At 34.2% G+C, this 72,089-nt stretch overlaps 2 protein-coding genes across 4 annotated transcripts; one reads left to right on the top strand and one right to left on the bottom strand.

Moving 5' to 3' along the window:
- Positions 1–36,549: 36,549 nt before the first annotated feature.
- On the top strand, positions 36,550–38,620 carry LOC136221663 (dof zinc finger protein DOF2.1-like). The gene is made up of 2 exons (XM_066009069.1): positions 36,550–36,720; positions 37,603–38,620. The coding sequence occupies exons 1-2, from the start codon at positions 36,694–36,696 to the stop codon at positions 38,440–38,442; spliced, it is 867 nt and encodes a 288-aa protein (XP_065865141.1). The 5' UTR covers positions 36,550–36,693; the 3' UTR covers positions 38,443–38,620.
- A 3,951-nt stretch (positions 38,621–42,571) lies between these two features.
- LOC136224413 (disease resistance protein RPS5-like) lies at positions 42,572–45,659 on the bottom strand. 3 transcript variants are annotated; one of them, XM_066012741.1, is made up of 3 exons: positions 45,383–45,659; positions 45,111–45,252; positions 42,572–44,959 (listed from the first exon to the last, which is right to left on the bottom strand). In XM_066012741.1, the coding sequence occupies exon 3, from the start codon at positions 44,925–44,927 to the stop codon at positions 42,684–42,686; it is 2,244 nt and encodes a 747-aa protein (XP_065868813.1). In that variant the 5' UTR covers positions 44,928–44,959; positions 45,111–45,252; positions 45,383–45,659; the 3' UTR covers positions 42,572–42,683. The 3 variants fall into 3 exon arrangements, with proteins under 3 accessions (XP_065868813.1, XP_065868814.1, XP_065868812.1); XM_066012742.1 differs by having other exon boundaries at positions 42,572–44,948; XM_066012740.1 differs by having other exon boundaries at positions 42,572–45,252.
- Between the last annotated feature and the right edge of the window lie 26,430 nt (positions 45,660–72,089).

Below are 72,089 nucleotides of genomic sequence, written 5' to 3'. Positions count from 1 at the left end.
GCACCAATTGCATATCAATTTGTTCTAAAAAAAAGGATATAATGTTTTTTGTAATTTAATAATAAAATTGGAGATTAATATTTATAAATTCGGTGAATTTTTTGAAATTTTTTTGTCTAATTCGTACAAAAGACAATATATTTTTAATATATTTTTTACATCCCAACATATGTTTGTGATTTGTTACTGATAAAATAAACGCATGTGTTATAGATGACAAGATTCATGACCGAGAAGACAGTTTGATGAATTATTTCTCAAATTGACCCAATTTATCAACGATAGGGGTAAAATTGCTCCTGACCCAAAACGTTAAGGGTATTTTTGCACATTAATCCTTCTTTTTGGACTACTTTTTTTTTTTAGGGGATGAAGGGGGGGGGGGGGGGGGGGGGGGGGGGAGGATGCCCCCTTTGACCCCTACATCCGCCCCTGTTGGTCGATTGGGGGACCGATTTTACATATGTGTATGTAAAAAAAAAAAAATTGCTAAATCGAACTTCTTCAAAAAAATTTCATACATACGTGTTATAATCGGAGTGGTCAATAACCAATTTTTAAGTGCGGATCTAAAACTTCTAAAAATTAAGCTACATTGTCTTTTAGATTCTTAACATATAAAAATATTGTGACTAATAAAAAAATCGGAAGTAGAAAGCGCCTAATAGGAAACAAAATTAGAATTTTAGTTTTTTAAAAAAAAAATAGAATTTTAGATTTAGAAATTGCATAACAGGCTAAACAATTTTTGAATTTTGGATTTATAAATAGCATAATAGGATCTGAGCCAATTTTAGTTAGCACTCAATTAAATTTTTTTAGAAATAGGGAATCGGAACCACCACAGCTTCAAATTTTGTGGAGATGGAAGGGGTCGAAACTACTTCTGATTATGGTGGTTTCGACGGCCGGAGGGGTCCGAGCCCCTCCATGTCTCCGCCCCAATCTAAAAGTATGTACAAATTGAGTAAAAAATTTATATTGTTTTTTAGGTGCCTTCTATACTTACTTTGTTTTTGACAAAGTAAGCTTTATTTTATTTTTTTTACCATTGGATGAGCTTACTTTGTCAAAGTTCATCATCATCTAATGGTGGAAAAAAACAAAATAACGTTTATTTTGTCAAAAATAAAGTAAGTATAGTCTTATATTATTATTTAAATTATGTAAAATTTTTATATTATTTTTTAATTGTTGGATTAATTCACGTAGAGGATTCTAACTACTAACATAACACAATAAAATTGGAAGAAATTTATTTGTTTATTTTGAGAAGAAGCATTCATCACGTTTGGAAATGGAATCTCACATAAGTTACGTAGTATAGATGATTGGTGATATCAATCTCGATAACGGTTCTTGTTTGACAACACAACTTGTCTTCTTCTCCAACTCTGTCTATTCTGTCCTTATCCTCGAACTGGACAGATCTAAATCCGTTACCAAAACCTCCATACCACCATGACGCAAATGTCATGTGCCTCGCGTGACCTCCATCATTTCTCTCACGTGCCAGATAACTAACCAACCCCCTTCCTCTCCATCTCCCTCTTATTCCAACAATTTCTACATAATTTGAAACCAAAAGCATTAATTAATTTTTTTTTTTTACATAAAAAGCATTATTTGATTTAAAGTACTATATATATGTTTGACGATCAATAATTTATTTGATCTTTCACTTATTGTAAAATACACTAGTTAATTTCTGTACTTGGAAACATGCATTATTGCATTTTCTAATTTCATTTTTAGCAACTATTAGGCATTTCTTTTTGAATTGTTTTAAAATTTCTATTATTAAAATATTAATTATTTTTCTATTAAAAAATATGAATTATTTTTAAATATTAATAAAATGAAAAAAGTTACAAAATTATCCTTTTATATACATATTTTAAAGTTCATATTATATTATTTTTTTATAAGAGGATAGAGTTCGAATCTACAACCTCCCACATCTAAAACTAATAATTTCGAGTATGACAAGGACAAGAAATAGTATACCAATGAACATTACCATGGATGTTTAAATAGTTAATAAATATTTGGTTTTTCATAATTGTTGTTTGCTCTATTACATCATTTAAATATTTGGTTCATATATATTGTTAATATTTTCTTAATGCATAGCATCTAACTCTAAAAGAGTGGAATTACACAGACAAAAGATGGACAATTTGGTAGATATGATTGTAAAACTTGACGTAAAATATAACAACATTCTCAGGTTTTTCTCCACAACGTTAATAAAAAAACCAAATTAGAAAAATGTTGATAAAAATAAACAAAGAAACAAATATATCAAAAAATATTTATAAGAGTATATTTGATAATCCTAAAACTGGTAAATATATATTAAGATAAATATGAATTTAATTATCTTAGGCTCCGTTTGTTTGGGGGAAAATATTGTGTTCTGGAAAATTTTATGTAGAGAAAATATTGTGGAAGAAAATAAAATATTTTTCTGTGTTTGACAATAACACTGGAAAATATTTTTCGGTGTTTGGCTACAACACTGGAAAATATTTTCCAACCACTAAAACTAAGTAAATATGTGATATGTACAAGTTCAATCCATGAGTGGCGGGCTAGTGGGATCACGAAAAGGTCTAATTTGTATTGGTGATCTTTTATGAAATAACGCTACAAATGAAACTTGACTTTATTAATATCATTTTAATAAATATGCAACAAACTTGATGAGGTAAGTGGTTTGCACGCTTCCAAAGTCCAACATGCCCACCTATGCAGGCTGAGCTTCTTTACAACCCTCTAAACCAATGTCTTTACACCCACAAGGCCTAAGTTTATACTCGTAATAAAGCCAAGCTGCTCAGCCTCTATAAAAGGGGAAGACTCGCGAATAAGGGGACATGAGATTCTCTCTCTATTTCTCTATCTCTCTCTATAGGATTTCCTATTTTATATTTGCTTTGTCACTTACCGAATCAGTAACTTGATCGTCGGAGTGTCCACATGGACCGATCTCAACATAGAAAATGAACCAACAAAGACAGTCATCCCAGAAATCCCACATCCTTATTACTTGGTGCGGTGAGAGTGGAGTAACAAATGAATCCCATCATTATTTATTAAAATCCTTTCCTCCCATAAAACCTCTCACTCTATGACAGATAAGTAGTCGGCTTCCACGTAGATCAAAGAAATGTTGAACACTTTGATCGCAGCATCAAGCTCACAGTCAGAAGAAGTCCAACTGAGCCCCATACAGCAACCTCAAAACATGAACCTTTGCTAATGGAGATTAACTCTGACAATGAGGCTGTCAGCCACTCCAAATAGCTCCTTAACATGATTAAGAGCTTCCAAACAACTCAAGCAATCCAAATGAAAATCATTGACCAGTAGCAAGTCCTTTAGGAGGAAAACTAGAAAATTTAGGAGTTCCTAAATGCCCAAACAAGCGCACAACAGCAGCCTTTCACGTTGACTTTTCAAACATCGACCATAGTTACCCTAACTTAACTCCCTGAAGCAACTCTTATCGCGACGCACGCCATCTAGTGCCCCCCGATAGTCCTGTAGCCTGCTATTTAGGCCCCCAGCTACGTAGACAACTATCATCCCAACACCAGCTATACTTGCCCCGCAGGATGTTGGGGAACTTCTAGAATCCTAATAGCCCTACTCTCATAACACTAGGCTCGCCGAACATTATCATCTAACCCAACTAGCTCCCACCGCCCGAAAGAAGACACATAACACACAGAAAACAACAAAAAAGAAATAATAAAAAAAGCACTAACCTCGTCACTTGAAGCGTGAACCAAACACAACACATACACATAGCAGAATTTTCAGTCGACCACTGTTACACCTACCATGCACACAGAAGACTCGAAGACTTGGTTACTTCTTTCCTTTTTTGGTTCTTTTCGCTCAAAGCAGATGAAAGCACCAATTAAAATTTGGTCCAGAGCCTAACTCTCCTCTTTTTATGCTCACTCAAAGAGGAGAAATAGAGTCAAGCTACCCAAAGGTCGCGATCAGGCATCAGTCACCATGTGGCTGCCTTAGTTTTTACAACACCATCATTTTAAGTCTTCTTTAATGACACATGGCTCATCAAAGCATGCTGCATTAACTCTCATGGATAGATGACGGCTTTGAAAAACGCCACGTGTTCCTTCCACATTTCTTTTTCTACTCAAACTTCGCAGCGAAAGTAGAACGTCCTCCATTTCCTGATATTTAATTGTTTGGTCACCTTTCGAAGTGGGAGGGGACTAAGTGATGAGGTAAGTGGTTCACATGATTCCAAAGCCCAGCAAACCCACCTATACATGGTGTTATTCTTTACAAACCCTTAGGCCATTATCTTTACACCCACAAGGCCCGGGGTCACGCTCGTAATAAAAGACAAGTTGTCCAGTCTCTATAAAAGGGAAAGACACATTTTATTGATAAGGGGACCTGAGATTCTCTCTATTTCTAATCTCTCTCTAAGATTTCTTACTTTATATTTGCTTTGTGCTTTATTGAATTACTAACTTGATCGACAAAGTGTCCACAAGACCAATCCCAGCGCAAGAGGTGAACCAACGAAGACAATCATCTCGAAAAATCCCACATCCTTATTAAAACTTATTTCATTCAATAAACAACCAACAAAATTTCTTTGAACATCAAACTTTGTTTGCTTCCTTTTTTCTTCTTCTTATCCATTGTCTTCATTCTTCTGTTTTTCTTCTCAAAAAAAAAAAAAAAAGTCATTCGTTATCTATTTAAAAAGTAACCCTACATATATATGTATACATTTGTAAATAATAAGAGACCCTTCATAGCTCCTTTCTTCCTTTCAATCTGTGAAACCTTGTAAATAAAAAGTGACTCTTCATCTTTTCCTTATTCCTTTGGATCGTGAATGGTTTTTCAATTCAAAAATTTGTTAATATGACAGAAATATAATGAGATAAGTGAAAGAAAGAATGAAATTCGAATTGAAAATTCTTATCGAATTTGAAAAATTCTGCAAGGGTATATGGCCGAACCACAAATGACAATACTATCTTTTTTTTAAGACTATTTTCCCATTGTGCCAAAATTTCTTGCACAATATTGCGCCAATTATCACTCTATTTAACTTTCATATAATTTTTTATATATATTTGTAGAAACAAATTATAATATTAAAATAGTCTATTAATTTGGTAGAGATTGAGTATTATGTGCCATTTGTTTGTCAAAAAAATTGGATACAAGAATTTTACTTTTTGAAAAATAAAAATAATTTTTAGTGTTTAATTATAATAATGAAAAATGAGAAAATATAATGAGTGACTACTATTTTTTAAAAAGTAAAAAAAAAAAATTAGAATTTTAAAATGGTTACTAATGTTATAAATAAATTAATGGATGTCCATAAGTATAACCATTGTAACTCCTCATTCTTTAATGTTGTAGCTTTTCATTCATTAAGGTTGTAACTCTGTATTCCTTAATGTTTGTAACTATATAATTTATGTTTTTATGTAACCTATATATTTATAAGCCTATAAATATAGGTTTTTTTTTATGTAATACAATACAAGTAAAAGGACAAGTGAAATACAAGCTTACACTCTCTCCATTGTTCTTATTCTATTGCATGTTATCTTCCTTGTTTCATAACACGTTATCAGCACGAAACCCTAGCCGCTTGAGCAAGCTTCTGCGATTCAGGTAGAAAAATTCTCAACGATATCTTTCATCACCGAGGTTAGTAAATAAAAAAACTATCTTGATTATCCTATGATATCTTAATTATGAAACTGCGAAATCGTTGAATAATTAGAGTTTATGAAAATTTTCAATCTTGATATATGGTTTTGATATATATTCTGTTAAACCTTTATCTCAATGTTTACAACATAATATTAAGTATCAATTTAGGCCTCACGTACAAAATAGCATCAATATAGGCTTAACGTTTACAAAATAATACGAATCTAAGCTTAACGTTTACAAAATATATCCAATTTAAGTTAAACATCACAATTAAATTAATCATATTATATTCTTTTCCCATTAACTTTATATGTTATCTTTTTATTTAGTTCTATTTTCTCATTTATTATAATACAATTAATTAGTATTCTTGCCCATTAAAGCCTTATGTTTGTTTTTCATCAACCATTCCATGACTCCTAAATTCCATGGCTCATGTAATATATGCAAACTAAAAGTAATTAAATATCCACAATATTTCGAACACTAACATGTATAGTGTTCGAAATATTGTGGATATTCAATTACTTTTAGTTTGCATATATTACATGAGCAATGAAATTTAGTAGTTATGGAATCATTGATGAAAAACAAATATAAGATTTTAATGGGCAAGAATACTAATTAATTATATTATAATAAATAAAAATATAGAACTAAATAAAAAAATAACATATAAAGTTAATGGGGAAAGAATATAATATGATTAATTTAATTATGACGTTTAGCTTAAATTGTATATATTTTGTAAACGTTAAGCTTAAATTCGTATTATTTTGTAAACGTTAAGCCTATATTTGTGCTATTTTGTATGTGGGGCCTAAATTGATGCTATATTGTAAACGTTAACCCTAAATTGATATTATGTTGTAAACGTTAAACCTATATTGGTGCTATTTTGAACGTTGAGCCTAAATTAGTACTTCTCCAAAAACCTTTGGCCTATTTTGGTACCTTATTATTATTATTTTTTTTTTATGAAAGAGTAAATCTATCGTTCTTGTTAAATAGAAAAAATAAAATGAAATATTATACGGTTAATACACATATTTGCCCATGTGTTTTCGTAGAAAAACAGATTTGCCCTTAAATCAAATAAACCCACAATACTATTCCTGAATTTTCCATAAACCTGTAATTATACCCTAATCTAATAGAGCTGCTAAATGACGATGACATCAAACCTTATTGTCTTCAAAAAAAAATTAGATGGCGACAATCAAAATTCATTTGGTTTCTTATTATTTTTTGTTTTTGAATTAATTAGGAGGTTTAGACGTCGTTTTATTAGGTTGATTGAGCTTTTATGAAAATGAATTTTGACCAATCTGTTCTTCTAACTTGCTTTTAATCGAAATTGAATGTGCATATTTTTTCTGTTTGTGATTCGTTGTTCTTTTCTGAAGTTTTTTTGGAGACAAACAGGTTTGATGTGAACGCCGTTTAACAGCTCTGTTAGATAAGGGTATAATTGTATGTTTGTGAAAAATTTAAAGATAGTTTTATGAGTTTATTTGATTTATGAATAAATCTCTTTTGGTAAATACGTGTATTAACCCAATATTATATTATAGGATCATACGTTACTTGATAGGGGAGAAGAAAGAGGGAGGTGGGTCCGAAGGAAATACACAAAACCCACTGAGATAGGACCTACCTTAAGCGCGGATACGGACAGCAAGCCGATAATTGTGATTGTATTTACATCGTAAAACGAAATATTCGTCACGTAGCCGCATTCTCTGATGCCACGTGTACGGTCAGACAATTTGGCATCCTCCATATGCGGGTCCCACTTCCCACCGACAATCCCCTCCTATATCATCATCATACCACTGTCGTCCTCCTGTCTCCTCCGTTACCTCTCCGCTCTCCTCGTCTTTTCCTCGCCCTGCCCTTTTTTTTTTTTTTCATTTTTGAATTTCTTTCTTTCCTTCGGAGAAAATTTATACAAAACCCTTATTTATTTATTTATAATTCAATTTAAATTTTTAAATTTTCGATTAATTTGAATCATGAACATTGAATAGTATCATACATATATGGACAACGGTCATTGTTTGCCAATTCTCAATCTGATAATTATAATTAATGGAGAATTCAATATGTTAAATTAAAAAATTAAAAATTTAATCAATAAAATAAAAAATATCATACACCACATAATATTTTTTTCCTCATTATTTTCATCATAAATCTCACTTCTATATCACTTCCAACTTATATGTCAATACTTTTATTATGTTAAATGACAACTTATTAAGTAGATCAGTTCAAAAAAAAAAAAAAGATCAGTTCATTGGCCGGATTGGCCAAGCTCGGAACGAGTTTATAGAGTTTCCTCTTTTTCAATCCTTAAATCTAGTCCGCTCTAAATTTAGACGGCTTGGAATTTAAAAATGAAATCGCAAACTCAATCTGAATTAATCCAACTAAAAAAAGAATATATATTTTTTAATAATAAAAATTAAAATTTATACTAAAAAATATTTAATTAATAATTACTATTAATGTGCTGGATGGATGCAATCTATTTTTATAATTTTAAACTTATCCTATAAATATGTGAGTTTTGTTTGATCTAGAACATATTAAAACTAATGTCAAATTTTATTGTCAAAATCTGACTTATTGGACATAGTTCCGGCGATCCGATGCATATCTAGGCCTATAAACACAGCTATTATTAATTGAATTAAAAATGACACTAGCACAGATAAATTTAACAAAAATAAATAAATTTAGGCTAATTTTATTAAGAGCATGGAAAAAGCTGATGACGAGAGGCATCCCAACTAGGTTGACATCCTGCCGTCTCGAACAAAAATAAGTCTCAAATATTATTAAGAAAGAAAAATGTATATAGAAAGGAGGAAAATTAAATAAAATACAATTGCTCGACAAATATCATCAAAAATAAAGAAACAACGGAATTGAGGAGCGGAGTTCCACCATATGATGTGGTCACTCGTAACCCCAAAATGTGCTAGTGTGTCTGCCGTCTAGTTGCCTTCACGGTAAATATGTGTAACAATTAGCTCCATAACTGAGCATTGAGCTAAACATGCTAAACCAATCCTGATGCGTTGACCAAGGAACCTCAATAGAGCGCTGCTTGAGCAAATCAACCACATACATTGACTCATATTCAATCCATAATTTTGTCCAATCCTTTTCCAGGCCAAGTCAACAATAAATATTACAACCTATAATCAGCAATATGAGCAAAAGTATGAAAGACCTAAAAATGCGAAAGCCCCCGAGACGTTATGGAAATACCGCCCACACCTGCCGCATCTGGAGTCCCAAGTGTCAAACCATCCATGTTTACCTTGAGCCAACCAGAGGGAGGAGGCGTCCAACGAACCATAACAATGTTTGGAGCTCTTGGAGGCTGAGGATTAATACAAAGTGGTCGCAAGGTACGAATCTCCGAGCTACTATTTCTAGAGCAACCTTGGAGGAACCATCAGTCTTGCGGATAAAAAAAGGAGCATATTAAGTGTTCGCTGAATAGACGATATTTCAACCTCAAAGATGGCGAGGTTACGGGTATGCAAGATAAGCCAAAGGGAGTTGGTGATGGCCACATTCCAAAGAACCTTAACTTGTAAGCCAAAATTCATTGAAATAAGCTTGTCAAGAAAATTAGAAAATGTACAATAAATATCAATGACGCGGTCGAATATAAAGACAATGGCATTCCACACTGTTCGGGAGCACGGATAGTCAGTTAACAAGTGGAGTAGTGACTCTGAGCTCGCCATGTAGAGCACGCAGCATGAAACCAAAGTAATTCCATATTTTTGTAGTTAATCGTGAGTCGCCATGTAACTGTGAATGATGTTCCAGTAGGAAGCCAATTAGGAAAGAGGAACACAAAGATTCTAAATGAAATATCACCATGATATAGAAGCTGCTGCAGGTATCAGGGTGTCGTAGTACTGTCTAATCGAGAAATGACCGTTGAGGGAATGCTGACAAACGTGCATATCAACATCTTCCAACCCCCATACAATAGCATATATATGGTTCTGGATAGCCATCAGAAGCCTCTGAATATTAACCCAAGAATCTCCATCAAGAAAATTATCAACACAACAAAAAGAGGAACGTTGAGTACTAGCAGGCAGGCCGAGTTGTTACGTGATATTGGGGCGTATCCAAATATCAGTCCAACAATTCAGATTTATCTCGTTAGTGTTCCACTAGAATATTTGTGAGTAAAGATGAAAGATGGCCCGAGAAGAAGACCACACTGATGAATTAAAAATACACAATTTTGGTAAACTTAACAAGGCAAGTAATCGACCCTTAAGAAGATTAATAACGAAGGACAAGCCTTGGATAAAACCCCAACACACCTTCCTGAGCATAACCTCGTTAAAATGGGCAAATTTTTTAACCCTCAAGCCCCCACTATCCAATCAATGACAACAAACTTTCTAAGGAACAGTGATGAGTTTCCTGGAGTCAATGCAACCCGTCCAAATAAAATTCCTAATGCAACACTTGAGGCGAAGAAGGAGGGAAGCATGCCATTTGTAATCATAAAAAAATGCATTAAGGATTTCGTTAAAGTTGACTTAATCAAATTTGATTGACTGGTAAAAGATAATTACGTGCCTTTCCATTTACTAAAACAAGCAAGGAAATGGTCTACAATAGGCCCAAATCGTAGAGCTGTAGGGGCATATTTGAAAAGAGGAACCCCAAGGTAAGTAAACGGAAGGGCATCGATCTGAATATCCACCAAACCTGCTAATTGTTGAGTATGGCGAGATGAAATATGAAAACCAAAGTATGCAGCTGACTTGCCCCAATTGGCATATTGCCCCGAGATCATTCCAAAAAACTAAAAAAGGTCCAAGACCATTTGCATGTCATAAATCATTGCCTTACCAAATAAAAGCATGTCATCAACGTAAAGTAAATGAGATAGGAAATCGAAGCCTCTGGTGTAACTCATAGCCTTATACAAATAATCATCTTTAAGCTTCGTATTCATCTGCTGAAGAAATCCTCCGTAGTACTAAAGAGAATTGGAAAAAGTGCATCACCCTAATAGACACCCGCAGAGCAACCAAAATAACATTTATTATCACCAGTAACCATAACCAAGATACGAGAAGAAGAGAGAATGTTTAAGATCCAATCTCAAAATTGAAGAGAGAATTCGAAAGATTCTATAACCGGTAGGAGAAAGTTCCAGTCTAAAGTATCAAAAGCTTTCCTAATGTCAATTTTCAAAGCCATATTCCCTCCAAAGCAACATTTTCCTAAAAGAGTTATCCCCCTCAGAGGCTGCAACAATATAATGATGAATATTACAATCCTTCACAAAACCAAACTGATTAATTAAAATAATTCTCGAATTATAACAAGTTTGTTAGAGATAATCTCAAAGCTGAAGTTCCTCATAATAATAAGCTTGAAGTTTTTGATCTGATTGGCACCTTTCGATTTAGGTATGAGAGCCATTAAATTAGAGTTAAGTCCTGGTAAAATGCTACCATCATAAAAAAAAACTGTGTACCATTCGACAAACATTTGTGTCAACCATGTCCCATAATCTCTGATAAAAAGCACTGCTAAAACCATCCAGACTCAGAGCACTATCTTGATCCATATTGAAAACTGATTTATGGATGTCCTTGTTGGAAGACCGGACAGTTAAGAAATCATTATCGTCAAGAGAGACAATCGATGGAATAACATTGGCTACAGGATCAAGACAAATAATTTCTGGATTACCTTTAAAGAGCTGAGAGTAGTAATCGACAACATGCTGGGAAATATGGTCAAAATCAAAAGTGATAGCACCATCAATAAGTAAAGCCTCATTACCTGCTTGGAGCTTTTTAACCTTAGCTGAATGGCGAAAAAATGAGGTTTTCCTATCCCTATCAGTAAGCCATTTAATATGGATTTTCTCGCGATAAAGAAACTCCTGACGATGTAACCAAAGGTCCAAATCCTTATGACAACCCACCTCATTTGAATGAGGATCGGTGGAGAATCGTGATTGTCAATTTCCAGTTGAATGGTAGAAAGATGAGCCAAGGCCAACCTGATATTTTCCTCCACCAACATAAAAATCGAGTGATTCCAATTCTATAAAACAGGTCAGAAAGTTCGTAATTTATGGCAAAGTAGTTGTGCAGGTGGTAAAGAAATATGTGAGGAAGACTAGTGTGAACTTACCACGTCTCGGAGTGAAGGTTAACCATATTAAGAGAAACCAGAATCGAGAGACTTTTGGAGATCTAATTGAGTAGGAGAAGCAATGAGTTGTGATCAGAAAGATGACAATGAAGCCCAATCAAGTCTGCATTCCACACGAGCATTGTCCTGATGCCCATTAATAGTGTATCGCGCACCCGCAGTTTTGACATCCAATAAACCACAACTGTCAATAAATCTTCTGAAATATGCACATGAACCCAATGTTGGTGAGGCACCTATCTTTTCATGAGAACTAGTAACAACATTGAAGTCTCCTATGATGAGCCATTTCCGAGACGAAGGCCCGACCATACAAATAAGATCATCCCAAAGTAAAAGCGGGTTACTAGCCGAATTACTGCCATATACAAAGGAAAGTCATTGGCTCATTCCTTAGGAACAATAATCAAATGTAACATGTTATTCATATAAAGCTACCAAAGTGACCAATGAACGCTGCTAGAGAGAATCCAAAGAGAGAGGAGCAAAGACGATCATTACAAGCAACCAAAGATAAACCAATAGAGTGTCAGCAAAAGTTAGGAATACCCCTGGAATCGACCATGGGTTCATTAATACAAATGAAATCTGGTCAATGTTGATGACAAATAAGTTTTAAATCTCTTTGTGTGCGAGGGTTATTGATGCCCCTACAATTCCAAAATAAAACTATCATTGATACCTCTTTGGGGGGGCGGCTCGTCAGTTTGGCCGAGATTCCAAGAGTTGCCCAAATGTCTTGGTGTTTTTCTTCTTCTCGACTTTTATCCAAGCTGCCTACGTTTTTTCATTTGCTGAAGATTTAATCTGCAATAAAGGTTTTATGTTAGGAGTAACATTTGAAATGTAGTTGCTACTCGAGGTTGCTGTGGACGACAAATGCACATTCTAATATAGTGAAGAAAGACATATAGGAGTCGATCTTCCCCATTTCGTAAAACTCGAAGAATCTCCCAACGGCATATTGGCAACAAGGGTAATGCCAGAGTATAATTCAATTGTGGTTTCATCACTAGAATGCCAATCTGCAACTTTTATTTTTGAACTTGTATTATCATGCTCTGAGTCACTACAGTCTGTCCAATGTTTCCTTTCAGGCGGAGAAGTTGAGAGTTCCTAATCGTCCTGGACAGTAGAAGCATGAAGGACCAATTGTAAATTGTCATTCTCCCTTCCCCCCCATAAATGGCCGACTAGGAAGTCTGATGTGTTCCTCTTCCACAATGTTCGAATAGATGATCGACCCCTAGCTTCCTGAGCAGAGTGTTCTTTGCCTTCATATTGAGCCGGGCTTTCTAAATATCTCATCTCCCTTCCAAGATTCCTCCTGCAATTAACAACGGAATGACTGATAGACTTGTAGATTGAACAAAGCTCTGGGAGCTTCTCATATTCCAGGTAAACCCATTGCATCAAGGAGTCCGTGTTAATTTGCAATTTATATTGCATCCCTTGAGAAAGTTCAACATCAATATAAGAACCCGAGCTTAATGCCCAAGTTCTCCTTCAACCGTATTCCTATCAAACCGTAATGGAATACCCACCCCTCTAGCAATGCTCGCAATAATTCGTTTACCCCAAAATTCCCAAGGTAAATTATAGAATTGGACCCAAACCTGAGTCATAGTTGATTTGTGTGTATTCAGATTAAACCTTGACGACCAAGCAGTAAATCTCATGATACCTGGTCTAAGAGGAATTGCTCCATGACCCCATACTAATTGAATTGTGTTGGCAGATGGCATAATAATATGATAGTACCCTCGTCTGGGAGAGAAAAGTTTCCAATCCATCGTACAATTCCAAATCCTATTAAGTTTGAGTTTCAAGTCTGGTTGTTTCCATGAGGATTCCCCTTTTGCAAGTGTAATTCTGCCTATGATCGAATGTTGGCACACTAATAAACGTCATTGTAAACGGATTGCTGAATTTTGATGACTGTAAAGCCCCCTTCTTATATGATGATCAGTTTCTCGGAGGCAAAAGTCGAATTAGGATTACCAACTAGGGCATTAGAGACACTATGATTACTTGAGGAGGAAGGTATAGATGTTTCGATAATGGGTTGCTTGTTGTGCTGTTGTGGAATTGTTTCTGATTGAGTTATAGACACATCAGGATGGCTAATTGTCGTGAGAAGAGATGAACAATAGAAAAGGAGTTGTCCTCTGTTGAAGCCACGGAAGCTGCCATGGAAATCGATGAGGGTTAGGTCAAGGAGCCACCGCAAACGGCATCCTTTTCATTGTAAAAAGGTCTCCATTTAGGCTAAACTAATTGCTTCTAAGTTCTAATAAGTAAGTTGAACAGTTAAATCAACTTGTATTGTATCCTTTAATATATTTTTTCCCTCCTAAAAAATGTTAGTCAATTAGTTGTCAATGGAACAGTGAACTAAACATGAGAATCACGATTGTTGCTGCATATTTCATTTGAGTTTTCTCATCTTTTTCGAGGTTACGTCAAACAAAAGAAAGTTGCAATGGCCAAGTTTATATATTTGATATTATAAGTCAACTTCAAATTCTCCGCACATTAATTAATATAGGAACGATAAATTGGTACTATTTTTTAAACTTTAAGTCTATATTTGTGTTATGTTATACATTGAGTTTAGATTGATACTTTCCTAAAAATCATAAACCTATTTTGGTACCTTATCCCATTAATGTATAAAAAGTTTCATTTTGCATTAAAAATTATAGGTTTGCCGTTGAATTTATCCAAAAAGTCTTGAACTTCTAAAGTATCCTAATAGTCCCTTTAACTTGTTTAAAAAATATCCTGATAGCTCCTTCAACTTACTTAAAATGCAGTCAATTAGCTGTCAGTTGTAGAAGAAAAAAGTAAGTTGCATGTGTACTGCATATGCTTTGAAATTGATGAAAATAATTTACAGAACAAATTAAAACGTATTAAAAAGGAAGTACTTACTTGTTCAACTATAAAATCTTTCCTCTCCGATATTAGAACATCATACCCCCGATCTTGATCGTTTTTATTTTTTCAGGGTGCGAGTAATACACTTTTTGGGTGCAACTTACTTCTTTGCCACCAAATGATTTATTGACTGCCGTTTAAGCAAGTTGATAGGGATATAGTAACATTTTAAGCAAGTTGATAGGGCTATCAGTACACTTTGAAAATTCAGGGAAATCAACCTTTTTGAACATGTTTAGAGGGCAAATGTAATAGCTAAAATATATGATTCTTCAAATTTAAAAGAATAAAGTACTAAAATAGTCTTAAAGTTTTAAAAGTTTTAGTCACACCATTTATAAAATAGTATCATACTCTATCATTGTTTGCTTGAGATGAAGGCACATTTATTCTCATATGACTCGTATGATGTTATTTAGTTAGGGGAGAATGAGAATATGAATGTTTAAAGAGAAAACTTCGAAATTACTGACTTAGAGAATCGGAAACATGATTGTATAATAAATATGGTTCCAAACGACTTTAATTTTTAGATGTTAAAATTTTAATATCATCAATTTTTAAAACATTAATTGAAGTTTGGTGATAATAATGTTACAAAAAGTGTAAAACTAAATGATTAAATGATTTTATGTCACTTGTTAAAGTTTAATGAACTTAATGATATCGTATGGAGATAAAATATAGTAGAATGAGAATAATTTATCCTGCAATAAACCATCAATCATAATTTAATAATAATAAAAACAAAATTCTAACTTTTGTAATTGAATTTCTTCCGAAATCATCTGGGAAAGCTCATGTAATTTGTTGGGTGTTGGCAATAAAATTTGAGTTCTGGAATCTTCTTTACTAAGTTTACTTTCAGAACAAGACAAAGTTTCTGATTCTTTGGAAGTCATCATTCATGTTTTGCTATTATTAATTTCATTTGAAATAAACAAAAAGTTATTATTCTCTGGAATTGAAGAATTTAAATTCCATAACAAACATAAAACTTGAGTTCTTGAGATGTGTGAGTTGAAGTTGAGAGGTTCTTGTAGTTAAGTTATGTGGAAAAAGTGTCCCAACACCAATCCAACAAAACCAGACACAATAATTTTTCAATTTCTCAATTTTAATTTTACATTTAATTAGTTCAATTTCTCCATTTCTACATTTAATTGTATGTAGACATTAGTTTCTTATATTTTTATAAAAATTCGTAAAAATTTCTAGTAACGCTCCCATTAAAAAAAAAAAAAGCAAAAAACGGATGGTGATACATATAGTTAAAACATAATTGATTAATGAATTAAGTTATGATGGGAGTAATATGATAAAGAAAAACAATAAAGATTTATTTGGTTTGATGTTAGATGCTACAATAAGTTGTTTGTGGTTAGTTGTTAGTTAGTATAAGTTTGATTATTTTATAAACGTTGAGAATAAAATAATACTAGTCGAAAACCCGTGCGATGCACGGGGTATGAAACTTTTATATAATTTAGATAAACAAATAAATTGACATATTTACTTTTAAATAATTTTATATCATGCTATGAAAAAAATTTATATTATGTATATTTGAAATTAATATATATTTTTTAATGATAATTCAAATTAAATTAATTTTAAAAATAATTGACTACTTTTTTATAGAATTTTAACTAAAGATGAATGATTTATTTATTTTTATAAAATTCAATGATTTGTACTTTTTATGAATTTTAATACATTTTCATATTCCAAATATTATGTGAAACAATAATAATAAAATAGCAGATTAATTAAGAAATATATTAGAATATAATAAAAAACCAAAAATTGAATTAAACTACAATTAAAATTAAATATTATATCTACGATACAAAAGAATTACAATCTATGTTAAAATGGAAGCAACATCAATATATTATACTATAAACTATTACAATTAATACTTTTCTAATGTTGCATATGAAGAAACTTTATCAATTCAATATGTTACATATAAAAAAAATAAAATTCGTAAGAATTAGTCACAAATTCATCTTGATGATAATTATTTTGGTTGATGGAATTTCATGATCACCAAGTATTCGAATTCAATTATTCATTCTGCTACAGTAACCCAATATACCTAATTGAATCAGTTTAAGATGATGATTTCTCCTATTTTCATCTCGTAATATCTCATCAAGACATTCGATCAATTTGTTATTCATTCTTTCACTATATAGAATATCAGACATACTCGCAGATATCACTTATTTGACTTCATTAATATTTTCTAATAATTATATATTCTTGAATTTTGTAAGTAAGAAAAACAAACAAAAGAATTGAAAAAAAAAATGAAGGGACGAAAAAGATAATTAGGAGAGAACCATCTTCCTCTCGCGTTTTTTTTTTTTAAAATAAAAGAGAATGTCGAGACATAAGCGTATAAAGAGGAGAGTGAAAATATTTTTTGTCCATTAATTAAACATTTTATTTTTTCTTAATGAAGTATTAAGTCCATAAATTAATTTTAGTTAAATAGAATTAAATTGCAATTGTAACCACTCAGTAAAAAAAAACGTTTTATAATTAATATGTAAAATTAATTATATTAATTAGAATCATTATGCTCAACATTTGAGAATTTGAAGAGATTCAAATAATAATATTTTCTTAATTAATATTTTTCAATAATTTGTCCTATGATCATATTTCATTTTCATTTGTTAAAAACTCTTGAAATACTAACAATTTTGTAGGAACCATAATATAATAGTTAAAAATTATATAAGCCAATGTTGCAAAAGCAATTATCTCAATATCCATAATTAATGTACATTTTTAGGATTTTGAGCATCAAAATTTATTTTTATTTACATTGATTTTGAATTCGTATCTAGCATAATCCACATTCTTCAAGAATAAACATCTTATCAAGCGTATTAGACGCTTACAATCTCCTTGTCTAGAAAATTGGGAAAAAATAACTTCTTGATAATAATAATAATAATATAACATAATTTATATTGAAATAAACTTCATTGTAAGTATAATATTCCAATATCTCTTTAATATTTTATTTAATATGTCTCAAACTTCAATGAACAACTATCGTGTGAAACTTTATATCTATTTGTACCAAAATGAATAAAAATAAAAAATACAATCCATATCAATTAGCTAAACTCAAACTAAAAAAATGAGTGGATTTCAACATCTTCCGAATTAGAAAAATTAATCTAACTTCAATTAAAACTAAAAATTGAGTTCATAAAAAGCCGAAAATCTAAAAAAATGAGTGGATTTCAACATCTTCCGAATTAGAAAAATTAATCTAACTTCAATTAAAACTAAAAATTGAGTTCATAAAAAGCCGAAAATCTAAATTTTAGTTAGAGTTAACAATCAAAACGATAACACCTAGGAACATATACTAAAAAAATGCAAATATACAAAATCTTTATTTTAGTCATTTTGAAAAATAAATAAATAAAAAAGAAAACATGGATAAGGTAGCGAGAGGTATGGAATCTGGATAACGACAGAAATGGAATTTCATCTCTGAAAGATGAAACTATAACAACAATTGTTTAATAAAAATAAAACAGCAGCACAATTGAGAAAGCCAAAAATTGAGTTCATATAAAGCCGAAAATCTAAATTTTAGTTAAGAGTTAGCAATCGAAATGATAACACCTAGCAACATATACTAAAAAAGAATACAAATTTATAAAATCTTTATTTTAGTCATTTTGAAAAAAAAAGACAAATAAAAAAGAAAACATGGATAAGGTAGCGAGAGGTATGGAACCTGGGTAACGACAGAAATGGAATTTCATCTCTAAAAAATGAAACTATAACAACTATTGTTTAATAAAAAGAAAACAACAACATAATTTAGAACAAAAATAACTACAACATATGAAAAAAATTGAATAATTACCTTGAGAAACATAAGAATTTCTTGTAATTTTTGACACTTTTATGTTTTCCGGTTTTAGTTGTTTATGCATCTTCTATTTCTGTCGGATTTCTTCAATTGAAGCTATCAGTTTGGAAAGAAAAAAAGACAAATAAAAAAGAAAACATGGATAAGATATCGAGAGGTATAGAACCTGGGTAACAACAGAAAGGAATCTGAAAGATGAAACTATAACAACTATTGTTTAATAAAAATAAAACAACAACATAATTGAGAACAAAATAACTACAACATATGAAAAAAATCGAATATTTACCTTCAGAAATATAATACTATCTATCGTGACCAATGAATATAATGGTGAAATACTATCTATCATGCTTTATATAAAAGTTTATTTGTGTGACTTTTGGATTTCCTTTGCTTTGTGTTTTTTCATCTTCCCGTAACTCCTGCTTTCTTTTATTATTTTAATTAATAGGCTAGTAATTATTTAATATATTATAAATATAAATTTTTTATTTTTAATTAATTAAATATTTATTTTTAATTAATTAAATATTTTTAATCTGATTTTTTACTACGTTGACAACTCATCAAAAAAACCTCTAAAACACTTCTTCTTATTTCTCTCTGCTTCCGTAATTATATATAGTATAGATTCCTCTATTCCACAATACATATCTTATAATGTTAATGTACACTAATTAAAAAATGTAATTAATTTTAAATAAAAGACTTTATTATTTTTGTATTAATAGCATTTACTTTTTTTTTTGGTAGAAACATGAAAGGAAAAAACAAACAAACAAATAACAACTAACCTGTGATCAGCCTAGGAAAGCTAACCCCAATTCTATCCTCTAAAAGAAGAGAAGAGAGAAAGGTAGGAGGATCAGAAAGGGTAGTAACGCCTAACATCCCCTCATGACCAGCCGCCGCCAAGCGATCCGCAACCCGGTTTTGCTCTCTGAAAATGTGTCTGACCTTTAAGAACTCAAAGGAAGAGCAAAGCCTTTTAATAGCTTTGATAAGGTTGCGGCTATTAAGACAAATAGCATGATTATCAGAAATCATTTTGATGGCCTCCATGTTATCAGACTCCACAGATAACCTCTTAACACCCAGACTCTTGGCAAGCTTGATACCAGAAAGAATACCCCAAAGCTCCACAGAAAAGGAAGAGCCCAACCCCAGATTCTGGGTGAACCCAGACAGCCAGGCGCCCCCCGCATCCCTAAGAACACCTCCAGCAGCAATCTTTCCATTGTTAAGGCAGGAGCCATCCGTATTCAACTTCACCACCCCATCTCTTGACCTGCTCCATCCAACGAGGTGGACATCTCTTTTCTGGGTAGACCTGACAAGGGAGTCCCATTTGAAACTCTCAGTAATAATAGAGAGTTTTTTCGAGAAGAACTCAGCTAAGTTAGGAATAAAAATAGTTTTATCACCAAAAATCTCCTCGTTCCTCCACTTCCAAATTTGGTGACAGATGATAGCAAAGAAAATATCACCATGCTCCATGTTAGCCAGTAATTTCCCATTAACACCATCAGAGAACCAGTCATACTCAGAGTGGGCAAGGAAGGAAGAGAGAATGTGGTGTGGGAGAATTTTCTTCCACACCTCTTTACTCTTAGAGCAGTGTCACGTCCGTGACTATATTTTGATATTAATATATATGATAATTATTGGGTATGTGAAATTAATTTCGTACTATAGGAAAAGTTGGGAGTTAATTTGATTGTTTTAGGTATAAATTAAAAGTTTAGGATAATTTTCAAAGATTATATAAAGATGGAGGATCAAATAGAATATTCGCCAAGTTTGACATATATATCTCAATCAAATACGAGGCGGTGATCATTATCAATTTTTTTTCTTTTCCCTTTTCCTTTTCCTTTTAATTTCTATTTATTATCCGTTTCTCTAAACCGTTTCTTCACCGTTTTTTTAATTTACGAAGATTCGACCGTCCGAATGACTCGAAATTAAAACCATAGTATTCTTATGCATAGATCTAAGTCCTAGCCGAAGAGTTTTTGAGTTTCGGCAGTCCCTAAGAGCATGGCACAAAGTTTCATCATGGCCTCTGCATCTACTGCAAGCTCCTGAGTCCACCAAATGCTGTCTGTGCCTATCCGAATTAGTAAGCAACTTGTCCTTAACTCCCAGCCACAGGAAACTCCTAATACGGTAAGGGACTCTAAGGGCCCAAATGGATTTCCAAGTATCAGAGAGAGGATCGGACCTGTTGAGGGTAAAAGCTTCAAAAGCCAATTTGCAAGAATAAGCTCCATTGTTAGTCAGGGCCCAGCAATGCCTATCCTTGTTTTCCTCTTGATTACTAATCTTCACTCCCCTAATTCTAAGGAGAGTATCCAGGCTGAAGAAGGTATCAAACTTTGACCAAATCTAGTCCCCCTCAGAGTCCACCACATCGGCAATCCTCCAGTTTCGGATATTACAAGGCGGGGGGGAGCTACACACTTCTAATAACGGTTTGTCTCCAATCCAGGTATCATTCCAGAAACTGATGGACTTGCCATTACCCACCTCTAGGCCAACCCCCGAGCAGAACTCTGCAAACACATTGCTAAGCCCTTTCCAGAGGAAAGAACAATTGACAACTCTCTCCTTAGGCCCCCCAAAGATTTTGTCTTTCCGATACTTACCACAGAGAAGACGAACCCAAAGAGACGAGGGGCATTGCCACATTCTCCAGAGAAGCTTCATTAATAAGACTTTGTTATTATCCTTAGTTTGTCTTATGCCAAGACCCCCTATACTTTTCGGCTGGCAGACCTCCTTCCAAGGGACAAGGTGAATCTTTTTTCCCTCTCCAGACTCTCCCCAAAGGAAACGCCGGTTAATTTTGTCAAGCTCATTGAGAACAGGCTCAGGCAGTCTGCAGGTTTGTATGATATGATTAGGAGCCGCGCAATTGACAGACTGAATTAAAGTTAGACGGCCTGCCAGGGAAAGAGAATTCGCTTTCCAACTAGCACACAACCCATTAGTTTTATCCAGAGTCTCTTTAAAAGAGGCTTTGGAAACTCTGTCGCTATGGAGGGGGACCCTAAGATACTTACCCAAAGAGTGAGTAAGAGGAATGCCAGATAAATCACTTAGCCTTTTACAAACGCCTTTATCCATGTTCTTAGAGCAGAGCATCTGAGATTTTTGGATATTGATCTTCTGGCCAGAAGCAGCGCAGAAACAATTAAGGATATCCATAACCACACCAACTTGCTCCTCATTCCCTTCCACAAAGATCATCACATCGTCAGCGAAGAACAAATGGGTAATAGGAGGGCAAAACTTGTTGATGGACACAGGATGGAAAATCCCCTTACTCACAGCCTCTTGGATCAGGTGAGACAACCTCTCCATAGCAATAACAAAAAGGAAGGGGCTCATAGGATCCCCTTGACGGATTCCCCTAGAGGGAGAGAACTCATCAGACATATCTCCATTGATCAAAACCTGAAAAACAGGAGAAGAAATGCAATCCTCAATCAATCTCCTCCAGCTATCCGGGATACCAGCTCTCTTTAAACTATCCAAAAGAAAATTCCAGTTTAAACGGTCATAAGCTTTCTCCAGATCCAGCTTGAGCGCCACAATCCCTTTCTTACCCTTCTTCATCTTCATGGAGTGAACCATCTCCTGGGCAATAACCACATTATCCATCATTTGCCTGCCAGGAACAAAACTGCCTTGATTCTGGCTTATAATCTCAGGAAGAATACGCCGGAGTCTATTAGCCACAATTTTAGTGATAGCTTTATATAACACATTGCACAGACTAATCGGCCTCATTTGTAAAAAGGAGGAAGGTTTTTCAACTTTTGGGATCAGAACCAGGAGGGTTTTATTCACCAGCCTAATATCGTTGGATCCGCCGAAAACACCTTTAACAAAACTGTAAATGCCTTCCTTCACAGTTTCCCAGTGTTTATGGTAAAAACTAGCAGGAATACCATCGATCCCCGGAGCCTTAGTAGCTCTAATACTAGAGAAAGCCAGGTCAATTTTTTTTGGTCAATAGGATGGAAAGCTTCCTTAATAGCATCCTCCTCCAACCTAGGAAAGGAAATCCTAGAGAGGGCTTTATCTAGATCCACCTCATCCTCTTTAAATAGGTCTTTATAGAAGTCAAGGGCCAGGCGACAAATATCTTCATCCTCATAGACCCAATCACCATTGGAGTCTTTAATAGCATCGATCCGATTCCTCTGCCTCCTAATAATAGTAGAAAGGTGGAAAAACCTGGTATTCCGGTCTCCGTCCTTAATCCAAGCCTTTCTAGATTTCTGGAACCAAAGAAGCTCTTCCTGTCTAAGCACAGCTTCCAACTCTTTCTGGAGAGATCTAAGATGACAATTCAGACTGTGATCGAAACGGATCTCCAAACAGCGTTGAATGCCTTCAATTCTTCTTAAAAGTTTATTTTTTTCTTCTGATAATGTGGCCAAAGATGTTTTTATTCCATCCCACCACATTCCTTCTAAACCCCTCAGCGGCAAGGAGAACATTAGAATGAGGTTGCCAATTGTCTTTAACAAATTTTTTAAACTCAGGATGGGATTCCCAGGCAACAAGGTACCTAAAAGGTCTATTCCCTTTAAGCCGATGACATTTAACCAGCTTAACGAGGATAGGACAATGGTCAGAATGACGGAAAGGGAGATTCAGCACGTTCACCTCGGGAAATCTATAAATCGCAGCAACATTCGCGTAAACTTTGTCCAACCGAAAAAACACGCTATTCCTTTTCCAAGTAAACTTGTGACCAGCGGCTCCCAGGTCAGACAGCCCGCATAAATCCGTATTCTGCTTGTGATTAAGGCACCGGTTCACATAATGATTACCCCCCCCTTTCTGATCACTCATAAGAGCAATATCATTAAAGTCCCCAGCCACCATCCAAGCATCCACCATGCTTGTACTTATAGAATACAGGATCTCCCACAGCCTTTTTCGGTTAGTCAAAACAGGATCGGCATAAACAAAGGTGACAAAAAAAGTTTATTACCAGGGTAACACACCTTACTATGAATGAATTGATTATCCATACTGATAATATCAATATTAACACGACCTGGCTTCCAAAAAAGCCAAATCCCCCCTGCCCGACCAGTAGCCTCCGATCTGACACAACTCCAATTCTTAAACTTTCTAACCACCTTATCTGCTTTGGAACCACTAACCTTGGTTTCCAGGAGAGCAAAAAAAAAGGATTAAATTGCTTAATTAGATCTTTAACATGGATGTAGGTAGCCTTGCTAGCCGCACCTCTAACATTCCAAACAAAAAAGTCCATCAGAAAGGAAGACTACTGACACAGGCCCACACCCTAGACCAGGTATTTATTCGGGGCTCCTGAGAGCCTTGAAGAGGTGCCAGCAGGCCCCCTTTTATCCCAAGAATCCAAAGAACTATGGTTCTTTTTAGGGTTAGCCTTAGGTTTCTTCATATTCAACTTATTGACTCCCATAGTTTTTCCAATTGGGACATCAACAAGAGTTTTCAAATTACTAACCTCATTAGTCATCACTTTTCCTGTTGAGCCAAAGATCTGGGAGCTCCCATTGGCAACAGCTTTAGAGTCGAAAAGAGGATTAATAGAGTCACCTAGGATGGTAGCTGGCTCGGCAGATTCAAGGCCTGGCATGCTTAACTCCATATGCTCATTAGAAGGATCCGAATCCTGTCCATCCTCAATAGACAGGACTCCGAACCTTGACCCTGAACCGGATGCTGAATCAACACCAGCACCAATCTTGATGTCAGGGGCCTGACCTTGATCTCAAGAGCAATTTGGAGAGAATTCATCTCCTTACTGATATCTGGAGATTGATTCCGAGCAGCATTTGCTCATGGCTTCCTTCTGACTGACCTTTTGGCCAGCATCCATGGGCCAAAATTCCTCCCTTCACCTTGACTCTCCTCAGCTCTACCTATGTTAGGCACCACCACCTCCTCAACCACCTTCCTTCTTTAGGACAGCCATCATAAGTATGGCCAAACATACCACACTCATAGCAGATATTGTGAATACCTTCGTATTCAATATGAAAGACCTTATTCTGAACATAGAATTTAGACAAAAGAGGCTTAGCAAGATCAATGTCAATACAAACCCTGGCAAACTTGCCTCTCACTGCCCCAACGGTAGTTTTGTCTACATGGTGAACTTTCCCAACAAGGCCACCAATCTTATTCAGAAATCTTTCGTTATAGTATTCAATAGGTAGACCTGGGAATCTAACCCAAGTAAGGATCCTATTCACAGAGCAATCATGAGGATTAAAATTAGGGACACATGGCCTCAGCGCCAAAACATGATTGGAAATGATATAAGGTCCACCATTAACAACTGCATTAAAATCTTCTGCCCTTGTAAATTTAATGACATAATAGTCATTCTCAAGGTCCGTAATGGTAACCTTCCCTTTCTTCACCCATTGAGCCTGGATCCTCTGAGCAAAGTAATTGAAGCTAATCCTTTTCCCAAGCACAATGACAATTAAGGATAATTTCCATTTCGATCTGAGGACGCGTTTATCTTTAGAGGAAGACGGATCACAGGACACAGCGGGTCCTCTTGTTCACCTTCCTCAACATCAGAGTCGGAAAAGACTTCCTCAGACTCATCCTCGATAATGTCATCCTCCATCATGGGTTCCTCCTCGACCACCCCTAACACCTTATCTTTCCAGGATGATTTCCCTAGTCCATTCTCCAAGGTGAAATTATTAACCGTATCCACAGATTTCCATGAGCCTGGATTAGTAATAGAATATGTGAGATTTTGACCCGCAGCCCCCTGGGCTAACGATCCGCCCATCGGGACTGCCTCAGCCTCAATTGCTGCCCCAGAGCAAGGGGCCACCGCCGGATTCCGTGCCTGGGCATCATCCACCATTTCTGGCACTCCTGCGGCAGGACTGCCCATCACCGCACAAGAAGCAGGATGCCTCTCACCAACAATCCCATCCGGACCACAGCCCTGCAAGGCGCGGGATAATTCCGCACCAGGTCCCAGGCGCTGCTCGCAAGTCTCAACGCCGGAACCCTTTGCCAGCCCTCCCTCGGCACACACCGGCACCTCGTTCTCCGCAGCCTTCCCGCCCCCGTCAAACCCGAGCTCCACAGACACATCCCACCACTCCCTTGCCTTCTCCGCCCTCAAATCACCTGCGCCTACCACGCCCGATTCTGGATCCGGCCCCTCACCACCCCTACGAGCCGGCCGATCACGCTCCCGTGAGCGATCCCGAACCCTCTCCCCGCTCACACGTCTTTCGCCAACAGTAGCCGCCGATTTCCCATCGGCCCCCTTCATCCCCCCATCCGGCCCTAGATCCGCACCCTGCACCGTCCTCGCCGCCCGATCCCCCAGCCCCAGCGCCGATCGGCCGCCCGCACCATCCATCACCAACGACCTAGCCCTGCTCTTTTCACGCTCTTTCGCCATCGCCTATACTAGTAACTTTATATATTTCCAAACTAAAAAAATCAATTTAAATAAGAATATATTTTGTAAAAGTAAATTAATTGCATAAATTAAAACAAAATACAAAAGAATATTATTTTTACTTAGAATAATACTTAAAAAAACATTTATCCCTAATAATTAATAATTCATGATATAGTATATCATATGAATCCAATCCAGTGGAGATTTTGTTTGTATAGTGGGTAAGAGAATTAAAGATTCTTTACTTAACACAAAGATGTTACTCTACAAGGCAGGCACACTTTCCCATTTTTATACTTTTATTATTTATTGTTTTCTTTGACTGCTATGTTTGACCAGTCAACCACATTGACTGATCCCTATGATGTTTTTTTGTTTTGGGTCCACCACTTTCATTCTCATGGGATGGGATAGGGACCCTTTATCCATAATTGTCATGATTATCAAATTTCGATAAAATGAATGATTTGTTCTTAATTATTCATGTAGAATCCAAAGAATATCTATTGGAATCAATCATTGTTTGTTTATGATTTTCTCAAGACAGACAGACAGACAGATATTATACCTTTGAATTTTTGTTTCATTACATCGGATTTCTCGCCCTTCTTATGATCCAACATTTTCCACTCCATAAATAGAAATTATGTTTACCAATTTTAGTTAAATATCAGGAGAAAAATAAATGATCTTAGAGGCCGACAAGCCAGCCATTTTCAGCACTAGCTGTGTTTCATTTACATACATCACCATAATTCAATTATTTCAACCAATTTTGCTTTTCTCTCTAATTTCACCCATATGTTAGTTCTTCAATTATCTAAATTAGTTGTTTTACATTATGAATTTTGATAAATTAGTGATTCCAACTTGAGTTGGAACCAACGTATCCAACAATTTGATCGATCTACATCTGTAAAACAAGAGAATCACTAGAAGTCTAACAATGAAAACTCTAATATCGATTCCTTCGGATTATTCCAGTACTGTATCGATTCCTTCGAATTATTCCAGTTTGTTAGCAGCCACATGCGCCTAGATGGACAAGGTTAACACTGATGCTTTAGTTATGGAGTGTCCAGGTCAGGCAACTTGCGGTGTGGTGTTTCGTGCGCCTAATGGCATGTTTTTGGAAGCCTTTGCTTTTCCACTTCAACTATCCTTTTCTTACTTGGATGAGTTGGCGGCTACGATATTCACAATTCGTATGACGCTGGACAAGGGATGAACATGACTATGAGTTGAGAGTGTCTCAATGTATGTGGTAAACATCATACAAAGCCGTACTAGGTTGTACCTTGGTTGGTTAGGCAGGATTGGCTCCTTTGCCTACAACATATGGGATCGCTGCACTTGGTCGTCTCACATATCTATAAAAGGGGAATCAAATCGCTGATCCCTTAGCCAATTATGGCCGAACTACTACTGCTTCAGTTTGGTGGGATGAGATTCCCTCATTTTGTTACTTTGCTTTCTTTTTTAATTTAGGAGGTCGGTATGTTTATCGTTTTTTTATAGAGGTGTCAACTTAGTTGGGATATCTATAGTATAGATATCTCTTCTCTGTCAGCTTTAGTTAAAAAAAAAACTATATATATATGCGTGTGAAAGTTGTTCAATTTAAACTTCAACAATTTGATTTCTAATTATATATTTATTGGGTGGTTTGGTCAATCAAGTACTTTTAATCATGCATATTAGAGAAATGAATTTGATTTGACCATCAGAAAAAAAAAATCGCTTCTTTTAATAATAGATAAAGTATAGGTGGTAATAATGATAATGATTGGTTAAACTTGATATTAGTGTTTGGGTTAATGAAGGATCCTTGATTGATTGAGGAAGAGTGCAAATGATGAAATGAATACGTGTATTCATCATGAATTAGAATTAGAATTAGAATTAGAATTAGGCCCTAAAAACAATATGCAATTATCAATCATTTCCTATGTCACACACACTTTCTAAAAGGATAACTCAAGTTTCAAATCTCATCCAATTAGATTCCCAACTATAATCTAGATAAGGTTATAAACAAATCATAATCATTCCTCAATATTTTCTTATGTTTTTCTTTTCTTTTTATAATTCTTCTACTCTATTTAATATAAGAGGTTGAGAGAATGTAAAAAGTAAATAAATATAATGATCTTGTTTGATAAATAGCTGTTAGCTGATAGTTTATTACATTGGTTGTTAATTGGTTAGCTAATTTGGCTAACTGATTATGTAAACTTATTTGGTAAAACTTAACTGATTGTTAATAGTTGTTTGTGTAAAATGACAAATAAAGAGATAGTAAAGATTTTATTTGGAGTTAGAGGGTAATAAATAGGGGTAAACATGTCATTCAAAAGAGGTCGACTAATAAGCTAATTGAAAAAACTCCTAAAATGAGCTTTTCAGATCCAATAAGCTCTTTCAAATTTCTCTCCACCAAATATCACTATTAGAGATTTAACCTCTAAAATGGTTCAAACCTCTAATTTTACCCTAAAAAGCTTTTTACCAAACAGGCCAACATGCAAGAAAATGAAAAGGTTTACAAATAGTTTTACCAATTCCCACTGATTCACGTCCAAGACCTCCTGCCAATTTGCCAAACTAATTCTATATGTGTCAACTTGATTAAATTAACTCATTAATATAATTAAGAATTAATCAATTTAATTAATAAAAAATCAATTAATTAACTAAATATTAATTATGTAAATTATTTAATTAGGCTATAAAAGTATTTAATTACGAAGTCGGCCCTAATTAAAATACGGATGTAACAACATGCAACAAAAAAATTCAAGACAATACGGAAAAAAAACAAAATTTAAATGAAATTCATTGTCATGAAAAATTCCTCCAAATGAGATTTACCGTAAAAAAAATCGCTAACTTTTTTTTGCTGATTTTTTTATTGTCTTCTTCTCAACAATCATTCCACTACCCTACTTTTACTTGTTATCAGAAGAATCCGTGTTCTTTTTTCTCTTTCGATTCTCATGGGACATCAATTCAATCAAAAACTTGTTTTCATAATCACCAGAATTAGGTTAACTAGAAGGATTATCTTTATCAGAAGCATTAACACAACTTCTTTAGGACTAAGTTTGTCTGCTCATGTTCTAGCACGGGTAATGAGTTCTTTGTCTGGACCGGGAAGTTGGGAGTCTGTTCCCCCTTCCTTCTTGATCGATTCGTTGATTCCTTCTTAATAATAGTTGCGTGTTTTCTTCAAAAAAAAAAAAAAAGAGGGCCATGGCTCTCCCTTTGTTTAGTAAATATTTAATACATTATTACACACCTAAATTTGTCATGTTTTTTCATTTGGTCTATCACACACCTAAATATTTTACATACCATGTGAGCAAGTAAAGATACCAAAGGTCTAAAATTGAGTGTAAATTGGACAAAACAAGAAATTTCATCATCCAAACTTATAGTATTTAAAGGATGAATGATTATTGAGTTGAGAATAATTTGTAAGTATTTTATTATTTTCTAAAGTTTAATTATTTATTCGTGTGTGTATATATATATATTCCTTTCAGAATTATCATCCAAGGTTCGCTATTGGTGAGAAGTACTAAAATACAATTTCTTATCACCTTTAATCATTATGGATTAAAAAAACAAATAAACAATACAATGCGATAGAAACAAATAGGAAAGACAAGCAAAATAATACGAAATCAATAAATGGTATTTATCAAAAACAAAGTAATCATAATGTCTACACGAATATAAATATCACACACACAAAAAAAAACTGATATTCAAAATACAGTCACATAAGGAAATATAGCAGTTAAGCATTGAAATATAACTGCAAATTATGTTATTTTATGTGAATTGCATATTTTTTGTATTTGAGATTAAACTTAACAGATAAGCAAACCATATACTAGTTTTGTTGGTTAGTCATTGTCAATAGGACAATTATTTACACGAATTCATATTGAGTCAAAATTATTGAATTAAAATGGGTCCAAACATATCTATATCTATATGCATCCAAATTTTATTGGCATATTAAATAGTTTATATGTATATCTATTTCTTTTCAAAGAAAAAAAAAACTAGATATCTATTCCACTAATGTTGTTCTTTTGTTCTTCTTGTAGGATCCAATGTTTTTAATAGATCATCACTTTTGAGTAATTTATTGTCACTCCAGATTTCAATCAAAAATGTTTGAATGATATTTTCTGTCTAAGATAGCCGGAGGTAGTCCTATAATCAGGGTTGGTCTTGACAATTTAGGGGTTCTAGACAAAATAAGTAATAAAGACCCCTTTAATAATAGTAAAAATTTATACATAACAAAATAGACGTTTTAATGTTTTGTCAAGGGGGTTTCAGAAAGAAATAGGCCCTTCTATATAATTTTATCACTATTTATATTAAAAAAAAATTAATTTCATATACATTTATGTCAAGTTCTAATTTACCATTATGTGAAACTAATAAAATCATTACTCTTAATCTACTTTAAGAATTGGAGTTTATAAATTATGGGTCTAAGATAGTCTAGGGTTAGGATTTATGAATTGGAGTTTAGAATATTTAAATTAGAGTGTAAAAACATACTTTATTTATTATATATGAAAAATAATGACATATCAGAATTAAGTTTGATAATCTGATTTAGTCGTAATTTTATATTTAATTATGATATTCATATGGGAAGCTCGAAAAAAAAAACTTGAACATGCATTCATTTAACCCCAAATGAAATCTTAGAGCCCAAAATCAAAACTAATGAGACATGAAAATTCGTTTTGCCAATTTTAATCCTCCTCAACATCAGGGCCGATTCTGAGCTATGAAATGAGGGGCGTCCGTCCAGGGCCCATAATATTAAGGACCCAATTTTTTTTTATATTGTACATATAAAAAGAAGATGAATACAAAACATAAAAATTGATTGGTTCAGTTGGTATAAGCAAGTGGCTTGTGATTCTAATTTAGCTTTTGATTGGAGGTTCGAACATTCTCCTCTCCATTTCTATTATTATCAAATATTTTTTCGCTTCCCACCCCATTTTATTATCACTACCAATTTATATATTCAACTAGTTTTTGGCCCGTGCGATGCACGGATTCATCTTAACATATAAATATTAACAAAAATATAATCTAATAATTACAATTAATAATATAAAGGTGCTATATAAATTAAATAGTATTATTTTATTTTCACATTTACTTTAAATAATCTTTTTATAAATAAATATAATAATATAATTAAAATTAATATATTATATATTATATTATATTTTTTATCAGTAAAAAAGGAGAAAGTGGCACTTCAGCTCTATCGTTACTGTTTTATATTATATATAGATATGCAGAGAATTAGAAAGATTTTAGGAATTAATTTAAATTTTGTAGAACTCTTAAATATAGTACGGATAAATTAATATTTTTATAGATTAATATAATAATATAATAAAAAATAATATATTATATATTATATTATATTTTTTATCAGTAAAAAATGAGGAAGTGACACCTCAGCTCCATCGTTACTGTTTTATATTATATATAGATATGCAGAGAATTAGAGAGATTTTAGGGATTAATTTAAATTTTGTATAACTCTTAGATATAGTACGGATAAAATAATCTTTTTGTGGATAAATATAATAATATAATTAAAACTAAAATTAATATATTATATATTATATAATATATAATATTTTTTTATCAGTAAAAAATGAAGAAGTGACACCTCAGCTCCATCGTTACTGTTTTATATTATATATATAGATATGAGAAATAAGCATTTAATTTTTTCCCATTTTTTTATTATCCCATTCATTTTTTTCTGAAATTTAATTGTCAATATACATATTCAATATGAAAAATAATATATTTATAGCAAAAAGCATAATTAAACTTTGAACTTTGACTTTTGTAAGGATTAAGTCCTGATCATTTATTTTTCCATATTGGATCTTTGATCATTGATTCTACTATGGATTAGGCCCTTATTTAAATTTTTCGTCAAGTTTGGACTACATACATCGTTAGGGAGATTTAGTCCGTTAACATGGACAAATAAAAATAAGAATACCTTGACTAGATACTTGTTATTTTACTTCTTTCAATTTTACATGACATAGATACTTGTTATCTTAGTACATAAATAATTCTAGTAATTTTGGATTAGGCCCTTAGTATACTCGCTACTACTGCACTACTAATTTAGCTTTTATATAGAAAATATTGAAATTTTAAATAACGTTTACGAGTTTGTGCAATTTCAAGCCCAGTTGATTAAAAATGAGTTTATTTTCATTAACATGAAATGTGCAACGTCAAACCATATTGTGTGACCAGAACGGTGGAGGTTGGAGCGAAGATAGAACAAAAAATTACACATAAAAAATCTCATTTTCGTCAATTAAACTTGAAACTGTACCAATTAATAAACGTTAGATTTAAAATTGCACTATTTTATGCATGAATACTAATTGCTCTCTCCCAATAACCATATGACTAAATTTTACCTTATCATTTGTAATATTAAAAAAAAAAAATCATCTAGCTTATAACTAAAAAAAAAAGTAGAATATATATATGGAAAGCCCAAATTATAATCTCGTCCCGGGTCTCTAAAAGGTCAGAAACGACCATAATCAACATATATTTGGCATTTGAAAAATAATAATCTTAATTGCCATAATAAGTAAAAATGGAAATAGTAATGGATGAATATTCCTCTGACGAATAAGTCGTGAAACATGTACCTCATGAGTCATTAATTAGAAATTAACATAAAAATGAAATAAAATAAAAAGGATTGGAACCCAACACATGCAGTACACTTTAATTAGAAGCTGAGTAACGAGTCAAATTAAAATTATAAATTAATTATAAAAAATGGCATGGACCACATATCCAACCAAACCAAATTCCTTGGTGGGCTATCTTGCAATTATTTCCATTGAATTAATTGGCACCTAAAATATAATTATGAAAATTAAATATGTGACCTCATCCCAAACCATGTCTACATCAAATCAGATCCAACAGCAAAACTATTCAAATCTCATTCAATATCATACCATTGTTTATTATTGGGTCCCATCTGCATTCACAACCATATAATTACCATTTCATATTTATAAAGGATAAGTAACCAAAAATAACTTTAAGGTTTTTAGGTAAGTATCAATTTAGGTCCAACGTTTAAAATAGCACCAATATAGACTTAACGTTTACAATCTAATATCAATTTAGGCTTAACGTTTACAATATAGCATCAATTTAGACCCGACGTACAAAATAGCACCAATATAGACTTAACGTTTATAAAATAATACGAATTTAAGCTTAATATTTACAAAATATATCCAATTTAAGCTAAACGTCATAATTAAATTAATCATATTATATTCTTTTCCTATTAACTTTATATGTTATCTTTTTATTTAGTTCTATTTTCTTATTTATTACAATACAATTAATTAGTATTCTTGCCCATTGAGATTTTATATTTGTTTTTCATCAATGATTCCATGACTCCTAAATTTCATTGCTCATGTAATATATGCAAACTAAAAGTAATTGGATATTCACAATATTTCGAACACTAGTGTTCGAAATATTGTGGATAGTCAGACATATATCAATATTATTTTAACTAGTGTTCGAAATATTCAATTACTTTTAGTTTGCATATATTACATGAGCCATGAAATTTATGAGTCATGAAATAATTGATGAAAAACAAATATAAGGTTTTAATGAGCAAGAATACTAATTAATTGTATTATAACAAATAAGAAAATAGAAATAAATAAAAAGATAACATATAAAGTTAATAGGAAAAGAATATAATATGGTTAGTTTAATTGTGACGTTTAGCTTAAATTGGATATATTTTGTAAACGTTAAGCTTAAATTCGTATTATTTTGTAAACGTTAAGCCTATATTGGTGCTATTTTGTATGTGAGGCCTAAATTGATGTTATATTGTAAACATTAAGCCTAAATTGATATTAAGTTGTAAACGTTAAGCCTATATTGGTGCTATTTTGAACGTTGAACCTAAATTGGTACTTACCCAAAAACCTTAGGCTTATTTTGATACCTTATCCCTATTTTTAATTACAAATTAGCTTATTGCGACTGCTGTTTTTTTTTTTTTATAAATGCATACCTTGTATTAAAAACTTAACAATTGTTATGTTGATTTAAATGGTTTTCACTAGTCAAATCTTTAATAATAGTATTCGGTGAAGAGATGTTTGAAAAAACTTATTGAGTCTAAAATGTGAAAAATCTGGTTTTATGAGTTTTTTCAATTAATTTATTGTTCAATCTCTTTTAAATGACATTTTTTTTATCCATAATCATTACTCTTTAACCCCAAATAAAGGCTTTATCATATCCGTATTTGTCATTTTTCACGAACAACAATTAGCAATCAACTAAGTTTTACCAAACAAGTTTACATAATCAGCTAGTCAAATCAGTTAATAAAAAAAAAAGTTAATTAGCTATCAGTTATGGTAAAACAGAACCAAGATGGAATAAAGTTAGGAAAGTCTTCTAAAAAGAATTGAGTATGGGTAAAATTGAGACCTCATTTTGCCAGGTTATGTGCTGCAGAGTTGAATTGCAAAGGTTCATGGATAAAATGGAATGAGCTAAAAGTCCCTCAAACTGTCCAGATTGCTTGAATGATTGAGTCTATATATACGTGAAATGTGTATGTACTTGGCTATGATGTCACATTCTATTTATAAAGTGTTGGCGGCAAATCCGATAGTCGGTGATGATGTTTGCCTAAGTTCCTTGGAGAATAGGTGTCAGTTTCCGAGTGGTGAACGTAATTTAAGTAGTTAGTAATATACCTAAACTGAGATTTCTAAAACCTAAGTGTGAATAAGGAGTCCTAATCCGAAAAAAATTTAGAGTGCATCTCAATTGGTCCACGTGTCCCGAAAGCTATTTACAATATTTTAAAAACCGAACCGGATATCGAACCAATGTAATAACTGGAACAATAGTTCACTGGTTCAACCAAATAATACCATAAATATTATATATATATATTATTGAATTTTAGTCTTGACAGTCTAATTAAGCAAGTTTCTTTTTTTTCTCAGCACATTTAGATCTAGTTTTCTCTCACAATTACTTCACCGAATATAAAAGATTTTGTTTTCGGGTTTTGCTTATTCGACGTTCATGTGGACTTTTGTTAGATACAATCTATACTTGGTTGCTAATCAAAGATGATCAAAACTCGTTGTTGTTCATTCAAAACTTCCACGGTACAATACATCAATAGTAGGTTACGTCAAAAAGTAAATTGTTTATACATCTTGAACTGCCTTTTAAAGATTATTAAATTTTGTAATAATTTTAATCGTTATCAAAACATAATTTTCTAGTTAAAGGATAAATCATTTTTATGTTATTTTTTTAATAGGTTAAATTTTATGTGAATTCTGGAAAAAATTAAAACAACGAAATATATTATACATATAAAAAGTAAAATATTTGATATATATATAGAGAGAGTATCGGAGTTCACGAGTTTTCGAGCGGAATTTAAAGAAATTCAGGCTCGGCTCGTTAATATTCGAGCCAATCTCAAACTCGAATCAAACCTTATCAAGCTGAGCTTTGATTGAGCCGAGCTTAAATAGTTTGCAAGCAAATCTTGAACTCTAATCCAATCTTATCGAGTTGAGCTTTGAATGAGAACTACCAGTGGTGTATATTAAATAAATATATTTGAAGTAGAATAGTAGTTTGATTGATGTAATGTACGTATGAAGGTTATTATTGTCTTAGGCATAACTTGTAGTACTCTTACTACTTATTAATTAATTAATTTTATGTTTTTGGAACACGAGGTTTATATCTCTGTTTATTTGCTTCTCAAAAAAAAGGAAAATCAATATAAATCGCAGAGTTTTTGGCGATGAGATACAACAAGATAGAATAGAAGTGGGACCATAGAACGACGACGGAGATGGTCGTATAGTGGAGAATGGGGACCACTCTAGATAGAGAGAGAGAGAGTGGGGTCCATGACTTGTTCATTCCACGCCAGTGTGGGCCCCACCTCCCTTACAAATTTTAATTAAAAAAAATCGGTTGCAGAGAAACAGATTTTTCATTTTTACAAGAAAAGAAGTGGAATTTTCTCTGATCAGAACACTTATTTTGTTTTATTATTATTTTTATATATTGTTATATTAAAAAATCCCATTTTTAATACTATTTTTATTTTCTCTCTCTTGTTTATATATATATATGGGTGCTTAAGAGGTTGAGCTTATTACATCTTCTTCACATTGCACTCACATCTTTCTCTTTTGATCATATCCTTTCTATTGCTTTCAATTTCAATTTCAACTCAAATTAATTGAAAAGGGGGTTTATTCAATTCATTGCATAAGATATGGATTCTTCAGGTGGACAACTCAAGGTATATTTAATGCTACCTCTTCAATTAATTATTCTCATCTCTTTAATTTTCTCTTCTTCCCTTTATTTCAAATATTAATTTCACACCCTTTTGGGGGATCTTGGACCCTTCAAGATAACTTTTCCCCTCATAATACTACTAAATTTCTTAGCTATAATGAAGAGATAACACATGAAATTAACAACACTAAATAGACTATTAAAGTTTACATCCTTATTTTACATTTCTTAAAAACAGTGGTGCTCACCTCGATCCCGAATGGCCAAATAAATTTGGTCATTCGGAATTCAGATAAGTACTACTGTTGTTTTTTTTGATATAGTTGTAATTTATTATTCAAGCATTAGACCCATGTTTTTGTGTGTTAGAGTTGGATTTCTATGTCGAATCTAAACTAGTTATTTAGAGCATTAATTCATTCCTTAATTTGAAGCTAATTTGAATAAAATGCTCATAAGCATAGTTGTTTAAGGATTCAACATCAATCGACTAATAATGGAAATTCTTATAATTTGTGAAGTAAAATGAAAGTGAGGGTAAAACCAAATGAAATTCTTTCAAAATTTTGTTTATATTTAATTGCTTTTCCATTAGTAATTGGATTAAGCAAAATGAATGCACGAGACGTCTGTTGCACCTCCAAACACCAGAATCCACCTCGAAAGGGGTGGTTCCCGGTAGCACTTCCCTTGGGAAGGGAGGCTAAGGATGCTACAATTGTACTTTCAGACCGTCTTCCCTGGCTCTGCCATTAGCGTTTCTGTGTTTCATATCCGTGTTCAAGTCCTACTTTATGAAGTTTATGCTTTAGAAACAAGTTTTCTGGCGTCTATTTCTGTTTCGATATCCGTGTAACATAGTTTTTTTGTTTACCAATTACAGGAAATGGGTGGAAATTCATTGGAAAACATGTTAGTTTGTTCAAAACAAAGTCAAGAAAGGAAAGCAAGACCAACACAAGAAGAAGCATTAAAATGTCCAAGATGTGATTCAATGAACACAAAATTCTGTTACTACAACAATTACAGCCTCTCACAGCCAAGATACTTCTGCAAATCCTGCAGACGCTACTGGACAAAAGGCGGCACATTGAGAAACGTCCCGGTCGGCGGTGGTTGCAGAAAGAACAAAAGATCATCATCATCATCCTCAACGACATCATCATCATCTATCTCAACAAGAAAACCCCAAATTGATCCACATTTGATCACCTCAAACCCTTTACTTTCTTCTCTCCATCCAACAACAACACCTTATGATTCCAATGATCTTACTCTTGCATTTTCCAGACTTCAAAAACACTCAAATCCCCAATTAGGGTTTGATCACCATCTTTCTATTTTGGGAAATCCAAACCACTGTGATAATTTTGGAAACCCTAATGGGAATTCTCCATTTCTTGGGTATCTTGAAAATGGGTTTTATGGGTATGGAAATGGAGACCAGAATGAGAATGAGATGGTGATGGGTTATGATGATCAAGATGTTAGAGATAATAGTACTGCAACTACACAAGCTGTGACAGTTACAACTATGAAACAAGAGTTTTGTAATTTTGGTAGAGAAGATGATCAGAGTAAGATTTTATGGGGATTTCCATGGCAGATTAATGGGAATGGTTCAATTTCTGATCTTGATTCTGGAAGAGATACCAACTGGAACAACAGTATTCATGGAATTGCTTCTCCTTGGCATGGAGTTCTTAATACTCCTTTGATGTAGATTTTAATTTCTCTTAAGTTTTTCAGTTTTATTATATTAATCAAATATGTCAAATTAATCCAAGAAAAGAAAATTAGAAATTTTCTTGTGTTCTTAGACTAAAATCTTAATTAATTAGCTTTGTAGGCATTTGTTTTCTTTTCTGTTAATTGAGAGATTTATGAATGATTCTTTTTTGTTTTTCTTTACTGTTTACATTCTTTATAAAGCTTGAGTTAGAGTATGTTTAACTATAGATAAAGGCAAAGGAGGCATGGGTGCCATGCCATCCCCGGGCTGGGCGGTTCCATGCTGTCCCGGTCCTATAATTTTATAAATTGACAGCTTTTCTGTGTTTCTAATCCGTTTCAATTTCTTTTCCGTTTCATAACCATATTTTTTTAAGAAATACATTTTCCTATATCTGTTTTCGTTTTCAATTTCCGTACAATATAAGTTTTCGATAATTGATATATCATAAAAGGGGAGGTTTTGTACCGGAAGAATGTAAATCCAGATGGACTAAATGATTCACTTAATTTGTTGAATAATGATTTCAATTTATTAATTTTTTATTATTATTTATTGTGTCATTCTTTGAATCTTTGTTAGTATGAATGAATTTGAATTTGTTTGGTAAGCAAGAAAGGAATTAGAAGGAATTGATGAGAAAATAAAAAATCCAATTTAAGGAAAACATTGAAAGTGATGTTTCACAGTCTGAAAAAGAAAAAAGAAAAAGAAAAAGAGAGAGTGGTACGACTAGTAGTTGTTGCCAGGATTTCACATCGTTGAATGACACTATCTGGTTTTCACATTCTATCTTATTATTTTCAGGTGGATTTTTTTTTTTTTATTATTATTATTATAATAAATATAATTAATTAAGAAATTGTAATAAAATAGTAAATGACACAAGAAATTCAGTGAAGCACGTGCAGCAATTTCGGTAAGGATTTAGCAGACCAAATCTAAGTTAAGATATAGGCGTGATTCAATTATTTGTCAGGAAACATTTAATAATACTCTTAGTAGAAACCATTCTTTATTTTATAGAATATATAGACAGACATTTTAGAAACTCTACTTTGAAAAATGTGGTCACTTTTCCTTTGTTTTAATTAATTTAATTTTATGGCTACTAAGTACTCAATTTTTATATCTAGTAGTAGTATTTTATTATTAAAGTCTCGAAAAAAAAAAAAAAATTTATTATTAAAGTAAACAACTTAAAGCAAACTTCCCACATGTTCTTGAACTTCGTTTCTGAGATATCTGTGTTTAGTTATGTATCTTTTTTTTGGGATACTCACAATACTATATTTATTGACTCAATATACATCATACTCTCAATTTGGAAAAAAAAACAAAACATTTAAATTTTTGAATTTACTTAAACTTGCATCAAAATAAAAGAAAATTTGAGCGATATTACTTTGAGTAAGTTTATAAAGCTAATAGATTACAACAACAAAGCTTTAGTTATTCGGGATCGGCTAACATGAACCATCGTATAAAATCGTGAAATCAAAAAATCAAGTCGTGTCAGCCACACAAATTCTATCCATCCACTCTATCCTATCCACTACCATATTTTCTTCAATCCCCAGTAAACTCATATCACTCTCGATCACTCTCCTTCAAGTTTGCTTAGGTCTTTCCCTACCCCCACCACTACATCCCTTTGCCACTTTCGAGTCCCCCTAACCGGCGCATCAAGCGCTCTTTGTCTTACATGGCCAAACCACCTTAGTCGGTTTTTCTTCATTTTATTCTCAATAGATGTAACCCCTACTTTTGTCCTAATTATTTCATTATTCATCCGATCATTTCTCGTATGACCACACATCCATCTCAACATACACATCTCCGCCACCGACATCTTATGAATGTGACAGTGTTTCACTGCCCAACATTCCGTACCATATAACAATATTGGTCTGATTGCCGTGCGGTAGAATTTTCCCAGTTTTGTTAGTTAAGAAACCGTTTAAGAAAAATCTGGTGTCACCTAAAAAATTGAAGTTGTGATATTCTGATATTTTATGATTTAAAATCGTATAGTGATAAAATACATAAAAATGATTTTTATAAATAAAAATAAAAATAAAAATTCTCTTTAATATTTACCTAGAGTGCTTAGATTGTAAACCTTCCAATTTGAGTGGCTTGGACTGGCTCAGGCGGGCCGAGTTGGGTTTGTTTCCAATAGACCTTGTTAAACCCTGACTCAATCCATTCACCATGTGTGTAAATCAATAAAATACATCAAATTAATTTAAATTATAGAATATTTCCAATTCAACATGAACTATGATTATAATCATAGAGAAGTTATGAGTTCTTTGTCATTTATTATAAGTGTAATTATATAATTTTAAATAAAAATGTGTAAAATTTTAATAAATTGAAAGTTTAATGTGTTGAATTGAAAAGTCAACACTCAATGAATAAAAATGAAAAAAAAATCAAGAGAATAAATTACATGTATATTCTTCTCATCAAATTTCTTTTTTCTTTTCTTTTCTTGCTTTGTTTTATTATGTTTTCCATCTTGTTTTTAATTTTGTCTCTGTATGCCAAGAAATAGCAGAATACAAGGGATTAAAAATGGGTATTTTGTTATTTTGGTATTCAATATTAATTTGATTATTATTTGGTTTGAATAACAGAATATTGCTCAAATTTTAACTGTAACGATGACTAAATAGATTTGTTTTAAAAATTTATAAATATAGGTATGTATTATGTTATTTTTTTTTATAAAAATATAATATTTTAAATTAAATTGTTAAATTTTGATAATAACCGATAAAATACAATTTCTTAAATCGAATTACAATTGTGTAATAAAATGATTAATTTAAAATATAATATTTTAAATTAAATTGTTAAATTTTGATTAATGTAATAAATCGAACTGGCATGCCTCACACATATTTAGAGAAGGCAATCAAGCTGCGGATCGTTTAGCAAGTCATGGACAATCTGCCACGACAACCTGCTGGTGGCACTCAGTGCCACACTTCTGCCAAGCATTTGTATTCGATGATTTATGTAATGTTGCCCACATTCGTTTCCTGTAATGCTTGTTATCTCCTTTAGTTTTTTGTTTCTTTGATTTTGTTCTGTTCCTCCCCCTCTGTAACTTTTCTTTTTTTCAATAATATTCGGGTTGTTGAAGGTGTCGGGGGTGCCAGCCTAGCTGGGATGTTCGACCCTTCTTCGCGTCCCAACTTTCATTCAAAAAAAAATGATTAATTTAATTCATAAATTATCAAATTAGTAAAAAAAAAAGTTGAAATACCTACCATATGTTTTATGATTTGATTTGGGAGGCTATGTTTTGTACATGTAACTTTTTAAAAAGAAAAAAATGCCTTTGATTGTCAATTATATACATCATCAGAATTTAATAGTGTAATTTAAGCTAGTATTGATATCGGACGAATATAAAATCAACACGTGAAACATAAGAAACCCGAACCAGCACTCTGGGAAAGGAACATGTGGCGCCTCCATAGCCAAACTGAACAATATGAATTTATATTAGAGATCTTGACTCGAGCAATCTCAAAAGACCCAGTGAATGATGCATCCGTTGCAGCAATCATGTCTGATCCCATGAATCTCGAACCTAATGAGTTTTAGGAATATCAAACCCTGATATCTGAATGCACGTTGACGTATCAAATGTGTTTGTTAACAGAACACATTAGATACTTCTATTCACAAACTTAAACTTTTAAAACTCATGTCTGTATTTACAAATAAGACACAATTATTTTTTATTTTTTATTTTTTTCAACTTTTCCTAAAACGCACAAGATCTAGAGCATCAGGTAGCCTTTTTCCAACATAAAACATGACTAAATTACTCTTAAAATGATAACACAAGTTTTTTTTATCTTTAATTGATCAATAACAGTAATGAATTGATGAATTGAGAATGAGGACTGAATTGTCAGTTTTTACTTCATTTTTCCCAGACCAAACTAAAATTCAATCTGTTTATTCACTTAAGTTTGCTAAATTCAAGTAGATCATTTTCTCTTAGTCCATCCAATACCATAATCAATCATATTTTAACATTAATCATATGATTGATTTTACATTTTCAAGGTAAGTTGAATTCATATTTCTATCTGTATGTCCCAAGAAAAAGAAAATGATTAAAACTTCAATTGAATGAGAAATTTCATCAAACATAACAGATACAAGAAATCCTTCAAAATTTGAACATTACAAGCAGACTACAAACATTACATTGCAGAAGATTGTCTAAAACATGGTAGAAAAGTAGTTTTGGTACTATCATCCTCCCATTCAATATCTTTCCACCAATCTTCCTCCGATTCAATCACCAGCTTATTCGGGTCCGCGCTATCTGAACTGAACGGAAGTTTTCTAAGAAGCAAGCAATCGATTATTTCGATTTTCTTGAGGTGTTTGAAAGGCAATGCTTTCCAATATATACTCTTCACTTTTGGTAAACTCTCTAGTGCAAGAGTTTCAAGTTTTGCAAATGCCTCAAAATTTTCTCCACCCTTCAAAAGTTTACCTAATTCTGCAATGCTGATTATCTCTTCAATTTTTCCGCAGTTCCCGACCCTCAGAACAATGAGATTCGGGGCTAGAATAACCCATGTCAACTCTCGCAAATTGGAGCATTGTCCCAATGTTATCTTTCGAAGTTTTCCGAAGCTTGGCTCACTTGGAAACTTCGAATCCACGAGATTGAAGTTCAACTCTTCCAAAACCTCAGCTTGATGAATCTCTACTGTAAGCAGATTGTTCATAGCCGCTAAGGGTGAAATATTGATCGACTTTGAACCCCAAAAGATCTCAAGTGATAGAGATTGAGTACAATTTATGAACTTAGGATTGCTGAAAAATTTACAGAGAGCGGAAGCACATGTTATTGTGATGCTCAATACTTTCAAATGTTCCAAGCATAACAATGGATCTATATTCATGTTTCCAACTGACAAGATATTATCTTCTAGTGCTTCTACTGAATATCCACAACGGAACATTTTCAATACTTGCAATGAAGATAAACTAGATATTAGTTGACTCGGAATCACACGCAGCTGATCATCATACTCTAAGTTCAAACATTTCAACTTTGCTAACTGTTTTAGCTCGACTGGTAAACGGTTTATCCATGTATGTGAAAGGTTAAGATATTGTAATGAAACTAATGTTGAAATTTCCCGTGGTACATCTTCTATCCCACTATGTGATAAATCTAAAACTGTCAGCACATGTGATTCGACCAAGGTACCTTCTCTTGGGGTCAGCAAGGTTTCGAACGAGTTGTTTCTTAACGAGACTTCGCCTGGGATAGATTGAGCTACCTCTGAACCTCTGCTGATAATAAAAGCATTATGATTAAGTAAAAATGTGAACAGATTATCAGAAATGTTCTCAATCTTCAGAATGGAATTTCCCATTCTCGAAGTCCACACGTTTTCAAGAGTTGCTTCTATTAGTTGTGTGTTCTTCAACATTTGAGACGTCATTGCTACCGATGAAGAAAAATCACGAATCATATCTAGTAATTTTACATAATTTTCTTCTTCTTCTTCCAGCAAAGAAGCTCCAACTAATGTATTTACAACACTATATCCCAAATCTAGAGTGTCATCCTCTGTATCATAACCATCCAAAAGATGTTCGCAAACCCAAAAATCTATCAATTCATTCTTCAAGATGATGAAGTCCTCAGGGAACAAGCTGAAGTACATGAGACAACACTTGATTCTGTCATTGGGCAAACTATCAAAACAGAACTGCAACAAGCAATTTACTCGTGTGTCTGCACCTTCCCGCCTTCGTATTATGGCTAGAGCATCAAACCACTCCTCACTTGTCTTTCTGCTAGCCATGGCACGGCCGACAGTGCAGAGTAAGATGGGCAACCCATCACATCTGCTTACCAAGATCTCGGACAGCTGAGAAATGTTGGCATCCATAAGTATATTATCCCCAACCTTAATCCTAAACAATTGCCAAGAATCTTTCATTGAAAGCCTTCCCATTTCCAATACTGAATCAGCAAACATCTGATCGGCGACACTCTCAGAACGAGTTGTAAATATTAACTTGTTTGGTGTAAACCCTCCAAAATTGGGGATACCAAGTTTCAAGAGATTGATTTTTCTCCATATGTCATCTAAAAACAATACAAACTTTTTCCCACTCAATTCATTATCAATAAGTTGTGCTTTCTCAACAAAACTTCTCTGCACCCATTCTGTGTTAAAAAGGCCAATGCATTTCGAGATGTCATCTTGAATTTTTTCAAGTGTTGAATTCGATGATACTGTTACCCAGATCAGATTCTCAAAATGATGGTTATCGACTAATTTGTTGTAGAGTTGTCTCATGAGAGTCGTTTTGCCGATTCCACCACGGCCGCGTATTGCAATTCTTCCAGCTGATTCATTCATCAGCAAATGCCAAGCTTGACGCATCTTAGATTCCAAACCCACTACCAACATTTTATGTTGAAGAAGAACAACCTAAATTTGACCTTTAATGAATGTAAATATAACAGAAAGAGTATGAATAATAGATTGAGAACAATAACTAAAAGACTCCTAAATCATAATCGGATTTGAAAAACAAAGATTCAAATGATGGGGAATAAAAAGCCACAAATCAAAGCAATAAGTAATATGTACCGGAGATATATATCAGTAGAATTGAATCTGATGATGAAGTAGATGTGAGGAGATAGATCAAGCGTTGAAATCTGAGTGAAGAGAGCTCAAGCAGGTTCCTTCCTTCCGTGTGAAATTTCAACAAGGTTGGGCTTTTCACGCCCTATTGACATTAAAAATTGTATATCGTAAGTCTTAATTTTATATTCCCAAGTTGAGATGGAGTACTATTTCTAGAGAAACTTCCAAGAAATGAAGAAATTGAATCAAGCAAAGCAATTGAAAGGTCTTACGATGAGCACATCTATGGAGAAATCCTCTTCGGATCACGAGGGGAAACTGATGCTTTTTTACAATTAACACAGCTCCAATCCGAACTGTGATGGGCCCTGCCATGGTGTTTATCGAGATCGCCGTCGATGTTTTCTGATAGCGACAGTGCGAGCTCTAATTCCTCCATGCTTGATTGCTTATTCTTTTTCAGAGATGGATCAAACGATACGGTTGGGGTTTGTAGCTTCATTGGTGATGATCCGAAAATGGTTAATAACTACTTTTGTTTTGTTTTGTTTTTTTTTTCTGAAAAAGGTTAATATGTACTTTTTTTTTTTTTTTTCTTTTTTTTTTTTTTATGTTCTCTCCCTTCAAAATTAAAAGGATAAGATGATAAAAAATATCTTTAGCCTTTATTTGGGAGTTTGGAGGTTTGAGAGTTAAAGGAGGTCATGGAAAGCGAAAGGAAGTGATGGAAAGGAAAGTTAAAAATTAACTTTGTTTGAGAGTTTATAGGATGTAAATGAGATTAAGGCCCTGTTTGGCAAAGAGCGTTTTGGGATAAAAAGAGCGTTTTTGACCAACTTTAGCGGTTTGACCACTGAAACCGCTGATTGGAGTGTTTGGTGGAGAGAGGTTTGGAAGAGCGTTTTGGGATGAAAACGCTAATTTTGAAAAAGCTCATTTTAGGAGCTTTTTCAATTAGCGTTTTGGGATATTAAAATTAATGGACTTTTTTGACCCCAATAAATAGACTCTCTCTTCTCCTGCGCCAAAATTAATGCCCTTATTTGTCTTTTTGCACAAACCGCTATTATCAATCAGCTAATTTTTACCAAACAGATCTAACAAACAGCTAATCAAATCAGCTAGTCAAATCAGCTAATATAATCAGCTAACAGCTAATTCCCAAACAGGGCCTAAATGTTTAACTTCGTTTGGGAGTTTAAATCTGGAGGGAAAGGAATGTTAAATTTACTCTGCAGAGATAAGAAACTTTAAAAAAATTTACGTTACTCTCATTAACCCCCAGTTTAGAGGTTAGAGTTTGGAGGTTAAAGAAAGTAAAGATTTAACCTCATTAACCTTCATTTACTCTCAAAAAAATAACTCATAAACAAGGTTAACTTAATACTTAACCTTCCATTACTTCCATTTACTCCCATTAACTTTCTCCCAAACAAGAGCTTAGTGTTTATTCTTAGAAACAATTTCAGTATTTTTTAAGTTTCAGATTTCAAGAAGTCTAGAAAATATGTTTGTTATCTTTTATATGTTTCTTGGCAAATTTCCTATGGCTAATAGATTAAGTAACTATTTAATCAACTTAATTGAAAATACAAATTCATATTATTTTGGTGCTGTCTTAAAAACTACTAGATAATAAAAAATTTCCTATTGAAGTTATGGTTCAAAAGACTCCAAACAGATGAATGCCTTATTATCACTATGCTTTTAACTTGTATTGTTGTTGCAAGAAAAGCCCAAGTTTGTGCAATGTATTACCATATTGATGTCTTTATTGTGTTATGCCAAATAACATTTATGATTTGCTCTATAGTTTCTATGTCATGCTTTTAGCCTTTGAGTCATTCTTTTTGCAGGTGGTTTTCACACAAGGACATGCCATTCTTGCACTTCCTAAAAAATGTGTGCACTACTGTTGGAGGTAACGAACCTTACTTCTGAAACTCTTGCATCCTTGTTTTGACATCATATCATTTCTTTGTTGTTTTGACTTGTTTTCTTCATAAAAGATACCTAGCAATCGTTCTTCTATTTTTTTTTCTTTTATCTTTAATAAAGCAAATGTTTTATCCGATTACCAATTTAGATTTTGGAGATAAAATGCGTCCAGAAACCTTCTTGATGGGTTAAATTTTTCCTTTTTAATAATTGTTAAGTGTACTGATTGGATTTGTTATGTAATTATTCTTGTGTTTAGTTGCAACTTCCTTCGTTTTGACGTGTTATGTTCAGTAGTTATAAAGGAAGTGTTATCACTCGCTTTAACACCAACTTTCGGATGATATTCTTGCTGCTAGCTATAATGAAATTGTTCCCTTTGTTACAAGTTATTTTTCTTTTAAGATTCTATTTTTAACATACTGGTTTTAGGAATTTAATAATGTAATTGAGGACGCTTTTTTATGTATGTATAATCTTGAAGTCTTATAATTATAGTTTCTATTATTTTTTTAATGACTGTATAGTTGCATTTTTATAGATATAATATAATTGGTTTACTTGAAACATAATTTGATTTATATGCAATTTTTAATTTTTATATTGTTTCATATATATATGAGAGCTTCCTTGAATCCAAATAAAATGGCAAAAAAAACACAATGAAATATCTTAATTACAAGCAATAATTTCAATTAGTGGTGGTGGTGATCACAATGAAGTACCTAACAAATAACAATGAAAATCTGAACCTCACTTTCTCTATAATAGTTTAAATTTATATGTCTCTGCTTTTTTGTTTTCTTTTTACTATTTATTTGCTTCTTATTACTAAAAAAAACAATGAATTACCTAAACAAAAAGCAACCGACGTGAGTGACATTTAATCGTTTGCAGTGGTTTGAAGGGAAGTAAGCAGCAGTGCAGGCGGAATCAAAAGGGAAGCGGAAGACGTGTTTGAAGAAGGAAGCATAGCGGTCGATAGATCAAACGTGAATGGACGCGGAAACGTGGTAAGAGTCTAAAAGGCTGTAGAAAAATTAACTAGGTGTAAAATTTAAGCAGTTTTTTTAATTTTTATTTACTAATGGACTTTCATAAAGAAACAGACTCTCTTGTATTATTGTATCTCTATTTATATTAAAAGGAATTAATTTTTCATAGGTATATATAAGGCTGGGTCAAATACATGAATATCATAATTAAGTACAAAATTACAACTAAGTCATATCACCAAACTTAATTCTTAATATGTCATTATTCTCTATATATTATGATTTTACACCATATTTTAAAAAATCTAGACTCTAATTCATAAATCATAAACCCTAGAAAATATATTGTAGACTTCTAATTTATAAATTCTAATCCTTAAAATATATTAAAAGTACTGATTTTACTAATTTGATATAATACAAAATTATGATTTGACATAGTTGTAAATAGTTTTTACAGAATAAATTTATGTGTAATTTTCCCTAAATAATATGTTTTTTTTATGAAAATGCTAATAACTTCATTAGATACGAAAAGAACAATTACAACAAGAAATGAAAAAGGTAAAAAACCTTACAAAATCCACAATGGGACCAAAACGACTACAAAGAGCATAAGAAGCCATAAAAGGTATAAAACACAGAAAAACAAAAATACATATACTTCATAGAAATCAAAATCCGTAGAAAAGCAACTGCAATCGAATCTTCATCATTTAGGCCCTTCCGAACATTCGGATCTGAGTCTTTTCTTTTAATGTAACCACATAGATATATTGATCCACGTATAAAATAAATCGTTTCCGCTCTTGCTAAATCCGAAAAAAGTATAAATAGCAGAATAATTGAGAGAAGATACAATTCAAACGGATAAAATAAATCTAATAAAATATATAAACACTGATTAAAGAAAATACAATAAAAAACAGTAAACCTAACCCGTTGAGAGAAGGAAGAAGGAATTTCATTCTTCCTCCTTAAAGTAGATCCATAAAAGAGTGGAAGGTTTGAAGACAAATAGAAGAAAAGAAATAGAAGAGCTAAATAATATGTTAATATAGAGTATTATTATTTATTATTATTTTTTTTTTTGTTTTTAAGATGTCAACTTATTGAAAAAGCCTCTAAAATACTTATTCTAAATTCTCACTTGTTACGTTATTATATAGTATAGATTTTAGAAGTTAAATAATAAAATTATCCTTCTTACCAAAAGAAATAATAAAATTAACCTTTACTGTTAACTGTGAAGTTTTTTTTTTTTTTTTTTGCGCGCTTATCTTATCTGATTATTTATTAAATGTTGTCTAAATATGTACTAGCATAGCATGTAGCCGTCAAGCGACATTCAATTGGCAGCCGTCCAAGTGACATTCACTTCGTGGGCGGTAGAAAGGAATTAGGAGTATATACATATATTTTTATTGTTATTTTTATTCTTTTAAAGCACTATCACTTTTTTGCTTTTCTTTTTTTAAGAAATTTAAGTGGTTTGACATATTTGTAAAATAGTCTCTGTTATTTAAAAATTTGTTAATAATAATTTTGTATTTTATTTTTGTACGGTTTACAAATTTAGTTATTTATCCAAAAATTATTATTGTGATTATTTGTTTTAAAAATGAACGATTTAGAGCAATTAAAAAGATTAACTTTATAAACTATTCAAAATACAAGATATGATTTTACAAATTAATTAAATTATAAGTATTGTTTAACTAAAAAATTGACTTCAAATATCCTTTAACCGCAAATTTCACAAAGTACAAATCATGTTTGCAAATTTTTTAAACCACATGAACTGTATTTTTAAATAAACCAATGGCCATATACGTTAAAAATTATAAAATTGTATCTTTAAATTTTTCAAATTGGAACAATTTGGCTCAAGATAATTATACATAGAGAAATTTTGAACTCAGATATGGAGGCAATAGCACAAAGTGCTAACACACTAGGGGTGATTTTCCTCCACTCGTCCTTCCATCTTCATATGTAGGGGTGTTATTTATATCCCAACACATATCAAAACCGCGTTTTGGTTTGAGTAAAGACGGAAAAAATTCATATCCAGTGTATAGGGACTGAGTTTATACACTTCAAACTGTTAAAAGTACCTTCATATTTCGCTTAATAGGGTTCGACAATGGAATTGACTTCTAATTCAAAATATCTCTATATTGAAAACATTGTGAAAAAAATTCACAATTTCTTACGTTAAAAGTCTATCTATACATCTTCAAAAACATTAAAACCTAATAACTAAAATATTTATATTTCGTGTTTATTCTTATAAAGCGGCGTAAATTAGATAAAACTATTATAGTTGAAATATATATTGTTACCTAAATTTGTAACTTTTTATGCTTATAGTCAATTTATATTTCATTGGACTTAAATATGGGATAAAAAAAAGTGATTAGTAAAAAATATTTAGTTAGCAGAAAAAACAATTATTAATATCTACTACCAATTATGAACGAACAACAAATAATAATAACAAATAATAAACAAAAACACACGAATCAAACAGACATTAAATATTCTAATTATCATTCTTAGGAAAAGACTATTCCAAATTGTTTTCTTATTTTTCTTTTGGGTAGGAATCATCTAATGATAGTTTAATAAGATCTAATTTTGCACCTAATGCTATTTAAAAAAAAAAAAAGCGTGGATATAACTTTAGAGCCTATTTGGTTCAGTTGTTAGCTAATAGCTGTTATTGTTGCTATTAGCTATTTGCAGTAACCTGTTTGTTGTTGTTGTTAGCTGTTTAATTATTATTGTTTGGATTGAATTGTTGTTGTTCGTATTTAAAATATCTAATATGGACATGTTTTAAATTAACCAACAAATAAATTATAAAAGAGATAAGGTGCAAAAATGTCCATGACGTTTACAGCCAGGAGCAATTTTGCCCCTAACATTGGCAGTAAAGAGCAATTTTACCCATAACATTGACAAGTTTTGTCAATTTCCGACATTATTATAAAACATATGTATTTTATTTCTTATTCTACACCAATTGCATATCAGTTAGTTCTAAAAAAAGATTTCATATTTTGTGTGGTTTAGTAATAAAATTGAAAATTAATATTTATAAATTTGGTGAAATTTTTGAAATTTTTTTGTCCAACTCGTAGAAAAGACAATGCATTTTTTAATTTGTTTTCATGTCTAATTATATGTTTGTGATTTGTTATGAAAAATGACGTACATGTGAGGTGTAGAAGACAAGATTCATGATCGAAAAGGCAATTTGATGAATTATTTTTCAAATTGACCCAAGTTGTCAATGTTATGAGTAAAATTGTTCTTGGCTGCCAATGTTAGGAGTATAATTGCACCATTTTAGACGTTAAGGGTAAAATTTCTCCTAGCTACAAATATTAGAGGTATTTTTGCACCTTATCACATTATAAAATAAAAAATGTATTACACAAATTAATAAAAATATAATAAAAAAAAAATTAAACGCAACAAAACCTTGTTCTTCCGTCAATTATATTATAGAAATATAAATAATATCAAAGAAAAAACATGTTTTCGTGAAATGCTCCAAAACGTTGCAGTTTCTAGAGAAAATACTAAATGTTACTGATGAGGGCATCCCTTCCCTATGCACGAGCCCGGAGCCGAGAGACGAGAACAGCGAGATCCGTGACAGCCAGCCGAGCACGCGGGGCGTGCTCACTAAGACACGAGGCGCAAAGAGCCCCGTTCCCGAAGGAAGGTCCAGGAGCTCAGGCACGCGGAGCGTGCCTCTCTATGCACGGAGCGTGGAATGTGAGTCCGAAGAGAAGCCTGTCCAGGAGGTCAAGTATGTTGGTCCCTTATAACGTTACAAGTATAGTTCCAAGGGGGGGGGGGTTAGGAACTATTTAAAATTTTTAGTTAGGGCAGACTTCTTTTTCGTGAGAAAAAGGTTTTAACAGCGGCGCTGAGTGAATAGCAAGATACTGGCTTAGTCAACTGGTGACTAGGTCAGTTTCTTTACTTGAGTCAGGAGATAGCACTTAGAGTCTATTCCTGAGCTCAGATATTCAATGCGCACAACTCAGCTTGACCTCTTTACTTGGTCAGTTTTTGTTTAAGCAAGCAATAAATATATAAAGGAGTTTAAGGTTAGAAATATGTTACTCAGCAGATTTATCCAGGTTCAGCCTCCAAGCCTACGTCCTGTCCCCGGAACACGTTCCGAGATTTCGAATTCTCTACCCAGCTCTTTAACGGTAGAGCATCAAACCTTTTATAATCTTAGAAACTGAGTATAACAAGAGTACCTTCCTCTATACCTCTACTCAATCCTAATCTCTCGCTGAGTACTATAACCGAGTACTCAGCCTCTCCTTTCTAATTCTAGAAATGATAAGTGTTTGTCCTAAACAACGATTGCTAAGACACCTTAGATGATTGAATAATCACTCTAGACTTTTACACAAAAGATATGAAATTTGGTGTAAGATTGCTTTGCTTTTTCTTGCAGAACTTTGAGTAGAATTTTGGTCAGCGTAATGGCTTGATCAAGTTCTGTTGTAGAATGAAGCAACTGAAGGGCTCTATTTATAGAGACGTCTGAGGCATCGGTCATTTCGAATTTCGAAATAACCATTGGAGGGAAACGGCTTCCTGTCGTTGTCACCCAGTCTTGCTCAGAGCTCTCGGCCAATCAGATTTGAGTATCTTCTGTCCTCGGTCAGCTTTTGGTCAGCTCGGTAGAATGTCTCTCCATTTATGGTAAGGTCAACTAGACAGCATTCTGTGTCTTCTGAACTTTACCCAAAGTGGAAACACTTTGTCTGGAAGTTGTTCTTGCTCAGCTGCTGTCTTGTACTCTTTGTCGAATCAACTCAGCAGCTTCGTCCCGAAGTTGTTCAACGAAGGTCTTCTAGATCCTTCTTCCGCTGAGCTGCGTTTTGTACATAACGACAGCGTTTTGACATACGCGGGCTGAGTTGCCTTAAACTGTTTGACTTGGGCTTTGACTTCCGTATTGGGCTTTGGGCCTTTTAATCTTTGTGTCTTATAAACAATTTAACTCAACATTGAACAAACATATTAGTAGAATAAATCAAAGCATTTCCAATGGTCTTCTGACTCCTTGGATGTGGCACTAGCTCCCATACATCGTTTCTTCTGAATTGTTCAAGTTCCTCTTGCGTTGCGCTCATCCAGAATTCATCTTCCTCAGCATCAGCGAAGTTCTTAGGTTCCCGAACTGAGACAAAGGCTACATTGCTGAGGTACCTCCTGAGTTGGTTTCTTGTCATCAGGGTATTCTCAGCGGCATCAAGGATTGCACTCTCTGAGTGCCCTCTTGGAATCCTTATCTCCTTGGGTAGATTGATGTCTTGTGCTGTCTGTGTTTCAACAATCTCTGCAGGTGTAGACTGGTTAGTGAAAACAATGTTTGGTTCACTTTTACCTTTAGTCAGCCCTTGAGGGAATGACTCAGCCGCTGTATCTTGATCAGCGGGTGCTGAGTGTGGATCATCCTCGGTCATCGGTAGATATCTTCCTGCAGGGTTAGTTTCGTCAAACTCAACATGTACTGACTCTTCTAAAACTTGAGTTCGTTTATTGAAAACTCTGTATGCTTTGCTGTTTGTTGAGTAGCCTAAAAAGATAGCTTCATCAGCTTTTGAGTCAAATTTAGCTAGGCTATCTTTGGTGTTTAAAATAAAACATTTACAGCCAAAGGCACGAAAGTATCCAATGTTGGGCTTTCGTCCTTTCCAAAGCTCGTAGGGGGTTTTCTTTAGTATAGGTCTAACAAGAGCCCTATTAAGAATATAGCACGCTGTGTTAACAGCTTCTCCCCAAAAGTACTTTGGAAGCCTATGCTCACTCAGCATTGTCCTGGCTATTTCAACCAATGTTCTGTTCTTCCTTTCAACAACCCCATTTTGTTGAGGTGTCCTAGGAGCAGAAAAATTATGGTCAATGCCGCTGGCTTCACAGAATTCAACAAACTGTTGGTTTTTGAATTCTCCACCATTATCACTTCGGATGTGAGCCAATTTTAGGTCTTTGTCATTTTTAAGTTTTCTAACCAAATTTGAAAATGTCTCAAAGGTCTCATCCTTGCTACTCAGCAAGATGACCCAAGTGTACCGAGAGAAGTCATCTACAATGACCAAGGAAAATCTTCTTCCACCCAGACTCAACGGTTGGACTGGACCGAAGAGATCCAAGTGTAGTAATTCTAACGGACACTTGGTTGAGACAATGTTTTTGCTATGAAAAGATTGTTTGGTTTGTTTTCCAGCTTGGCAAGCGTGGCATAATTGATCTTTTTCAAATCTAAGTTCAGGCAGTCCCTCAACCAATTGCTTTCTTGCTAATTTGGCCAGGAGGTCCATGCTTACATGACCAAGTCTCCTGTGCCATAGCCAGGAATTTTCTTCCTTTGAAACTAAGCATACAGTTTTTGAAAACTTTTTCTCTAAGTCTAGCATAAAGACATTATCAATCCGAGGGGCAGTTAAAATTAACTCATTTGTTTTTCCCTCGTATATTTTACATCCAGTGGCATCAAATATAACTTTTCTCCCATTGTCACATAGCTGAGCTACGCTGAGTAAGATATATTTAAGTCTGCTGACTAGGGAGACTGACTCAATAGTAGGATTACCTCCGATGGTTCCTGACCCTACTATCTTACCCTTTTTGTTGTCTCCAAAACTTACACTTCCTCCTCGTTTACGCTCAAACGTGATGAACTGAGTTTCATCACCAGTCATGTGCCTCGAGCATGCGCTGCCAATATACCACATCTTTGACTTCTCAGCACACCTCAGGCTTACCTGCATTGTAACTAGTTACTTTTAGGTACCCAATTCTTTTTGGGTCCTTGCTTGTTAGGTTCAACATGTAAAGCATCATATTTTATTTTATGGCGACATACTTGGACATTATGGCCATTCTTTCCACAGAAGTCGCAACTGACCTTCCGTTTAGGATGTCTCACTGACTGGTCAGCACCCCAGTGCTGAGCATGCCAGCACACCTTTGTGGTGTGTCCTTTATTCCCACAGAAGTCACACTGGACATTCCGCTGGGGATTCCATCTCTGCTGACCAGTACTTCGGTACTGAGCATTCAGAGGAATATTTCTTTTGTTTTGAACCTTTAGTTGGTTCTGGATATTTGTGGCATCCTTTCTCAGTTTCTTTGAATCTGATTGGACTTCAGAGACAGACTTATGTATGATCTCCATGTTATCATGCAAAGTTGAGTTGTCCTGAAGAAGGAATCTGAGGTCACTTAGCTTGACCTCTTCAACCTCGTCACAGCGCCTGCTGAGTGCTCTAATTTTCTTATTACACTTTTTGACAAGTGTATAGAGGTCACTCAGGGCATTACCCATTTCGTTTCTGAGCTGGGGAAGTGATATTACCTCATTTGATTGCTCCTCATCGTCAGATGCCATGGAGGGGTCAGCATGCTCAGAGACGCACGGCTCAACAAGTTCGTCAGCCATGAAGCATATCTTTGCTGACTCGGTGGCCTCAGCTTCTGTTGATGAAGACTCATCACTGTCGCTCCATGTTGCCACCATTGCCTTTTTGCCGTTCTTCTTTTCTTTCCTCAGCGTGGGACAGCTTGACTTGATATGGCCAGTTTGATGACATTCAAAGCATGTAATGGGCTTTGAGTTGTCCTTCTTGTATTTGCTGTCGCTGGACTCAGCTTTATACTTATCAAACTTTCTGTAAGGCTTCTTAGAATATTTGTCATTCTTTCTGAACAGCCTTTTCATCTTCCTTGTGAACATAGCCATCTCCTCATCATCTATTGAGCTCCCATCAGTGGAGTCAGCTTTCATGACAAGAGATTTTTGCTTCTTGTCTTCAGACTTTTCCTTCACCTCGAAATTTTTCATCGAGATCTCATGGGTCAGCAGCGAGCCGATGAGCTCATCATATTTGTAGGTGTTTAAGTCCTGAGCTTCCTTAACAGCGGTCTTCTTTGCTTGCCAGTCTTTGGGAAGGCTCCTGAGTATCTTCTTGACTTGTTCTTCCTCAGTGAAGATCTTCCTAAGTCTCTTGAGCTCATTGATGATGTTGGTAAACCTTGCATTCATGTCAGATATTCCCTCATCATTGTTCATTTCGAACAGCTCGTACAGTCTCATTTGCTAGTTCACCTTGGACTCCTTTACTTTATTGGTTCCTTCGTAGGTGACCTCCAGCTTCTTCCAGATCTCTTGCGCCGACTCACAACCTGAAATTTTATTATATTCTGCAGCATCGAGCGCACAGTGAAGCATGTTTATACCCGAAGCATGATTTTGTAGCTTCTTGAGATCATCCTTTGTCCATTTGGCCTCAGCTTTAACAACTGTTTGGCCAGCCACAACTTCGACAGGTACAAATGGACCTTGGACTATGGATAGCCAGGCACTCATATTTGTAGCCTGAATGAAATTTTTCATCCTATTCTTCCAGAAGGTATAGTTAGACCCGAAGAATAGGGGAGACCGAGTAATGGACAGCCCCTCAGGTAAGATCTGAGTTGTTTGGTTTCCTAGGAGAAACCGAGTGCTGTTTTCGCCCATAGTGGGGATCAGCTCAAGGTGGTTAAACCTTTTACAGTGAGCTTTTAAGCTCTGATACCACTTGTTGGTCCCTTATAACGTTACAAGTATAGTTCCAAGGGGGGGGGGGGGGGTTAGGAACTATTTAAAAATTTTAGTTAGGGCAGACTTCTTTTTCGTGAGAAAAAGGTTTTAACATCGGCGCTGAGTGAATAGCAAGATACTGGCTTAGTCAACTGGTGACTAGGTCAGTTTCTTTACTTGAGTCAGGAGATAGCACTTAGAGTCTATTCCTGAGCTCAGATATTCAATGCGCACAACTCAGCTTGACCTCTTTACTTGGTCAGTTTTTGTTTAAGCAAGCAATAAATATATAAAGGAGTTTAAGGTTAGAAATATGTTACTCAGCAGATTTATCCAGGTTCGGCCTCCAAGCCTACGTCCTGTCCCCGGAACACGTTCCGAGATTTCGAATTCTCTACTGAGCTCTTTAACGGTAGAGCATCAAACCTTTTACAATCTTAGAAACTGAGTATAACAAGAGTACCTTCCTCTATACCTCTACTCAATCCTAATCTCTTGCTGAGTACTATAACCGAGTACTCAGCCTCTCCTTTCTAATTCTAGAAATGATAAGTGTTTGTCCTAAACAACGATTGCTAAGACACCTTAGATGATTGAATAATCACTCTAGACTTTTACACAAAAGATATGAAATTTGGTGTAAGATTGCTTTGCTTTTTCTTGCAGAACTTTGAGTAGAATTTTGGTCAGCGTAATGGCTTGATCAAGTTCTGTTGTAGAATGAAGCAACTGAAGGGCTCTATTTATAGAGACGTCTGAGGCATCGGTCATTTCGAATTTCGAAATAACCGTTGGAGGGAAACGGCTTCCTGTCGTTGTCACCCAGTCTTGCTCAGAGCTCTCGACCAATCAGATTTGAGTATCTTCTGTCCTCGGTCAGCTTTTGGTCAGCTCGGTAGAATGTCTCTCCATTTATGGTAAGGTCAACTAGACAGCATTCTGTGTCTTCTGAACGTTACCCAAAGTGGAAACACTTTGTCTGGAAGTTGTTCTTGCTCAGTTGCTGTCTTGTACTCTTTGTCGAATCAACTCAGCAGCTTCGTCCCGAAGTTGTTCAACGAAGGTCTTCTAGATCCTTCTTCCGCTGAGCTGCGTTTTGCACATAACGACAGCGTTTTGACATACGCGGGCTGAGTTGCCTTAAACTGTTTGACTTGGGCTTTGACTTCCGTATTAGGCTTTGGGCCTTTTAATCTTTGTGTCTTATAAACAATTTAACTCAACATTGAACAAACACATTAGTAGAATAAATGAAAGCATTTAAACTTAGTGTGTTTAGAATATTTTTTAATTACACTTAAACAATTTTGTCAAATCAAAATTATGTGGAAAGGTGTTTCAACAAAGTACGCATGGCGTACCCCGATGGAGGCCACGCGTGAATCCCTAGAGTCACCAAGTTCAGGAGCTCAACCACGCGGGGCGTGAAGATGTCCACGTGGAGCGTATCGCACCTGGAGGATACTTCTTCAGCAAGTTCTTGTGTTTGGGGACCATTTCTGTTCTACCCTTAATTACTGTTTTGCCACCCCACTTAATTGCTGAATTGCCATTGTTATTTCTTTCCCTAACTTGTCCCTATCAATAGTGTTATGCTAGAAACCCTACTTAAGGGCTTTTAGTCTTTTCCCTCAATATTTAGGTGGATTATATAAACTCCTATTTTTGTGGTGATGCTCAACTTCGAATGAATCAAAACCATAGCCTCCATTGGAGCCAAGGATTTTCCTTGTTTGGGTTCTTTCCAACCTTCAAGTTTAGCTTGAGTAGATAGTAATCTTTGTGAGTTTACGATTAAAACTCTCAGTCGACTTTAATCTACATCAGTTGGTATCAGAGTCGAGTCGTTTTCCTTCCTGGAGACTTCTTCTAGGAAATGGTTCAACCACGTATTACAAACGAAGCCACCAGATCCGTCGAGCAACGAGTTGATGTGCTAGAAGGCAATGTGAGGCAACTAACGAAATCTTTACGAGTGTTGGAAGAGAAGAACGACACGACTACCCGAGATATCCTTCTCGCCATTGAAGGACTAAAGATCGAAGGTCGAAACGCTCAAGGTCTCCTAGCCGAAGAACCTCACCGACGGCAAGAAGAGCAAGTCCGGCCCCAACATGACCGACAACCGACACCACCACCAAGAAGAAATTATGCACCCCAACCAATGGGCCCTCGGGTCCATGAGGTAAGACATGCCAATCCCGTGAACATTAGAAATGTCGATAGTGATAGCGATGGGGATTTATTTGATGATTTTGAGATGCCTAGGATTGTTAGTAATATGGGAATTAGAATTGATGATAATGCTTTGAATGATAGGCATAGGCATAGGCATGATATGAATGTAAATGATGTTGTTGGTCCCGCGCATGTGCGTGCCGGGAATGTGGATATTGTGCATAATGATGTTGTAGGTGGTTATGAAAGGGAGAATTTCGGTTTGAATGACCTGTATGGGGGTAAGGGTAATGAAAGAGGCAGATATAGAGGCGAGCCATATATGAAAGTGGACTTACCGTCATTCGGGGGAGAACTCGACATAGAGGGGTTTCTCGATTGGTTGCTTGAGGTAGAAAGGTTCTTTGATTACGCGGGTATACCGGAGGATTGGAAAGTCCGTTTAGTGGCTTATCAGTTGAAAGGAGGAGCTTCGGTTTGGTGGGATAATGTGAAAGAGGGGAGAAGAAGAGGAGGAAGGGAGCCGATTAGATCTTAGCTTAGAATGAAGTCGATGTTGAGGGAGAGGTTTCTACCACCTGACACCGAGCAATACATCTATAGTTCCTATCGGAATTACTCTCAAGGATCAAGGAGTGTGCACGAGTACACCTCAAAGTTCTTGCGACTTTCGGTAAGGGCTAACTTGTCGGAAACCGAAAGCCAAAAGACGTCAAGGTATCTCGAAGGATTGAGGTACAACATTCAAGACCAGATTGGAACACAAATGGTGATTCGGGTCCAAGACGCCCGTAACCTAGCATTGAAGGCCGAATCCCAATTGAGTTTGAGGGGACGTGATGGCTATAGGAGAGCCGGGGTTGAGAATAGTATGGAGGGAGAGGGGATCCCAAATGAGTTGACAAAGGCAACAGAATCGCTAGCTCAAGTGATCCCAAGGCGCCTAGTGCGGGAAAGTCACATAGTGGGGGATGTAAGGCCTTTTAAGGAGGCACAACCCCCTAGGGGCAATAACCCCTATACAAGACCGGCTCTATTTAAGTGTTTTCGATGCAACGAGCCGGGTCACCGATCTAATGAGTTCCCCAAACGCGGTATGATGAAGAAGATGAGTATGATGATGAAGGGGCTGTGTGTTGTGATCCGATTGATGATGAGGATGATGGGGAGTATGATGGTGGTCGGGTCATACATGTAGTGAGAAGGCTTTTGGTCTCGAGTAAAGTAGAGGCGGACCAAAGGCACCAATTGTTCTGAACCCGATGTCTAGTGCAAGGGGTGAAGTGCAAAGTGATCATTGATAGCGGTAGTCAAGAGAACATTATTAGTGACACCGTGGCCAAAAGGTTTGGATTGACTATTGAGGCGCACCCTAATCCGTATAGTGTGGGGTGGATCAAGAACGTGGGAGAGATGAAGGTCACTCAAAGGTGTAGGGTACCTCTTGAGATTGGTGAGTATCGAGATGAAGTTTATTGTGATATTATGGAGATGGATGCTTGCCATCTACTCTTGGGACGCCCTTGGCAATTTGATAGAGACGCTACCCATACCGAGAGGAAGAACACCTATCGGTTTGTGAAGGATGGAGTTCAGTATGTGCTCACGCCTTTTGTAGGAGATACCAAAACCAAAGGGAAATCTACCTTGATCGTTTGCCCAACTCACAAGGCGTTTATTAACGAGTGTGAGGAAAGTCAAACGGTCTATGTAGTGATGGTGAAATTAAGCACACCGTCGGAGGGTATAGGAAGCGAAGATAGGGAGGTTCCGGATGATGTGGGGAGATTGCTTAATGAATTCCGGAGGAGCTACCATATGGGTTACCACCTCTAGGAGACATCCAACACCATATTGACCTCGTGTAGGGAGCTAGCTTGCCTAGGCTCCCTCACTACTGGATGAGCCCCAAGGAGAGTGAGGTTATCAAGGAAAAGGTGGAGGAGTTAATAAATATGGGGTATGTTAGAGAGAGTATGAGCCCATGTGCGGTTCCGACATTGTTGACACCAAAGAAAGATGGGTCATGGAGGATGTGTGTAGATAGCCGAGCCATCAATAAGATCACTATACGGTACAAGTTCCCGATTCTCCGACTTGATGACATGCTTGACCAATTGAGTGGGTCTAAGGTCTTTTCGAAGATTGACTTGAGAAGTGGATACCACCAAATCTGGATTAAGGCGGGAGATGAGTGGAAGACATTGGAAGAACATGTATGAGTGGGTTTTAAGACACGTGATGGGTTGTATGAGTGGCTAGTGAAGCCGTTTGGGATGACCAATGCACCGAGTACTTTTATGAGGTTGATGAACCAAGTCTTACGTCCGGTGATTGGGAAGTTTGTAGTGGTCTACTGCGATGATATCCTTATCCATAGCAAGACATTGGAAGAACATGTAGAGCACTTGAGGTCCGTCTTAGCCTTACTCCAGGAGAATCAACTCTTTGCTAACACTAAGAAGTGTGATTTTATGATGGAGAGTTTGGTGTTTCTCGGGTATGTGGTAAGTGGGAATGGCATCTGGGTTTATGAAGAGAAAGTGAGGGCTATTCGGGAGTGGCCGACTCCGAAGACCGTTGGGGACATTAGAAGCTTTCATGGGTTAGCCACTTTCTATAGGCGATTCATCCGGAATTTCAGCGCTATCATGGCCCCAATGATTGAGTGCTTGAAGAAGGGGAGAGGCTTCAAGTGGGAAGATGAGTAAGAGAGTAGTTTTGCGCTGGTTAAGGAAAAGCTAAGCACCGCTCCGATTTTAGCGTTTCCAGATTTTGACAAGCTCTTCAAGGTTGAATGTGATGCAAGTGGAGTAGGAGTTGGGGGAGTGTTGATGCAAGAGAGGCGGCCCATTGCTTATTTCAGTGAGAAGTTGTGTGAATCAAGGCAAAAGTGGGCCACCTACGATAAGGAGTTTAATGCGGTAGTGCAGGCTCTCAAGACGTGGGAGAACTATCTCATTGGGAAGGAGTTCATGTTGTATACCGACCACCAAGCCCTCAAATAGTTGGGAAGTCAAAAACAGCTCCGGAGCTCCATGCATGCCAGATGGTCCGCTTTTGTGGACAAGTTCCCCTATGAGCTTCTCCATAAAGCGGGTCAACAAAACAAGGTGGCAGACGCCTTGAGCCGAAGGCTAGCACTCCTAAAGACCGTAGCCTTGGAGTTAGTGGATTTTGAACACATCAAAGGGGAGTACGATGAAGATCCGAACTTCGGAAGTGAGTGGGAGAAGTGTAGAAATGGCACTGAGGGAGGCGAGTATCAGTTAGTTGATGGGTTCCTCATGAGGGGCAACCAGTTGTGCCTTCCAAGTACGTCCATATGAGAAAGGGTGATCCCGGAACTACATGGAGGGGTGTTAGGAGGCCACTTTGGTAGAGACAAGACCTTTGAAGCAGTTAGCTCGCATTACTTTTGGCCGAGAATGAGAAGAGATGTGGCATATATCATGGAGCGATGTGAGAATTGCCAAACCTCCAAGGGACATGCTACTAATGCAGGGTTACGTATGCACTTACTGGTTCCGGAAACCATTTGGGAGGATCTTTCAATGGACTTTGTGTTGGGGCTACCGAGGACCCAGCGTGGTATGGATTCTATTTTCGTAGTGGTGGACAGATTTTCAAAATGGCCCATTTTATCCCGTGTCGGAAGACTAATGATGCCATCGCCATTGCTAAGCTTTTCTTTCGTGAGGTGGTGAGGCTACATGGAGTTCTGAAGAGCATAGTGTCGGATCGGGACACGAAGTTCGTTAGCCATTTTTGGCGGACTCTTTGGGCTATCCTCGGGATCACTTTGAAGTTTAGTACCACAGCTCACCCACAAACGGATGGGCAAACCGAAGCAGTGAACCGGACGTTGGGAAATCTGTTGAGAAGCAAGTGCCGCGACAAACCCAAGATGTGGGATTATGTGATTGCACAAGCCGAGTTTGCTTATAACTCCATCGTGAGTTCGACCACCGGGAAGTCACCTTTTGAGGTCGTGTACACCAAAGCACTGAACCATTCACTTGATTTGGGAAAGGTCCCAAAGAGAGAGAAGAAGAGTATAGCAGCCCACAATTTGGCCAACGATTACCATCAAATGCACCAAGAAGTCTGACATAGCATTCAGGAGAAAAATAACAAGATCAAAGCCAAAGTTGATGAGCACTGGAGAGATGTGCAGTTTGAGGTTGGGGATGAGGTGATGGTGTATTTAGGAAAGGAGCGGCTCATGCACACGACGAGTAGCAAATTGAGGCCGAGGAAGTATGGTCCCTACCGGGTCGCCAAGAAGATTAGTGCCAATGCATACCAACTAACCCTTCCTAATTGGCTTGGGAAGATGTCTTCTTCTTTTAACGTGCAGGACCTTAGCTTGTGGAAGCCGGAGGGTACATTGCCAACCAAGACATATGAGGCAGAGTCTGACTCTTTCAAAGAAGGGGAGAATGATGAGGGCATCCCTTCCTTATGTATGAGCCCGGAGCCGAGAGACGAGAACAGCGAGATCCGTGGCAGCCAGCCGAGCACGCGGGGCGTGCCCACTAAGACGCGAGGCGCAAAGAGCCCCGTTCCTGAAGGAAGGTCCAGGAGCTCAGGCACGCGGGGCGTGCCTCTCTATGCGCAGAGCGTGGAATGTGAGTCCGAAGAGAAGCCTGTCTAAGAGGTCAAGTACGCGGGGCGTACCCCGAGGGACGCCACACGTGAAACCCTTTAGCGAGAGTCACCAAGTTCAGGAGCTCAACCACGCGGGACGTGAAGATGTCCACGCGGAGCGTATCGCACCTGGAGGATACTTCTTCAGCAAGTTCTTGTATTTGGGGACCATTTCTATTCTACCTTTAATTACTATTTTGCCACCCCACTTAATTGCTGAATTGCCATTGTTATTTCTTTCCCTAACTTGTCCCTATCAATAGTGTTATGCTAGAAACCCTACTCAAGGGCTTTTAGTCTTTTCCCTCAATATTTAGGTGGAGTATATAAACTCCTCTTTTTGTAGTGATGCTCAACTTTGAATGAATTAAAACCATAGCCTCCATTGGAGCCAAGGATTTTCCTTGTTTGGGTTCTTTCCAACCTTCAAATTTAGCTTGAGAAGATAGTAATCTTTGTGAGTTTACGATTAAAACTCTCAGTCGATTTTAATCTACATTAGTTACGATTATATAATCTTAAATCAACGCTATATTTCATGCAGTTTAGAATGAAACGCTAAACGCTCATTCGAAAAGATGAAACAAACACTCCCTAATATAAACTTGATAAAATTCTGTCATTCATATTTTTAAGTTAGATAATTTTGGGTAAATGCAATAATTTTAAGCTCAAGTAATAAACCCTAAAAAATGAAATTTATTTAGATGCAAAGGCGTAAACATGAGTGCGGATATATTATTGCACCTTCTTCAGGCGTCATAGTAAGAGTGTTCAGCCTCATTCATATTAAGAAGAAGGGTAATTAATTTATTAGTCCCTATATTTTGATAAAACACAATATTTAGTCTCTGTATTTTAAAAAACACACAGTAAAGTTCCTAACTTTTTTCGGTGAACTGTTTAGTCCCTAACGTTTTTCTCGATGAACTGTTTAGTCCCTTCCGTTAAACTCTCATGAAGATTCTGTTAGTCAATTTGGATTTGCGTTCTTCTTTTCCTTTATTTTCCTTTCCTTTAAACTCTAATGCATCTTAAATTAACTTTGAATGTTCTTCTTCTTGATTTTCTTTTTAATCGTTCAAATTCGTAAGCATTGGACCTGTTCTTTTTTCTGTTCTCCATACAAATAGCTTCTTCTTCTAAATTGGATTTCCTCTTCTGAAGTTTGAAGGTAAATAGTAAAGGGTAATTTAGTCATTTCCGAAGTCATAAACGGTAAAAAAAATCTAACAAGCAGTCAGAAGGACTAAACAGTTCACTGAGAAAAAGGTTAGGGATCTTACCATGTGTTTTTAAAAATATAGAGACTAAACAGTGTGTTTTATTAAAATATAAGGACTAATAAATTAATTACCCTATTAAGAATGTTGTTCTCCATGGTGTTAGGACAAAATTTTACAAGTTTATTTTATTTTGATATACTGTATGTACTTTTTTTTTTTACATTAAGTATATTTTGGATTAACCCTTTATATATAAAAACAAATATAATTTTAAGAAAATTGCACGATATTTTGGTCACCTTTAATCGGTTGCTGGTTTTTTTTGAAAGAATAAAGAATTGTATTAACTTAAATCAGAAAGTAAAACATCGATGAGAAAAGGTGGTGGACATGCCCACTCACCCCAATCAGACCTAGAATTAACAGCTTTTGCTGAAGAATGAGTTGCCAGATTCGCTGATCGTTTTATGAAAGAGATCGAAACAGAGTTCAGATCTTGAAGAATAGAACAACAATCATGAATAACATCAGATAAATACGAAAAATTGAAGTCTTTGGATTGAATTGCTTTTACCACGCTGAGACAATCGGATTGAACCACTACCTAAGACAGATTTAGAGCTTTTAACCAACTAATCGGTTACTGGTTATTTTGCTGATCTCTAATTGTAAGTAAAAAAAACCAAGTTGATGATGAAAAGGTATGTTGGCTTAATTTCATTATTTTAGATAACTAAGGGAATAAATTCGTAGTAGTTATATTAATTATTTAATTTCCATATAATAATAGCATCCAAAAGATAATTTCCATATATTAATTGAAAAAAAGAGAGGAAAAGAAGCACGTGACCTATCACGCGAGAACTTTCAAGGAAGCAAGAGGATTTGTAGTAGTTGTAGTTATCTATCTCTTCTGACTAACCGACAATTTAAAATCACTCATTAAAAATTTATTAATGGTATAAAATCCAATTTAATCCTTAAAGAATACACCCCAAATCAATTGAACCCCTATCATTCTAAAACAGTCAATCAACCTCCTATTATTTTTAAATAGACAATATGTAGAATACAATTAAGCTCAGGCGTTTCAATCATTTCAATTGAATTAAACCCAATTGTTACGACCATTTCAATTGAAGCAACTAATCAGTCAATTGAACGATATTAATCAATCAATTGAATGCAATAATTCTAAGTGGTTTATTTTGAGTCTTAATTTCTCATTCATCCTTTGTCAGTTTTAAGCTTACAATATAACGTGGAAAGCTCTCATACATAGAATACATTGACGTGTTTTAAGTTATTCTAAGTACCATTTATCCAATGTATATTTAAGCCTCAAGTTGACAAAAATAACACTACTAAAGTCCTACATATATATTTTTTCAATGATCCCCCCACATGAATGGAATTCGAAGCGAAAAAAAAATCAATATGGTGATAACTAACTGCAGCTGATATCTGCATATGATAGTTAGGCAACACCCTAAATTCGGTGAAATATTAATTTTTTTTGTCCAACACATACGAGAGATAGTTAATTTTTTAATTTTTTTTCACGTCTAATCATATGTTTGTGATCTCTTACTAATAAATGAAAAAAAGACGTACATGTGAAATATAGATGATAAGATTCATAACTGAGAAGACAGTTTGATAAATTATTTCTCAAATTGACTCAACTTGTCCATGTTAGAGGTAAAATTGCTCTTGACTGTCAACTTTAGAAGTAGACCTATCCATGGGTCAGGATGGATCGGTTTCGGACCGGACCTATCGGGCTTTCATGTAAAAATACTCAACCCACTATTAATTTAGACGGGCTCGGACTTAAAAATCAAATCCCAAACCTAACCCATATAAACCCATCTAAAAATATATAAATAATTTTTAATTATAAAAAATAAAATCTATATTTAAAATTAAATATTAAATATATAAATTAATAATTAATAGTAATAGGCGGACTGGCCAGTCCATGCTCTTTTTATCAATCCCAAATCTGTCCAAAAAATATGGGTTTTAGCAGACCTTGGTTTTGATCAATTTTCATTGACCAAACCCGACCTAAGGGACACGGGTCTGGGCAGGCCGGACGGGTATCCGGGCCCGTGAACATGTCTAGTTAGGAGTAAAATTACATTATTTTAGACTTTAAAACTAAATTTATTCCTAACTACAAACGCTAGAGATATTTTTACACCTTATCACATTAACAAATGATTATTTTCTTATGAATATATTCTAATAACCTATATTTTTTTTTTTTTTTTTTTATGATGAAAACGTAGTAAAAAGAATAAAGTGATCATTATTTTAAAGAGAAAATTACCTTAAACATTATATATAAATAAAATTTTACAATTAATTAATTTTTTATTTTTATCAACAACTCACATTTTTTTATTGTTTTTTTTTTTTTTTGGTCAATTCTAGCCATTAAAGGAATATTCCTTTTTTGTAGGGCTCAACAAAACTGCATTTAGTTTCCATTATTTCCCCGTAATCATCAGAATTTAACCCTATTTAAAAAAGTGTCGGTGAAATGGAGTTTACTTTCATGTTTTTACAGTTGATGGAGTGCCCACTAAATCACATTTGTTGGCCTATAAATTGAACTCTCATCCAGCACTAATCCAACATCTTTCTCCCTTATTTCCTCCATATCACGGCCCCGCCTGGGGGCGGCTGCTTAATCTTCCACCTCATCCTCGCCTTCACCTTCTTTTGTTTTCAGATCCTCCAAAACTGCCCCAAAATATCTTGCTCTGCTTCTTCTCAGAAATTCCCTAACTCACTCTAGTTTTTAAAATTGTTTTTTCTTTGAGTTGATTCAATTTCTAGCAACTTTCTTGCAGATTTTGTATCAAAATTGTCTTCTTTTTTCAGAATAGTTTTCTGGGTTTTGACTTGATGGTGTTGATGCCACATGATGATCCGTCTGGTTCTTTGAAGAGCAAGAAGAACACAACATTTCCTCCGATTCCTAAGAGAGGAAAGGTCAAAGCTCGTATTTTTGAGAGCTTCGCCAAGACCCTTGTCTCTGCTGCCTCCTCCATGGCCAAAGGAGATCTCATCAGAAACGGCCGTTACGACGGTGAAGAAACCGGAAGTTCATCCTCTTCTGGCCACCCAACTCCGACTCCAACTCCTAATTCTGATTAGATATAGAGATGGTACCACTTATCCATCTATCTATCTATCTATTTAATAAGGTCTTAAATGCATCCACAGCCATTAAAGTTTAAGATTTGTATGTCGCCAGTCATTAAAATTTGTTTTTTGTTAGTAAATTAACTGAATTTTTAAGTTTTAAGTAAAAAAAAAAAAAGTCACCGTTACCGGATTCTCTGTTATACACCACTGAAAAAATAACGTCAAATTTAAAAACACTTAATAAATCATTTTTTCAAAAAAATTTGATTTGTCCTCTGAATTTTTAAATTGTCTTGATAGTTCATTTAACTCGTATAAAATGTTCAGTTAGCTCTCTCAATTTGTGCAAAATGTAATCAATTGATTACTTGTTCACAAAAACAGTAAGTTAAATACGAAAAATGTATTGCACGCGTTTTAAGAAAAGTAAAACGATCAAAATTAGGGTATACAATTCTAATATTAGAAAAGACTAGTTTTATACTTTAGCAAGTAATTACTTTCTTTTTAATCTATTTTTAAGTTATATAATAACATTATAAAACGCGTGGAATACATCTTCCGTATTTAATTTGTTTTTCTTTTTTGTAACCGAGTGATTAATTAATTACATTTTGTGCAAATTTAGAGAGCTAACTGAATATTTTATGCAAATTCAGGAAACTAATCGCACATTTTGAAAATTCAAGCGATCAATCAACTTTTTTTTTTGAACAAGTTGAAAGAGCAAACGATGTCTTAAGCCAAATATATACATGCTTGTCATATGGCATCATGAAAGATGATAGTCTGGTATGTTGAGCCAAATTTTTATTTTACTGGTACGTTTTCTTTGAAGTGATTTTTGTACCATTAAATTAAGTGGAAGTGACTTTATTGATAAAAAAAAGCGTAAATTTTAATGATTTTATTAACATAAAATAAATTTTAGTGATTAATAGTGATCTTAAATTTTAAGTAACGGTGGATGCATTTGACCCATCTAATAAAATTGAATTTGGAGAAATGAATTATCTTGCTTTTGTATGGGAATTATGCCCAATATGTTAGTGTTTATGGTTTAGAGTTTCTCATTGTCATATTTGTCATTTCTTAAAGTTTTAGAGAAGATTGGAATGATTGATTGATTTTTAAATCAGTCTATTATCCGTTTGAGTCATGTAAATTTATTGTAGTAATTTATTGTAGTTTGTTTAATATATGACGGTACCACATTTTATGGTTGTCCATATGAAATATATATTTTATTGTTGATTTATTTGGTGATAATTGATGGAGTGAAATAAATATTTTTATTTGTTCGGGTTTGAAGTAATATTTCTATTTGTATATTTTTTTTCTAAATCTTGGTGTATGTTTTAATTAGCACGTTTTGATTAATTATTAATTAATGTTTTATATGTTATATATTAGTGAAATAAGTAATAAAATACAACTTTATTAATATAAATGTATAAAATATAATGAATGTTTGTACGATACTATAAATTTGAGATACCAACATTTCGTTCTTTTTAAAGAGATTCAATTCATCTATGGTTAATAACTTTTTAAACTGATGCACTATAGATCATTTGACTCATTAAAATTTATTTTGTATTAATAAATTAAGTGAATTTTACATTAAGTTAAAAAGAGTTAATGTCAAGGTATTTGGTATTAAATACTACCGGAAAAATTGAGTTCTTATATTAAGGACCAGACATTTCATTTCAGATATACGACTTTCAATTCATATTTTAACATGTTTATTATGACCATATTTAAAATAATATAACAGTGGAAATTTATAAATCCATACTACACATATTAAAATATATATTAGAAGTCCTTCATTTAACATTAAAATCTAGACCCTCATAATAATTTTCTGAAAAGATGACGTGAGATTCAATGTTAAATACCAATAAAAAAAAATGGTAAGTCAAAGAAAAAATGATTACTATGTTACTAAAAACATGAAAACCATTTAAAGCTAAGCTGTAACAATTTGACTAGATACATGGTTGTCTTATGGCATCATACATGTAGATAGTTTGCCAGAGCCAAATTTTTATTTTACTTGTTACGTCATCTTTTCAATGGTTTTTTTACCATTAGAATAAGTGAGAGTGACTTTATTGATAAAATACATATTAATGATTTTGTTAACATAAAATAAATTACAGTGATCAATAGTGATCTTAAATTTTAGTATCCGTCGATGCATTGGCCCATCTAATAAACCTTAATTTTAGAGAAATGAATTATCTTATTTTTTCTATGGAATTATGTTCAATATGTGAGTTTTTATGGTTTAGGGTTTATCGTGGCTGAAAGTATTAGAGAAGATTGAGATGATTGATTAATTTTTGTATCAATCTATTATCAGTTTGAGTCATGTAAATGTGTTGTAGTTTGTTTAATATATGACGGCAATGATGTTTATTCATATAAAGTATATATTTCATGGTTGATTTATTTGGTGATGGTTTATGGATTGAAATAAATATATTTATTTATCCATTTTCTTCTAAAGGGGATGGTTTATGGATTGAAATAAATATATTTATTTATCCATTTTCTTCTAAATCAGCTGGAGTATGTTTTAATTAACACTTTTTATATATTAATTATCAACTAATGTTTTATATGTTATATATTAGTTTTTTTTTGAACAAATATGTTATATATTAGTGAAATAAGTAATAACGTACAATTATATATAATAATAATAATAATAATAATAATATTTGTAGGAAACTATAAGGTTGAAATACGAGTATTTCGTTTTTTAAAGAGATTCGAATTCTCTACCTTTAGTAAAGCTTTACACCAATGCATTAGAGATACTTTCACTCCTCCCTTTCAAGGTACAACAATCTCATAATTTTATAATTATGTATAATTGTTTTTTTTTTCAAATAATAAATAAAAAAAATTGAACTTGTGTACATGGAGCATAAATGAAATTAAAACAATAAACACGTAAAATTAATAAAAAAAACATGTAAAGTTAAAATAATCACTTTACTCATTAAAAAAAACATCTTAATACCTTTAATTTGAAACATCGTCTGCTATCGATGATCTTAGCATTGATAGTGTATCAATCAAGCTCCAAACTTAGTTATCATATATAAATTGCATTTCAGCTTCATGATTTCGAGCCATTAAGCTGATTTAGCGCGGTCAATAGCCTCATAATAGGAGTTAGGTTCATCCTGATCTTGAATTAGAATGTTCTTATCGTCAGCCACACGTAGACCGTACCTTACGAGCATTTAGGTTCTTTTTTCTATCCAACACGTATGGACCATGATAGTCCTATAACCACCTCTATAAGGGTATTTTTATATTTATAGCTAGACCCAAAAGCTTTATAAAAGGGGATCTTTCCCATCAGATAACTCATTCAATACTTTCACACTTTTCTCTTTGTACAACTACTATTAGCATCAAAATAAAAAAAATAAAATACAATTTTTTTTAATGTATATGTATAAAATATAATGGTTTATATAAGAAACTATAAGCTTGAGGTACAAGTATTTCGTTCTTTTTAAGGAAATTCGAGTTTTTTTTACCGTTAGTAAAGCTTTAAACCGATGCAGTAGAGGCACTTTGACTCATCTCCTTCAAAGTACAACAATCAAATAGTTTTGTAATTCTGTACGATTTTTCGAGCTTAAACTTCTTCGAAAAACACCTCTCTATAGTTAATCTATATGTTTTTTTCTCAAATAATAAATGAAAAAATTGGACATATGTGCATGGAGCAAGAGGTTTATATAAGCGAAGAAAACCCACAACTCTAAAAAAATGCTAGAAACTTAGGAATTAATTTAAACATAAATTAAAAGGAATAAATACATAAATTATTTTATTAAAAAATGCCTTTAATCTTTTAAATTTTTAGGCTATTTAGCCCTTAATTCTTTTATCTAACCTCGACACATTTAACCTTTGATCATTTATTTTTTTATTTTATTAAACCCTCCACTAACAGAGCTACAAAAAGTTAACATGATGCATGAAAGAGAAGAAATCTGTTAATGAATTATTCCCCTCACTCTAAACATGATCCTCTTCTCTGGAGTGCCTCTTTTCCTTCTCTTTCCAGAACTTCATAGACATATTTCGAAATCCGTAGTGAAACATATTCATGTGATGGATAGAGATGCGCCTGACAATCATCTTCATCTTGCACACATTCTCTCGCCCAACC

This window comes from Euphorbia lathyris, chromosome 3 (assembly GCF_963576675.1).
Source record: "Euphorbia lathyris chromosome 3, ddEupLath1.1, whole genome shotgun sequence".
In the NCBI taxonomy this organism is placed as follows: domain Eukaryota; kingdom Viridiplantae; phylum Streptophyta; class Magnoliopsida; order Malpighiales; family Euphorbiaceae; genus Euphorbia; species Euphorbia lathyris.
This window is presented reverse-complemented; position numbering and strand designations above follow the sequence as displayed.

Bases quoted from the DNA above. Each gene is read 5' to 3' on its own strand.
- LOC136224413 (XM_066012740.1), bottom strand. From the start codon at position 44,927: ATGTTGGTAGTGGGTTTGGAATCTAAGATGCGTCAAGCTTGGCATTTG.
- LOC136221663 (XM_066009069.1), top strand. From the start codon at position 36,694: ATGGATTCTTCAGGTGGACAACTCAAG. The intron at 36,721-37,602 runs GTATATTTAATG...TACCAATTACAG, and splicing joins CTTCAGGTGGACAACTCAAG to GAAATGGGTGGAAATTCATT.